General features: G+C 37.2%; 5 protein-coding genes, 3 long non-coding RNA genes and 1 pseudogene across 11 annotated transcripts; 5 read left to right on the top strand and 4 right to left on the bottom strand.

The window, feature by feature from the left end:
* Positions 1 to 2,003: 2,003 nt before the first annotated feature.
* On the bottom strand, positions 2,004 to 8,067 carry LOC126629952 (guanylyl cyclase 1-like). 2 transcript variants are annotated; one of them, XM_050300121.1, is made up of 10 exons: positions 7,783 to 8,067; positions 6,702 to 6,976; positions 6,428 to 6,552; positions 5,336 to 5,447; positions 4,811 to 4,885; positions 4,600 to 4,688; positions 4,394 to 4,455; positions 3,532 to 3,604; positions 2,375 to 2,450; positions 2,004 to 2,201 (listed from the first exon to the last, which is right to left on the bottom strand). In XM_050300121.1, exons 2-10 carry the CDS (start codon positions 6,831 to 6,833, stop codon positions 2,151 to 2,153), a joined length of 795 nt encoding a protein of 264 aa, XP_050156078.1. In that variant the 5' UTR covers positions 6,834 to 6,976; positions 7,783 to 8,067; the 3' UTR covers positions 2,004 to 2,150. The 2 variants fall into 2 exon arrangements, with proteins under 2 accessions (XP_050156078.1, XP_050156079.1); XM_050300122.1 differs by having other exon boundaries at positions 4,394 to 4,452; positions 7,783 to 8,066.
* Positions 8,068 to 12,296: 4,229 nt separating this feature from the next.
* LOC126630428 (rop guanine nucleotide exchange factor 7-like) lies at positions 12,297 to 15,947 on the top strand. Its single transcript, XM_050300562.1, has 7 exons — positions 12,297 to 12,994; positions 13,251 to 13,367; positions 13,501 to 13,655; positions 14,014 to 14,088; positions 14,180 to 14,470; positions 14,728 to 15,084; positions 15,183 to 15,947. Exons 1-7 carry the CDS (start codon positions 12,664 to 12,666, stop codon positions 15,681 to 15,683), a joined length of 1,827 nt encoding a protein of 608 aa, XP_050156519.1. The 5' UTR covers positions 12,297 to 12,663; the 3' UTR covers positions 15,684 to 15,947.
* A 2,291-nt stretch (positions 15,948 to 18,238) lies between these two features.
* LOC126630429 (uncharacterized) lies at positions 18,239 to 19,900 on the top strand. Its single transcript, XR_007625996.1, has 3 exons — positions 18,239 to 18,361; positions 18,493 to 19,393; positions 19,827 to 19,900. It is a non-coding gene; the product is annotated as an uncharacterized LOC126630429 (long non-coding RNA).
* A 5,161-nt stretch (positions 19,901 to 25,061) lies between these two features.
* Positions 25,062 to 26,933, bottom strand: LOC126629691 (uncharacterized). The gene is made up of 3 exons (XR_007625833.1): positions 26,555 to 26,933; positions 26,376 to 26,466; positions 25,062 to 25,493 (listed from the first exon to the last, which is right to left on the bottom strand). It is a non-coding gene; the product is annotated as an uncharacterized LOC126629691 (long non-coding RNA).
* Positions 26,934 to 28,411: 1,478 nt separating this feature from the next.
* LOC126630254 (uncharacterized) lies at positions 28,412 to 40,156 on the top strand (annotated as a pseudogene).
* A 994-nt stretch (positions 40,157 to 41,150) lies between these two features.
* Positions 41,151 to 42,341, top strand: LOC126629942 (uncharacterized). Its single transcript, XM_050300115.1, has 2 exons — positions 41,151 to 42,080; positions 42,166 to 42,341. Exons 1-2 carry the CDS (start codon positions 41,741 to 41,743, stop codon positions 42,180 to 42,182), a joined length of 357 nt encoding a protein of 118 aa, XP_050156072.1. The 5' UTR covers positions 41,151 to 41,740; the 3' UTR covers positions 42,183 to 42,341.
* Positions 42,342 to 46,265: 3,924 nt separating this feature from the next.
* Positions 46,266 to 48,835, top strand: LOC126629946 (uncharacterized). 3 transcript variants are annotated; one of them, XR_007625899.1, is made up of 5 exons: positions 46,266 to 46,586; positions 47,879 to 47,955; positions 48,036 to 48,123; positions 48,359 to 48,449; positions 48,585 to 48,835. It is a non-coding gene; the product is annotated as an uncharacterized LOC126629946 (long non-coding RNA). The 3 variants fall into 3 exon arrangements; XR_007625897.1 differs by having other exon boundaries at positions 48,359 to 48,453; XR_007625898.1 differs by having other exon boundaries at positions 48,359 to 48,469.
* A 956-nt stretch (positions 48,836 to 49,791) lies between these two features.
* Positions 49,792 to 52,852, bottom strand: LOC126629941 (uncharacterized). Its single transcript, XM_050300114.1, has 5 exons — positions 52,385 to 52,852; positions 50,983 to 51,204; positions 50,812 to 50,887; positions 50,430 to 50,489; positions 49,792 to 50,153 (listed from the first exon to the last, which is right to left on the bottom strand). The coding sequence occupies exons 1-4, from the start codon at positions 52,547 to 52,549 to the stop codon at positions 50,473 to 50,475; spliced, it is 480 nt and encodes a 159-aa protein (XP_050156071.1). The 5' UTR covers positions 52,550 to 52,852; the 3' UTR covers positions 49,792 to 50,153; positions 50,430 to 50,472.
* Positions 52,853 to 69,134: 16,282 nt separating this feature from the next.
* LOC126630253 (uncharacterized) lies at positions 69,135 to 70,005 on the bottom strand. Its single transcript, XM_050300353.1, has 2 exons — positions 69,799 to 70,005; positions 69,135 to 69,596 (listed from the first exon to the last, which is right to left on the bottom strand). Exons 1-2 carry the CDS (start codon positions 70,003 to 70,005, stop codon positions 69,135 to 69,137), a joined length of 669 nt encoding a protein of 222 aa, XP_050156310.1.
* Positions 70,006 to 71,410: the final 1,405 nt, after the last annotated feature.

The following is a 71,410-nucleotide window of genomic DNA, read 5'->3' as shown; positions in this document are numbered from 1 at the left end:
ATTATGGTCACTCATAATTCGATCTTAATTCAATAATAGATGATCGTTTATTTTTTAATTAAGATCGAACAGTGAATCACTATAATATTCTTGAACTATGACCTGAGAAATCAAAACTCATTAAACTTTAGCTTGAATAATGGAGGCCTAAATTAACTTCTCAGTCATGGTTCAAGGAAATTATGGTCACTCATAATTAGATGATAATTTAACAGTAGGTGACCATTTTACCTTTTTTGTTGTACTTTCTTCGTCAATATTGAATTAAAATCAAACGGTGAGTGACCACAATATTCTTAAAATATGGTCTAAGAAACAAAATTTCATAAACCCTAACTTGAATAATTGTGCGCACTCTCTCTACGTGCACACGTGCATGCGTGTCTTCCATGGTCGAACATGCATGCATGCATTTTGTTATAGGCCCACAAGCATTATGTATGTACATACTTGGTCACACGAAGTCCGTTTATGGTCAAGTTTTGATAATTTATGGGGGTAGCTCTACATGTCTACAGCTCTGACGAGGAGCGCATGAACTCAGAACAATGATGAATTTGACTGGAAAACGATGGCTTACATCACTAATCGCATGCTTGTATTGAAGAAATCACAAGTACACTGTGAAAATTTAAGTGCCTCCTCCTGTCCCTTAGAGCAATTCCACCCCTAAGAACTTTGCGCCAGCACCCAGCGCATTTATCCACTCAAATAAACAGTAACAGACTCCAATGAACAGTAATAGGCCAAGGCATCTCCACCCCTAAAAAAAATTGCCTAGTCAATTTTATTAAAATATTATTATTTTTCCTCTCAGTCACAAACACGCACGGACACCAAAATTGACTCACTCCAGTCCAACACAATCCCAAAAGCTCTCTCTCTTTCTTGATGTCTATCTAGTTAGTCATGGCTGAAAACAGGCACAAAATACAACAACAACAGCCAGAAGAAGATGACACGAAGTGGGCGAGCTCCAGACCCAAATGGGCGAGCTCTCTGCCCGGCTGTGGCAGGCGGAAAAGCAAGTCAGGCTCATGACTTCCCGCCGGAAAGAGGACTCCAAAGCCAACTCTAGGGTCGTCGAGATCCTCGCCAGCCACCGCAACGCTTGGCAAGCCGAGGAGAAGCGGCTGCTACACTAGATTGGCCACCTCCATGCCAGGATTCTGGAGTTGGAGAAAACCCAGGACAATTCCAGCGCCAGGATTCGGGATTTGGAGAGGGAGGTTGGGGAAAGGGACGACATGATTGGCTTCATGGCCACCAGAGGCGGAGGTTGAGGCTGAAAGGCTGTCGGGCACTCGCGCCACGGCCCCGTGAAATGCACGCGTCAGCAAACAGCCCGGTTCCTTGCTCAGTCAAATTTGGGCTGGCCTGGAGACCAGCTTGGGCTGTGTCCCAGGCAAAAGGGTGGGCTGGAGCAAATTGACTGAGGGTCAGTTTGATTTTTGGACTAAGGGCTGGCACATTTCCACTCCGGTGGACTTGCTCTTACAACGAGGGGATATTGTCCAGAATCTTGCAGGATAGTTGCAAAACGTGAGGAGCCGGTCGATCAACAAAATGCAGCTAATCGACTGGTGGTTCACATCCTGCCATTATCCAACAAGATTTATCTCACATTATGGAAAACGTCGTGGTCCTTTCTTTTTAGTTTAGCTTTTGATTTCGAATTAAGAGAGGGATAGACACATCTCAACGCACTGATTGAGGGCCAAAAAATAGGTGAAAACTGCATTTACAATATGACATACGGAAGTGAAAATCACTAGAGATTAAATACAGAAAAACTCAAGGAAGGGTCATGCGATTCTACTTTATTGAGAGAAATAAGAATCTGTTAGGAAATGGAGATGGTAATTCAGAATACATACATACATACATGTTACATGATGTACAATTATGTCTGTTGGTGGTTTGCACGTCCATCCTACCAATTCGGGAGCTCAAATACTAAAGGTCGTACCCAGTGCACAAGGTTCCCGCTTTACGCAGGGTCGGGAGCTCAAATACTGTGATCTTAAAATCAATAGAGAAACAATTTTTCCCTATATGGTACATGCTATTTCTATACACGAAAAAACTTGTAATACATATGCTTCTTCGTTTTCGTAGGGACCGACAATTGATGTTAGCAATCAATACAATCACTGGTGTGTTCCCGGGCGATTTTGCTTCCCACTCTTCTTCAGAGATATCTGCATCGAAATCCCACACGAAATTAGTTGTTTCTACCATTAGATGTTTGTGACAGGTGAAGTTACTTGGTGCCATGGAAGAATTAGGGACCCATAACTAACACCCTAGCAACTAAATAATGATTAAATGACAACCGATGTGCACAACGAGGTGAAGGCTCAGTTTGGATTACCAAGAGAAGATCCTCATCGGTACCAAAGGATTTGCGGGCTTCTTCTAAGCACGTTGAGGAGATCCTCTCATTTTTCCTGCAGTTACCAGAGTGTAATCTTTTATAAGCTAAAAGAATTTGGGAACACAATCGCTTTGTGTTCACCGTGCCTAAAGAATGCAAATGTAAGCACACATGCGTGTAAATCTCGTATCGAAGACTATTGACATAAACAAAACTCATTGAGGGCATGCTTACTCACCAGGAATGGGTATGGAAGGTATGGGTATCATTCCCATTCCTGCGTTTACTATCACACGAGGAATAAAAAATAAGTGGGCCCCACATCAAAATCATTTATCCCATGCCTAATCAACCAGGTATCATATTACCAAGGAGGGGGTGGTTTATCCCGTACCTGAACAATCATGTCTTTCCCCATTCTAAGTAAGGAAACATGCGACGAATGATAACGACCATAAGGTTTGACTTCTTCAGCACTATTGGCTATATGCAAGCATAATGCAGCCTTTCCGATTAACATTTGCAGTCTTAATACGGAACATCTCGAAATAATACCAGGTGCTGGAGACTCAATTAATTGAGATTCAGAAGATCAAATTTCACCCCAACCATCAATAGGTTTAGCCGTTAAATATCGGAACTTAACTATTCTTTTGGTGGAGTACCACTCACTCAAGTTGCTAGACTTTAAACCCAATAGCAGGAATGTCATAGGGTGATGAACTTAGTGTAAAGAATAAAATTAACTTAGTTTTATGTGATGGGTAGATTGGAATTCATGATGAACTAAGACCTTAGAAATCATGAAAGCTGGATTGTCTCCTATCCTCTCTAAGAGGTTTGACAAACCTAAACTTATCATACGATGGGTTTTCATAACTCATCACTCAAATCTTTCTAGTAAGTATAACTTATTAGTCAAGGCAGGAAGTGTTGAATTTGTTTGCCTGTCAAACTCATAATACTCCACAAAATTTAAGAAATTGTTGGAGTCAGGTAATCTCCAAATTGATGTCATCATGCTTTATACCAGTGAGAAAGCTAAACACGAACGAAGATGACCCAACGGCATCAATAGAAGATAAGGTAACAGATTTTCTTCTTCTTTCCCAAAAAAGAAGGGAAAAGAAAAAAACTTGTAATGAAGATAATACCTTGAACAGGCCGGATCTCTAATTTCAAACTCATCTGCAGTAGTGTCATACCCACATATGACGACATAGTGACCTACAAAAGACAATAATAATAATCAGTAATCCATTCATCTAAAGACGTAAACTTCTGAAGGTTGTGACTGGGAGCAGAAGTGAATAATCAGGACGTGCAAAAAGATACTTCATCCCAGCATTTAATTAATTAATTATTATTAAGGGGAGGGGGAAGGGTTTGAAACTATTACAATAATTTATGGGAGGGGGGATTTTTGAACCCAAGACGCATGGATAGAAACCCAACAACCTATCCACTATGATATGGGACCATATACATACTTCATCCCAGCATAGAGCATGCCTTTAAGTTGAATTATAATTCCATAAATTGTTAATTCAGAAGAGCTGGGGAAATCATGTTGGAGAAACATCCTAAAGGAATTAGCTCATTGCTAACCACCGTTCTCACTTTTTGGAAATGGAATGACATTAACATGAATTACAGGCCTATGAGCTATGTTATCACGGTTCTGAACACAAGAGGTCATCCAACCTGTCTCGCTAAGCTTAAATAATATGTGCAGAAAGATGCTTACAATCTCCAGGATAATATAGGTGCTAAAGTAAATTTTGACTAGGAGTTGAGCTATACACAAGCATGAGCTTGTCATTTTTCATGTATTTATGTCCGTTTTCCTTTCTTTTGGTCAACTAGTACATATACAACATAGATATCCTTCCCACCACCCTCCCCCCCTCCCCAAACAAACAAAAGCACAATCATGTCATACTCAATACTGAGTGGCGAAAAACTTTTTAGTTCAGATTATTGCAGCACCAGGGTAACTAAAAGTAACAGTCCTACCTGTGTAACCAGAGTTGCTTACACAATAGTCTGAGACGAAAACATCGTCCGGAGAAGACCTACTGTGACAAAATTTTGACAGAAATATTTTCCATTAGCCCTGTATTTAGACTTGATCATATATGTCATACATTTATTGCAAGCAGTAAAGAACAGTTATCAATCAAGGGGGAAGAAAGAAAGAAGGGAAAGCGAGAAGTTTGAACCTCAATTTATACTGATCAACCAAAACAATGGCAATGTATTTCCCAGACAAAATCGAAAAACAAATTTCTTCTCGACTGATTGATCTGCGCTGTAAACAAAAGAAAGAAGGTTTATTGCCTTGTTCTAAGAAAATTATAAGTAAAAAGGATGTCTGGCTCTTAATTTGGGAAGAGGTAACCAAGAACTGAAATGAGCAGCTAGCAATTATACCTGTATATTAATTCCAGCTTCTAGTGCTTTTTGAAATAGATTATCAACTCGCTCCAGATCATTAGGTAATTGCTCCTGCAGAATAAATCTAATTATTTGAAACTTTTATGCGCATCAAGATTTGAAAAGACAAGCTCACAAGTATATGAACTAAGAAAAGTGATACTACAGTCTTTAAATCCAAAACAAGTTTTCTTTTCAAAATTAAATAAAATGTTCAACTTCTCATTTCTTTTACATATACCAAACGCAATAAGTAGCATTACTTGTAATCATGCAGTTTTAGGTGACACTCATTGGTAAATATTCAAAGTTCGGCTAATGCCAGGAAATCGTGACAGACAATGATCTTGTCTATATGCAGTTTGGGTCCTCGTTGTCATATGATATATGCATCTATAATTGATAGACAATTAGGCTAAGACGTGCATTCCAGATCTTGCAAACAACCAATACAATCTAGTTCATACTAACCAACACCAAATACTGTCAACGAAAACATATCCATCTCAATAGTAAAATCACCTTATAAAATGTCTCGCCAGAATAATTAGGGTTTGCTCCAAATGTCACTGTGAAGTAGGAAAAACTAATAGAGAACTTCCGTAGTAAAAATGCTAGATCAACGGTCCAAATGCTGCAAACAAGATGCAAGCACTCAGTTATACCAGAAACTTTTCACGTAAGCTCATATTGAATATGTCACTGATGAATCAAGTATAAGTCTAACTTCAAATTTTTTGCAACAAGAAGGTATCAAATATTTTTATATACTCCATAACCATTCCAACTTCACACAAACATACCTAGCATGCTCCATAGCTATTCGAACTTCACACAAAAAAAAAATTTATTTGTATACAAGAAGAAACATAAAGTCATCTGTTGGTTGAAAAGTGAGTGAGAAAAAACGAATAGTGTTGCATGCTACTTGTTTCTGTATCAGAATACATAAGGTATAGCCACAGCATGCGCTTCTGTAAATAAAACCTTTAGGAAAAAATAAACTAATATAGTAATTCAAGTTTAAACTCTAGTGGCTTCAACATTAGATCGAGGATGGACTTTTATTCATCCGCACTTTTTTACCAATCGTCAAAATCATAACCCTATAAACATCAATCAATTTATAAAGGACAATACTCAAAGGAAAGTACATAACAGACCTTCTGTAATAAATATGCTAGATCAACGGTCCAAATGCTGCAAACGATATGTCAGCATTCAGATATATCAGAAACTTTTCATATAAGTTTGTATTGAATATGTGACAGATGTATCAAGTATTAACTCTAGTCTCTAACTGAAACTTTTGGCAACAAAAAAGGTATCAAGCATTAATATGATATCCCACCTAGAATATTCATTTCTGTAACAAACAGCATGTCCTCGTAAATAAGACCTTCTAAGAAAGAGTAGATTAATACAGCAATACAATAAAAGGCTAGTTTTTTCGAGGAATGGATTTTATTCGTCTACACATTCTATCTTCACCAATCACAAAACCCAAAATGCTATAAACATTGATAATTTCTAAAGAACAAATTCTCAAAGTAAAGTACATAACAGACTAACAAAGGAGGAAATGAAGTTCTGACTCTATAAAGAAGGGAACACCTATTTGTGTGACATAGCTCTGCCAATGTCTGAATATCGCAGTTGTCTATGCCAAGGGTCCGAAAGACCATAAGAACGCAGGCGAGGCCGCAATCCCAAGAATCTTGCTGGTTTATGTGCGGGACCTATAAGCACCAGGACACCTAAACAAATTAAAACTAACAATACCATTTGATGGGTCCACTTGGAATCCATATATTGTTATAGTACATACTGAAAACAGTTGTAATTTCAATGTAGATAATCAATAAGAAAGGTAGCGACAGAATCTCACTTCAACAAAGTGCGAGCAGGGCAACGGCTGTTCACATGGGTAGGGTTCTACCATGCCTGAATGTTCTCCATTTGATACACCTTCATCTTCTGTCTTAAGAATCTTATTGAATAAAAAATACGAAGGCCACATGTGTGAGCAACTTCGCTAAGGGTTTTCACCCCGCCACACTAAATCTCAGATATTTAGATAATCAAAGTGGCTATTTCACTTGGTTATCCCAGTAATAAAGTTCCCCAAAAATCTTTAAAGGGTATATTGTATATCTCCGCAACCTGTTGCATTTTGAACATAGAAATATATCAGGTTTCCAAACTAAACAACGAAGAGGAATGAAAGATTAATTTCTCCAACCACGAAAAAAAATGCCGTAATCAAACAACATTTGCACTTTGCCAGGGCATGATGTATGAAAGACTATTAGAGATTCAGTTAGGCTATTTAGGATTGCTTCTGTGGGAAGCAGTTCTGCTCATAACTGCTTTTTCTATAAGTACTTTTATATAGAAACACATCGAAATTCTTGTTACAAGTCCATGTGCTTCTTAAGCTTTTCTGCCAAACGTATTCAGAAAGAGCTTTTAGCCCTACCAGAAGCAGTAATTCTAAGCCAACTCAGGCAGAATCAAGCTGAGCTGCGACCCCATTTGCATTCAATTATTCAGTTCAAATGAAAAACCAGGGTTTCTGATTTGGAAAGAAGCTAATGGATGCTCACAAGAACGTAGATTTACACATGATAACGAATCCGATGCGAAAACCCATAAAATATAACCAATCAATTTCCATAAATTTGATTAAATTTCCAGTTTCCGCAATCAAAACTGCAAAGAAATTGAACCAATAGCTCAACACTTACATCTAAATCAATCAAACGGACAAAAAAAAAAAAAAAAAAGCACCACCAATAATTGAGCTCAATAATTCATCAAAAAACGACATTAAAGCTCAATACTTGCAATCCGAGGTATCAAAACGAAAGCAATGGTCGGAGGCAAAGCAATCCAGCTGCAAGTTTCAGATCAAAATCCAATCATTTCATAAAACAGATGGAAAAGCGAATGATGGAAAAAGACATGACCTTTGAGGGAAAAGACGACAGAAGCGGAAAGGCGGGCAGAGTTCCAAGGAATCCTTGTCTGGCTGGTTATGTCCTTGTCCGATTTGATCCTGCCCGGAAAAACATTCAGATTCTAAATTCCATGTCTTGTGTTTTTCAGCTCTTAAATATTTTTGTGTTTTGTTTTGGTTGGTCTCAAATTGACAAAAACTTGCGGTTTCCTTTTTCTCTTATTTTCGTTTGTCGCCGCCACACAAAAATATTTCATTTGTTTGTTCAAAATAAATATTATATATATTTCATTTGTGGGGATGAGAAATTTTGGGTTTAATCGCAAATTGACAAGTGGGTTGCAGGAGAAGGAGAGAGTGAGAGAGGGAGAGGAGGAAGGAAGAAGAAGGCCCAGTGGGTTTTTGTGCTGATGGCTTGGGCTAAAAACTGAAGGAATCGGGATCTCAGTATTCTGACATTGTTAGGTAGTACTGGAATACGACAACGTGATATGTATTGTTATTTATTTACTTTATGAAAAAGAAGACAATTGGTAGTAGACTATGGTTATACTTTTTTCAGGTCTGGCGAGATTATAAGGAATTTCACCATATCGTAGCCACAACCAAGTAGACTCACCAGCTTAGAACATCAAACCTAGAACCTCTCACATTTTGTTGTTTATTGAGCATCAGCAGTCCGTGCCTTTACCACTGAGCCACTTGCTACGGTTCGTGATATGAATAGTTCACGTGTTAAAAGTACGTAGACTAGTATGATTGATATTTTTTCACATTATTTAACAACGTGACAGTATTTCAATGCTGTACAATAGTTACTTGCCTATGAATTCTTGTGAAGAATAGTTTTTTTTTTCTTTGCTAGCAAATAGTTGAGTTATGTAGAGTTTGATTGAATTATTTCGTTGTTAGTTTTTGGTTTTATTTTTTCTAGATACCCTTTTCCTATGTCTTTCCAACTATCTTTCTTCACTCTTCTATATCTCTTATTTTTCTCATGTATTTCTCTTTTATCTCTTTGAAACCCTAAAAATAAAACAATTATCAAATGGATCCATAGTTTTCAACGACTAAAGGATGGCTCATTGATTGGGGACGAATTCCATGTCGATATTTCACACAGCACGTCGTGGGTTAGATTTTTGGCGCTAGTGAATCGCACGATGGTGGCTAGAAAATGTTAAAATGCCTTTATGAGTCTTTCCGATTTCTGGAATCTTGGACTGTCGTACATAGATAGTAACATACTATTTATTCTCAATTTTCCTGGATAAGCAGATAGTTACATACTATTTATTTTCAATTTTTTTTCAGATAAGTAAATATTATTTTGTAACGAGAGAATCCAATGTATTTGAATGAGATAGGCCAACTAACTTCCCCCAGCCTACAAATTAAACCTGCCACAAGTTGTAGAGGGTGTAGCTGAAGATAGTGGGTTTGAGGACAGATCCAATTTGTAAGAGACAACCACCTATTCAAATTTAAAGTCTTTGAATTTTATGGCCCAACGTTGAATGCAAAAGGAGGGAAAATAAAATGAATGCAGAAAAGAAAATGCAACTTTTGCGCTTGCGAAAAGCAACCTCAACGAGGCTGTAAAGGCTGTACCGCCATGAGAACTATACAAAAAAGTCAAAGGTTTTAGCTTTTTAGCTTATAGCTTATTGCTTCTGCTTTCACCGTCACCAACGGCTATTTACAATCCAAAAGACTTTGGTGTTTTTGCTACTTTATTTTATTATTTATTGGTTTATTTTGCAGTCGTGACATGGGGGATATTTGAACTTTAGTCCTCTTCGTCTTTTTTTTTTAAAAAAAAAAAAATTTATTATTATTAAGAAGAGAGGGGATAATTATAAATATTACAATAATTTAAAATATGAAGAGTTTTGAATACGAAAAACATAAATAAAAAATTAACATTCCATCTACTAGAGTATTGGACCACATACATCCTTTTCGTCTTTGATCATGCAGTGTTGTGCTCTCCACCATGCAAAGTATTCAGTATGATGAATATTGTGGGGCATTTGCCTTGAGGCCCTCTTCATCCTTTTATGTTGGAAGTTGGGAGTTGGTGGAATTACACACATATAACTTGGGGATTTCAAGCAGATGAAACCACCCTTGAATGTTTTATAAATCTCATAATATTGGATTCACTCGTAGCTAGGTTTATCCTTCTTCTGTACTACTTTGACGAACAGAACTTGTAGTCTTTATTTATTATTGGTAAGGCAAGATTTTGCCCACCCAACAGTTTAGGCAAGACAAGGTAGTGCGGGGTTACAAAGGGATGCAAATTCCTTTTTTGACCCAAAATCAACATCTATTTCCATTCAAACTGACTTCACCCAAACTCATTCACTTCACTCAAATTTCTCAATCTCAACTTCATTCTTTAATCTCTCCAACGTCACCATTGCTAAGACCAACTCACCAATCATCAATAAGAAACTTAGGCACTACACCAAGTTTTTATACCTTGCCCACCCAAAGAAAACATCATAAATTAACCACTATCGATAACATGTCAATAAAAAAAACACATTAATAATATTATTAATACATTACCGATAGTATATTAACAATAAAACATGCCGATTTTGTTCAAAACATAAAGGTGAATTTGCAGCTAAAAGGTAAAATAGCGTCTCATAAACCGTAAGATTTTCACTTTTTACTAAAATTCAAGCAAAAAGTCCAAAAGGAAGTTCTAGGGTGAATAATATACATGGATTTTAGTCATTCAACGAGGTGCTTTTTTGTTGCTCGTGGACCTCAGCAGGACCTACCCCCCCTTAAACGGCTACCTTATCGATTCTCAAATCCCACATTTGAATTACCAAACTGCCCTCGCCTAATTGCACAATATTTGTCTACTCTCTATAAAGATGGTAGTAACTACGAGCCTTATGATTTCTAGCCACCAAAAGCAAGAGTCACTATTCACTCTGGTTTCTAATATTTAAAATCAATAGAATTGATCTATGAGTTTGTTTACCATCAATCTGGTCTTTTTCTGAAAAATCTTCGTTAAATAAGGATAAAATAACAAAAATAACTCCCAAATTTTTGTCAAATCATTTTGGGCCATTGTTGATTAAATTAAAGGTATATTTATCATTTTGAACTTTATTTAACATAAATTTGTCATGAAGTGACCAAAATAATTAATACGAAAATTTTCTCTTGTGGTCCATAAATGGCAATTAAATTTGCGTTTTGGGTAGTCCAAATTGACAACATTTTTCTTTAGTGGGATTCATACCATATGTCATCATTATGTGGGTTGGTCCCCTGTCCCCATACTAATACGCAGGTGAAAGAAAATAAACCAGAGATCATAGATACTTGTTGGGGCCAGGGGCCATGTTAGGTCTGGGTTTTCAGGCTGAATCCCACTCGGGACTTGTTGATTTGATGGCATGGAAGAAAAGTTGCAAATTCAGGCTTTGAAGATCATCAAATTTCAACCTTGACCTAACTTTCCTATTCCATATAAGTTCATGTATGCTCATGATTTTCGATTTTTCCATTTCTTTGATCAAGATAAAAACAAAGTAAATTCTCAATGGATTTTTGTCCCAATAATTTACTTTATGTGAGTAGCTTGTAGATTCAATTCGATTTTGCAATTATCTTGATAGATTTGTAGTGTATTGGAGAATTGGAAGACCTTTCAACTTGAAAGGGGAGAGCGAGTTTTTTATAAGTGTTACGTGGCGAACTTGTAAGGTTGTCTGATTAGAAGTTGTCATGTCGACATGAGTAAAGCCAAACTAATTAACAAATAGGGGGTTTGTGTGTGTTTGTGAGGAAGGGTGGGATTATAATAGAACCATCCTAAGTACAATGTACCTTCTCAATGGAATTTTCTTCAATGTCAGTTGAGTTTTGCGACATAGTTACACATACAGCCACCTTAGTGAATTTATCTCACATTGAAATTTTTTTGTATGACCTAAAGTGACTTTAGATTAGGGGTTATGCAGGCTTAACCCTAAAAGCGATGTATGATCTCATAGAATTTTCTTCAAAGTGAAATGAGCACAACATAGTTGTTAAACATAAACAACTGGTCGATTGTTAAACATAAACACTTTGTTCTCGATTTGCAGAAATTTGTGCTTATGATTAGAACTGTTCATATTATAATTCACTCTCTAAGAATCATTTCAGCACAAAGAATCAATAAAATATGAGATTATTTGGTCATCAAATTGTATAAAACATATAGTCAAAATTGATAAAAGTATTACGAGCCGAACAAAGAAATATTAGCAGATTCAATTATAAACAAAGAAATTTTGTAAATAGACCACAAAACGTTGTGGAGAGGAATCCTTCCTCATTGTTGAGTATCCAAGGACTCAGTCACCACAATGATAGAAATGTGACCGAACAAAGGTCAGAGGGCAAAAATGTAATTAGAAATTAACAAATCCGTACTCCTCCATCTACGTGGTCCTATATTTTATTAATTTTTTGAACGTATTCTCTACTCAAGAGGGAGGGAGGGAGGGAGGGAGGGAGAGAGAGAGGGAGGAGGAAGAGAGACGTTAGCATGGCATGTCACAATTGGCAGTTGACTCACCCTTTTCTTCAAACTCAAAAATCAAATTTTAAGAAAAAGATAACATAATCGTCTTCAACCTCAACTGACTGCTTCACTCTGTGCCCACCAAATCATGCAAAACTTCCCTATTTTCTGAATCAATCCTCCATAAATTTCAAAACCCACCTCCCAAGTCCTCCCAAAACTTCAAGTGCACAAAGCTTTACATTCCAAATCCATGGCAGAAGAAAGCACCTGAGCTGAACGCTGGCTCATTTCCCTTGCCTTCCTTGTGCTGCAGCAGCTCAAGCTTTTTCACAAATCGAAAAGATGGAGTCTTTAACGAGAAAAAGGGAGAATATGCAGAAGAAAAGAACTGGGTTTGTCAAGTCTTCAGCTAACAATGTCGGTGGAGGAAGCGAGTCGCTCACCGATTCGAGCGGCGGAGACTCGAGAGAGACAAGCAGTACCAGCCGATCGAGCCCCGAGACTTCCGGTGAGGAAGTGAAAAGAAAAGGGCCTTCTTCTTCGCCGCCGCTGTTGGGATGGCCGATCAGGAAGGCTGAGCTGTGCAAGAACTCGGTTGCTGATTTGGGTGAAGCTGAACGAAAAGCCCCTGTTGATGATTGCAATTACAAGGATTTGGCTTCCAAAATTGCAGGTCAGATTTTGATTTTCTGCGATTTATTGGTTCATTTGGTTGCTGAAAAAAAGTCGTACAAGTTAAAAAAAATATGGTCAGAATTCAAAATTTTGAAACTTCACCGTGTTTTCGGCTCACTTTTTAGCTGAGCTGCATCAGAAACCAAAAGGGGATTCTAAAAATCCTAAATTTTAAATTTCTTTATATTTTTTATTGGGAAATTCTATTAATTTTCCTTTTTGTAATCGTATTGTAATGTTGGAAATTCAAATAGAGATGGACATGATGAGAAAGAGATTTTCAAAATTGTTACTTGGAGAAGACATGTCAGGTTGTGGCAAAGGGGTTTGCACAGCGATGGCTATTTCGAATGCCATTACCAATCTCTGTGGTATGCTCATCCTCCCAGCTTCTTTTCAATTTGTATTTCTGTCAAATTGATGTATACTATATCTGTATGGTTCTATTACTTCATGTTGCACTTTATTTTTCAATTAATTATTTTTTCCTTGTACAACATGTAGCTACCATTTTTGGGCAACTGTGGAGATTGGAACCCTTGCCTGCTGAAAAGAAATCAATGTGGAGAAGAGAGATGGAATCGCTAATTTGCGTCACCGACCATATTGTTGAATTGATACCTTCTTGGCAAACATTTCCTGATGGAAAAAAGCTTGAGGTAATCTTTGATTTAGCGTTAACTCTGCTCCCAGTTGTAGTAATATCACATCAAGATGTCTTGTTTAATCCTTCCTTTTAATTTAGGAAGACAGAGAAATGTAAATTGATTTTTTGAAGCTTAGATTTTTCACAACCCTAGCTCACCTGACCTTAAGCATAATTCTGCTGTTGGTTTTTCTTTCGAATGCCATGACCTTACTTTTTAGGGTCCCCTTCTTTGATGGTTTTCCCTATTATGAGTTTATAACTCTTTACGGCATGGTAAACAATGTGCAAAATCTAGAATGTTGAATCTGTGGCATGCATGAACAATCTGTCTTATGTTTTTTGTTTCTTATTGGTGGTACACTCTGCAGGTCATGACTTGCAGGCCCCGATCAGATCTATTTATGAATCTTCCAGCGCTGCGTAAGCTAGACAATATGCTTCTTGTGAGTCCAGACCCTGATTGTTTCATAATGTACAGTTTCCAATTTTATAAGTAATTATGAGCTTAGGAGTCTTTGTTGTTTTTCTATCCAGGAAATATTAGATAGTTTCACCAATACGGAGTTCTGGTATGTTGATCAAGGAGTTATGGCCCCTGAATCAGATGGCTCAGCCTCTTTTCGCAAAACAGTCCAGCGGCAAGAGGAGAAGTGGTGGTTACCTGTACCTCGCGTGGCAGCTGAAGGTCTCAGTGAAAGTTCAAGAAAGCAGTTGCAACACACGCGGGAATGCACAAATCAAATACTAAAAGCTGCAATGGCTATCAACAGCATTACTCTTGCAGAAATGGAAGTTCCAGAGTCGTACTTGGAAACTCTTCCCAAGGTTTGCAAACTGAACGTTGCACGTTACTTTTATGTGAAACTGAAGTGCGCTGTTATAGTATATATATTTTTTCAAATCTTTTAAAATTTATTACTGAATCATGCTTTTTCTAAACACATAGAAGTTACATAGTTATGGTTGATAAATCTAGAGGTGACTTACACATTTGCATCTAGGAGTAATGATGTGCTGCTTTTCTCTACTCTAAGATTGTAGTTTTATAATCTGATGTTGAAATTCTTATGATGTGTAATCAGAACGGAAGGGCCTGTCTTGGGGACATAATTTACCGATATATTACATCAGACAAATTCTCCCCAGAGTTTTTGCTTGACTGCCTTGACCTGTCCAGCGAACATGTTGCTCTAGAGATTGCAAACCGTGTTGAAGCGTCTATATTTGTCTGGCGTAGAAGAACTCACTCAAAGCCCCCACCTTATCCAAACCGCTCCTCCGCAAAGTCATCTTGGGAGATAGTCAAGGACCTAGTGATCGATCTGGATAAGCGAGAATTACTGGCAGAAAGAGCTGAAAGCCTCCTGCTTTCCTTGAAGCAGCGGTTTCCTTGTCTTACTCAGACTATCTTGGACACCAGCAAGATTCAGTGCAACAAGGTTAATTTTGCTTCCTTTGAAAAAATTTCCTTGGATTTTATTTATTTTTCTTATATCTTTGTCATAACATTAACGCTCCTTGTTTTCAAAATTTTCAGGATGTTGGAAAGTCCATTCTTGAAAGCTATTCAAGAGTTTTGGAAAGCCTGGCATTTAACATTGTGGCTCGTATTGAAGATTTACTATATGTGGACGACTTGGCAAAGCAGACAGATAAACTATCATCAGTTGCTGCAGTCAGTGTAATTTCTCGCAAGAAGGTCTCGGTTTCATATCCAGTGCCTGCCCCAAGCACTCCTCACAAAAGATCTTCTGCCACGCCTAACTTGTCACCTGCACCTTCAATTAGCCCTGTAAGGGGAGAGAGGACTCCTTTTCTCCACACCAATAACAACAAGGACAAGCCTCCCCGACGCAGTTTTGGAGTGAGGAGAGTCTTGACTAATTACCTTGGTGTTGAAACAAAAGCAAGAATCTGCAGCAACACAATGGAAGGGTCAGTTTCGATACCAAACTTACACGGCACAGAAACTTTGGATCGTTTTAAGGATTCCTTGCCCCACCAAAATGGGAGAAAATCAAACGAAGCAGATCGCTGAGGTTTGGCGTATTAAATTATGGTCGTCTCTGGAAGTGGTTGAGGCAAAATGAGCTTCTGAAATGATAGAAATAGATAGAAAACCTCTTGGTGGAACCAAGTATTGATGCTTCAGGAGAGCTAGGGGAGTTTAATGTATTTGTTAAAGTTCCTGGTATTTTATACGTTGGTTTGGATTTGAAATGTAGCTAAAAGGAGAAAAAAAATAGACATTAGATTGGTCGTTGAAACTTCTGCAGATACAATATAGACATGAGATTGCTTATTCTTTTTTTTTTTTTTAAATTTTTAATTATTATTATTATTTTTTTTATCAAGAGATTGCTTGTTCAATATTTCAAATTAATGACCTCTTTTTACTCTCTCTCTCTCTCTCTCTCTCTCTCACACACACACACACACACACAAACACAACACAAACCCAAGGCAAAATGAAGAACTCCAAGGTTAAGATTTTTGGACTTGGGACATCCAAATATGTAGATAGAAAGAATTGTTCGTTAGTGTAAGGGTTTAGGGGACTTAGGACATCCAAATATGTAGATAGAAAAAATTGTTCGTTAGTGTGGACAGTATTATCTTAACGAGTAAGGAATTGGAGTTTTAGAGAGAGGAAAATGTAGAGTGTGGAAAGTATTATCTTAGCGAGTAAGGAATTGGAGTTTTAGAGAGAGGAAAATGTAGAGAGAGAGAGAGAGAGAGAGAGAGAGAGAGAGAGAGAGAGAGAGAGAGAGAGAGAGAGAGAATTGTGCAACTGTATTTCATTACATTGTGTTAGGTGTACATTGAGTATTTATACATAAATACCAAATCTAACTAATGTGCTGACTTAGCACTTCCTTAACTAACATATACACTAAGATACTAATATGGTGCTTTACACATTTAATAAGATTGTGAACCTTCATTACTCCTAACACACCCCCTTAAGTCAAAGGTAGATGAGCAAACTGAAAGCTTGTTAGCCAAGGAAGCAAAATGATCAGCAGGAAGGGGCTTGGTGAAAATATCTGCAACCTGTAACAATGTGCTAACATGTTGTACACCAATCTGTCCCAAAAGAACTTTCTCTCGGATGAAATGGTAATCAATCTCAATATGCTTAGTCCTAGCATGGAAAATTGGATTAAATGCTAGTGCTATAGCACTTTTGTTATCACAGAAGATGACAGGTTTTATGAGAATAGGAAATGAAACATCAGAAAAGATCTTGCAAACCCAAGTAATTTTTGCAGCAGTGTTTGCAAACGACTTGTATTCTACCTCAGTGGATGACCGAGCCACGGTGTTTTGTTTCTTAGCACTCCAAGACACCACAACAACAACAACAACAACAACAACAACAACAAAGCCTTTTCCCACTAAGTGGGGTCGGCTATATGAATCCTAGAACGCCATTGCGCTCGGTTTTGTGTCGTGTCCTCCGTTAGATCCAAGTACTCAAGTCTTTTCTTAGGGTCTCTTCCAAAGTTTTCCTAGGTCTTCCTCTATCCCTTCGGCCCTGAACCTCTGTCCCGTAGTCACATTTTCGAACCGGAGCGTCAGTAGGCCTTCTTTGCACATGTCCAAACCACCGGAACCGATTTTCTCTCATATTTCCTTCAATTTCGGCTACTCCTACTTTACCTCGGATATCCTCATTCCCAATCTTATCCTTTCTCGTGTGCCCACACATCCCACGAAGCATCCTCATCTCCGCTACACCCATTTTGTGTACGTGTTGATGCTTCACCGCCCAACATTCTGTGCCATACAACATCGCTGGCCTTATTGCCGTCCTATAAAATTTTCCCTTGAGCTTCAGTGGCCTACGACGGTCACACAACACGCCGGATGCACTCTTACACTTCATCCATCCAGCTTGTATTCTATGGTTGAGATCTCCATCTAATTCTCCGTTCTCTTGCAAGATAGATCCTAGGTAGCGAAAACGGTCGCTTTTTGTGATCTTCGCTAGATTGCTCCGGTCATTAGTGTGGATAAGTATATAAATGGATAGAGATAGGAAAGCAAACACAAGATGTACGTGGTTCACCCAGATTGGCTACGTCCACGGAATAGAGGAGTTCTCATTAATTGTGAAGGGTTTACACAAGTACATAGGTTCAAGCTGTCCTTTAGTGAGTACAAGTGAATGATTTAGTACAAATGACATTAGGAAATATTGTGGGAGAATGATCTCGTAATCACGAAACTTCTAAGTACCGGAGTGTGGTATCGTCTTGACTTGCCTTATCTGTCTCATAGGTAGATGTGGCATCTTCTCTGGAAGTACTCTTCCTCCATCCAGGGGTGGTATCTTTAACTGGTGGAGATGCACAAGGTAATGTATCAATTTCACTTGAAGCTTACTTGTAGTTTCAAGCTTGGTCAAGCGCGATACAAACCATGCAGTAGGAGTCCCCCAAGTCGCCGAGCTAGGGGATCTGCTGAAAGAGGTGACAGACAAGGTAAGCAATCAGAGCTCCGGCTGATTGTTCACATTCTCCCTATCTTGCAGGCAGCATGAAGGATAAAGAGAAGAAAAATGAGAAGAGATGATATGGGATACTTTTGCTTTTGAAGAAGTAACTTTCCACAGGCTTATTCTTGAACTGGGCTGAAGGGTTTTCTGGTTTCCTCCAGAGTATAAGGCCGACTGAAGAATTTGAGGGTCAAAACAAGTCCATCAAATCTAGAGTACGTTCGACCCTGCTGATATGGGATACTTTTGCTTTTGACAGAGTAGTGGATGTATCGGCACGTGTGCTGTTACGCTTGTCTCTACATGCTTCTTTGTATCATTCTCACTTGCCATATCTGTTCCTCAGGCAGATGCGGTATCTTCCCTGGAAGCATAAGATGTTGAAGATGAGTACTCGAGAGCAATGCCAGGTAAGTAATCAGGTAAGGGGTTCCAGGCAGTCAGTTCCTGGCTGGAAGCTTGATTCTAAGTGCTGACTGATTGCTCTCTTTCTCCTTGTCTTGCAGGTAAGAACAAGGCCAAAGGAAAAGACAGGGAAAAAACATGATATGGGATACTCTTGCTTTTAACCCTGATGATATGAGATATTCTTGCTCTAGTATAGCTTGTTTGCAGAGGTATTATCGGGGGGAAAGAAAGCTGAATATTTCGAAAGACTTCGTTGGGAGTGCCCTCTCAGATAAGAGGAAGGGTTGAGCATTTTTGCAGGTCTGCCTGTCCGTTGGGGATGGAGGTCGACATATATAGGAGTCTCCCTAACATCAAGTAATAATGCTATTCCTTTACCCTGCTTGGTCATAGCACGGTAGTGGGAGCTGCCAGCTTCACATGTTTTAACTCTGTCAGAGCACTTTGAAAAAGTGGTCTGTGGTATCTGGAAAACTGATGTTGCGTGTGAAGATTACAGACAAGCTTTATCCATGGAGATCCAGCTCTTGAAGTTGGGAAAGTGGTGCCTCTTCAATTTTCGAACAAGCAATCCTGTCGAGGATCTGGTTCTCGAGATTCGAAGAACGATGCCTCTTCGATTTTTGAGAAAGCAATCCTGCTGGGGGTCTAACTCTCGAGATTCGGAGAGCGGTGTCTCTTCGATTTTGAGAAAGTAATCATGTTGGGAGTCTGGCTCTCGAGATTCGGAGGGCGGTGCCTCTTCGATTTTGGAGCAAACAATCTTGTTGGGAGTGTTTTCTCGAATGTGAGTAAAGGTTGGGCATGTTTGCTAGTCTACCTTGCCACTAAGCACAGAGGTTGACGCAGGACTTTCTAATTATCCAGCAGTGGTACTGTTCCTTTACCCTCTCTTCGATTTTTGAGAAAGTAATCATGTTGGGAGTCTGGCTCTCGAGATTCGGAGAGCGGTGCCTCTTCGATTTTGGACCAAGCAATCTTGTTGGGAGTGTTTTCTCGAATGTGAGTAAAGGTTGGGCATGTTTGCTAGTCTACCTTGCCACGAAGCACAGAGGTTGACACATATGGACTTTCCAATTATCCAGCAGTGGTACTGTTCCTTTACCCTCTCTTCGATTTTTGAGAAAGTAATCATGTTGGGAGTCTGGCTCTCGAGATTCGAAGGGCGGTGCCTCTTCGATTTTGGAGCAAGCAATCTTGTTGGGAGTGTTTTCTCGAATGTGAGTAAAGGTTGGGCATGTTTGCTAGTCTACCTTGCCACGAAGCACAGAGGTTGACACACCGGGATTTTCCAATTATCCAGCAGTGGTACTGTTCCTTTACCCTTGTGGGTAATAATATGGTAGCTATACCTTCAAAATTTATGTGTCTAAACTTTGTTAGTGTTGTTTTTTTGCTATTCTTTTACCCTTCTTGGTCAGAGCGATGTAGTGGGAGCTGCAAGCTTCACGTGTCTCAACTTTGTCAGAGAACTTTGGCAAAGTTATCTGTGGTACCCATGAGCTACTGTTGTGTGTGGGAAGTGGGTGATTGAACAGTACGATTCATGTGCTTTCTACTTCACCAGAAATCTTCGACAGAATACCCATAATTTCCGTAAAGCTGAGTGTGCGTGTGACAGGTGCTGACAAGGCTGGAAAAGTACGTGCCTCTTCGATTTCTGAGATCGGCCCTCGTGGTCTCTGAGCAGCCCAGCTTTTGAGAAAGCAAGCCTCTTCGATTTCTGAGATCGGCCTTCGTGGTCTTTGAGTAGCCCAGCTTTTAAGAAAGCAAATGCCTCTTCGATTTCTGAGATCGACCCTCGTGGTCTCTGAGCAGCCCAGCTTTTGAGAAAGCAAACGCCTCTTCGATTTCTGAGCAGGCGCCTCTTCGATTTCTGAAGCTTCGTCGAGTGCAGATTTTTATAGGGGCTGACATTAAGTTCCAAAGCACACTTGAATCTCCACCAGTAGAAGTTCCATTCTTGCACTTCTAAGATCTTGATTTTTCCGACCTCTTCTCTTTTCAACACCTTTGAAAATGTCTGGCCCCTCCGACCGTCGTTTTGACTTGAACTTTGTTGAAGAGGCAGCCCCGCCTTCTCCAGACAACATATGGCGCCCATCCTTCGTCTCCCCTACTGGTCCTCTTACCGTTGGGGATTCCGTGATGAAGAATGATATGACCGCTGCGGTAGTGGCCAGGAACCTTCTCACTCCCAAAGATAACAGACTCTTTCCAAACGGTCTGATGAGTTGGCTGTTAAAGATTCTCTGGCTCTCAGTGTTCAGTGTGCAGGTTCTGTGTCTAATATGGCCCAACGCCTATTTGCTCGAACCCGCCAAGTTGAATCATTGGCGGCTGAAGTGATGAGTCTCAAACAGGAGATTAGATGGCTCAAGCATGAGAATAAACAGTTGCACCGGCTCGCACATGACTATGCTACAAACATGAAGAGGAAGCTTGACTAGATGAAGGAATCTGATGGTCAGGTTTTACTTGATCATCAGAGATTTGTGGGTTTGTTCCAAAGGCATTTATTGCCTTCGTCTTCTGGGGCTGTATCGCGTAATGAAGCTCCGAATGATCAACCTTTGATGCCTCTTCCTTCTAGGGTTCTGTCCAGTACTGAGGCTCCAAATGATCCCCCTCCGGTGCCTTCTCTTTCTGGGGCTCTACCGACTGCTGAGACTTCTCCTAAGCAACCTTTGTGAAGGCTCCCTCTTGTTTGTTTATTTTGACTCATGTATATGTACATATTTGTACCTTATCGGGGATATCAATAAATAAGCTTTCATTCATTTCAACGTATTGTGTTAAATACACCAAAACCTTCTTTGCTAAGTTCTTTGAATTTTCTTTTGTTGTAGCTTGTATGTTGAAGCTTTGTGAGTGGAGCATGTAGGTTGAGGTACTGTTCCCTTAATTTCCCGAGTGAGGAAAACTTCTCGGTTGGAGACTTGGAAAATCCAAGTCACTGAGTGGGATCAGCTATATGAATCTTAGAACGCCATTGTGTTCTGTCCTGTGTCATGTCCTCCGTTAGATCCAAGTACTCTAAGTCTTTTCTTAGGGTCTCTTCCAAAGTTTTCCTAGGTCTTCCTCTACCCCTTCGGCCCTGAACCTCTGTCCCATAGTCGTATCTTCTAATCGGAGCGTCAGTAGGCCTTCTTTGCACATGTCCAAACCATCGTAACCGATTTTCTCTCATCTTTCCTTCAATTTCGGCTACTCCTACTTTACCCCGGATATCCTCATTCCTAATCTTATCCTTTCTCGTGTGCCCACACATCCAACGAAGCATCCTCATCTCCGCTACACCCATTTTGTGTACGTGTTGATGCTTCACCGCCCAACATTCTGTGCCATACAGCATCGCCGGCCTTATTGCCGTCCTATAAAATTTTCCCTTGAGCTTCAGTGGCATACGACGGTCACACAACACGCCGGATGCACTCTTCCACTTCATCCATCCAGCTTGTATGCTATGGTTGAGATCTCCATCTAATTCTCCGTTCTTTTGCAAGATAGATCCTAGGTAACGAAAACGGTCGCTCTTTGGTATTTCTTGATCTCCGATCCTCACCCCTAACTTGTTTTGGCCTCCATTTGCACTGAACTTGCACTCCATATATTCTGTCTTTGATCGGCTTAGGTGAAGACCTTTAGATTCCAACACTTCTCTCCAAAGGTTAAGCTTTGCATTTACCCCTTCCTGAGTTTCATCTATCAACACTATATCGTCTGCGAAAAGCATACACCAAGGAATATCATCTTAAATATGTCCTGTTAACTCATCCATTACCAACGCAAAAAGGTAAGGACTTAAGGATGAGCCTTGATGTAATCCTACAGTTATGGGAAAGCTTTCGGTTTGTCCTTCATGAGTTCTTACGGCAGTCTTTTCTCCTTCATACATATCCTTTATTGCTTGGATATATGCTACTCGTACTCCTTTCTTCTCTAAAATCCTCCAAAGAATGTCTCTTGGGACCCTATCATACGCTTTTTCCAAATCTATAAAGACCATGTGTAAATCCTTTTTCCCATCTCTATATCTTTCCATCAATCTTTGTAAGAGATAGATTGCCTCCATGGTTGAGCGCCCTGGCATGAACCCGAATTGGTTGTCCGAAACCCGTGTCTCTTGCCTCAATCTATGCTCAATGACTCTCTCCCAGAGCTTCATTGTATGACTCATTAGCTTAATACCCCTATAGTTCATGCAATTTTGTACGTCGCCCTTATTCTTGTAGATAGGCACCAAAGTGCTCGTTCGCCATTCATTTGGCATCTTCTTCGTTTTCAAAATCCTATTGAAAAGGTCAGTGAGCCATGTTATACCTGTCTCTCCCAAAACTTTCCACACTTCGATTGGTATATCGTCTGGGCCTATTGTTTTTCTATGCTTCATCTTCTTCAAAGCTACAACCACTTTTTCCTTCCGGATTCTACGATAAAAAGAGTAGTTTCTACACTCTTCTGAGTTACTCAACTCCCCTAAAGAAGCACTCCTTTCATGTCCTTCATTGAAAAGATTATGAAAATAACCTTTCCATCTGTCTTTAACCGCGTTCTCTGTAGCAAGAACCTTTCCATCCTCATCCTTGATGCATAAGGATTGCAAAGTTATACCAGGAGAGAGCGTGGCTAATCAACATCGCTTGTTGGTGATGGATGTACATATAAAAAATGTGAGAAAAAAGAACAAGACTTGGAAGTGCCCAAGGACTAGATGGTGGAATCTAAAAGAAGAAAAACAAGCCATTTTCAAAGAGAAAGTAATCACCCAGTATGTGTGGGATAGAGAGGGGGAAGCTAACCAAATGTGGGATTCCATGGCTAGTTGTATCCGAGAAGTAGCAAAAGAGGTATTATGAGAGTCCAAGGGCTTTGCCCCACACCAAAAGGAATCTTGGTGGTGGGAGGAGGTACAAACAAAGGTGAAGGCTAAGAAGGAATGTTGTAAAGCCTTATACAATGATATGACCGATGAAAATGGTGAAAGGTATAGAAAAGCGAAGCAAGAGGCGAAGAAAGCCGTGAGAGAAGCTAAGTTAGCGGTATTCAATAAAAAAAAATACACAATATCCACTTGTAGATCTTCTGTCAACAGGGAAGCCAATCGAATCAGCATTGGACCAAGCTGTGAGATGCTGAGCACCTTTTGTAAACCATAGGCTTGAGTCAATAATACCTTTGAGGTATCTTAAGATACGCTTTACAACATGCAAATGTATGGTTCTTGGAGACTACATATGTTGACATACTTGGTTTATTGCAAAGGCTAGATGCAAATGGAAAGAAGAATCCTTATAATTAGTGGTTTAGCCACAGGGCTTAAAGTTTCTGAAAAATCCAAGCCTTCTTGTTGATAGAAGCCCTTAGCAACTATACGTATTTTATATCTTTCTATAGACCCATCAGCCTTGTGTTGCACTTTGAAGGCTCATTTATAACCTACAAGATTGTAAGAAGGGTGATATGGTACCAAATCCCATGTACCTATGGATTGAAGGGCCTGAAACTCAGCTTGCATTGCTGCCATCCAAGGAGCATATTTAAAAGCTTGTAGGTAAGTAGTTGGTGTTGATGGTATCTTGGTGAGTAGATCAACTGAAGAAGGAAGATGATGCTTCGTGACTGTGAATACTTTGGGTTTATGAATTCCAGATTTGGCTCTAGTAATCATTGGATGAGTGTTGTAAGGTGCTTTTGATAAGACAGGTTCCTCAACAATTGAGTCAGTGACATGTAGTGATGGTGCAGATGTTGAAGTAGCATATGTAGTGACATGTAATGATGATGCATGTGAGGTATCAGTACTAGCAGATTCTTGAGATTGAGATACTGTAAGTGAAGACGTAGATTGCACATGTATAGTCACTAAGATTGAAGAAGCTGCATGAGTGGATTTTGACGTTGCAAGAGTTGTAGTAACTGAGAAACTGTGATGAAGATAAGGAAAGAAACTCTCATCAAACACAACATGCCTTGAGATGTAAAGCTTTTTAGTGATTGGATCATAACACCTATAACCAATGTGATTTAAACTATATCCTAGAAAAATGCATAGTTTACTCTTTGGTTCTAACTTGTGACTGGAGTAAGGTTTAAGCTATGGATAACAGGCACAACCAAAAAGCTTCAATGTGTGATACTTTGGTGCGGCTTGAAACAATTTTTCCTATGACTCAAGGATGAAGACTGCGGAGGCAACCTGTTAATAAGATAAATCACTGTTTGAAAAGCTTCAACCCAAAATTTAGGAGGTAAAACACTATGTGAAAGTAAGGTCCTGCTCTTTCTACAACTTGTCGATGTTTCCTCTTAACACACCCATTTTGTTCATGTGTGTGAGGACAACTCAGCTGATGTGTAATGCCTTGACCATTAAAGAAACCTTGAAGTACTTTGTTTAAAAATTCAACCCTTGAATCTGATCTCAAACATTGAAGTTTAGATGCAAACAATGTTTGAACTTTGAGAATGAAAGTTTTAAGTACTGAAGCAACATCTGATTTAAGAAACAAAGGGTATAACCAACTTTATTTTGTGAAATCATCCACTAGTATTAAGTATTATTTGTAACAAGTACAAGAAGAGGTAGGAGAAGGCCCCCATACATCGGCATGAACCAAATGAAATGGTTTGATAGAGTTACAAGGCAACACATAAAATGGAATCTTAGAAGCTTTTTCCATTTTACAAGCTACAAAAATTGGCAATTTATTTACTAGACCAATTACAACTAAATGATGAATTTGTAAAACAGAATGTAAAACTGCACTAGAAGGGTGTCCAAGCCTTTTATGCTAGAGATGAATATCGGCCTTTGTAACTATCAACGCACGAGGATACACTATTATTCCAGAAGATCCATTGGAAGTTGTCCAGTATAATGGATAAAGACCACCTTCACTGGGGCCATGGAAGAGCATATTCCCAGTTCTTAGATCCCTAATATAGAATCCAAAATGATCAAAAGTTAGAGAGCACTAGTTATCATGGATAAATTTGTACACAGATTACAAATTATGAGAACCTTGTGGCACAAGTAAGACATCTTTAAGTCAAAAAGCTGCATCAGATGTGCGTATAAAAGCATGACCAATATGAGATATACACAGACCTTAACCATCGCCAACAAATAGCTGCTTATTGCCAGTGTAAGGAATAACATAATTGAGAGAATAAGGATCTGGAGTAACATGATGGGAAGCACCACTGTTTGTAATCTAATAATTGGGTGTAGGATTAGTTACTGCCAACATAGCCATGGGAGAACAACTCGAAAATTGATGCTTGCCAGAGAATTGATTGTTGCCAGAAATCATTGAAGAAGCAAATTGAGATAGGCAGAAACAATGAGGAGCTTGATGACCATGCTGATTACAAAGCTAACATGAAATTGATTTCCTAGATAAGAAAGACGATTGACTAGACTGGAATCCAGATCGAGATGGACCAGTACCAAGAATTCCACCAGTTTGAGTAATAAAGCAATTTCCCCAAAAATTACGATTTTGATTAAATTTGTTGCAATTATGATTATGTCCTCGATAATTCCCTCGGAATCCAGAGTTATGACCAAAACTATTTGAAGATTGAGCAGCATAAGCATGAAATGGGGTAGATGAATTTGATGCAGTCAATCAAGTTTTATACTTTTGAAGGGAAATTTCCTTGCTCAAAAGTAAACCACAAATGATTCGTAATCATTAGGGAGGCCAGAAAGAATATAAGTTACCAGATTAGACTCAGAAATTGGTTCACTCGCAGCAGTCAATTTGTCAGAAGTTTCTTTAATTGAATTGAGGTAATTAGTCATCGAAGAATCACCTTTTTGGATTGTCTAAATCTTAGCACGAAGACTGTGAATGTGTGTGCGAGAAGCTCATCAAATCGTTTTTCCAGAGAGAGCCACAGAGATCTGGAATAATCCATTCAAACAATTAGAAGGAGAAGATCTTCAGAGAGAGTCAAGTTTATCCAAATAATCAAGATTTGATCTCGCTCACACCAAATTTCATGTGCAGAATTGAGAACACGAAGTCCAGCAGAGTCAGGAACAAATTGAGAGGGACATAAGTTGGTGCCATCAATAAGCCTTAAAAGCTTAAATCGCTTCAGAATTGGAAGAAATAAGTTGCGCCATGTGATGTAGTTGTGACGATTCAGCTTCGTCGGAACCATACCGGCGATATTCTGAACGGTGACAGATGCAATCGGAGCCAGTAGAGGATAAGAAAATTCAGCGTGAGGAGCAGAGGCTGAAGAATTCGTAGGAGAATAAGAATTGGAAGAGTTCATCGTTGTAGCCATAACGGAATAGGGCTGGGTTCGGTTCTCAACGGTTTTAATTTTTTTTCGGTTTTTTCTCGATTCGGTTTCGGTTTTTTTTTTCCTCCAAAAAATGAAAAAATTTGAAATATGAAACTTTAACATCTCCAACACAATAATAAAATCAAAGTTCACATTCAAAGTCGCTTTAGAGTCATCCACATGAAAACCTACAAGTATGAAATCAATTTTGCACATCTATGTTTGACAGAAAAGGAAAGATATGCCATTTGAGAACTGGTACTACTATCATAACCTTAGACTATATTGTCAAAGATAAGGTGTGTCTATAGAATAAACCAAAAATCACATAAAGAAGATGCACATTCAAGTCTAGCAACGCTGCTAAAACTCACAATAGAGGAGTGGATTAGAGCCCAGTTTATACTTTTCAAGGGCAAAATCATTCAAACAAAGAGCCTACCCAAGTCGACATCCCCATTGTCACCAAATTCAACAACAAAACCATGATGAGAATCCAAAGTTGCTCCAGCAACTTCGGGAAAGAACACTGCAACAAAGAATAAGGCAACAAATTGACATATGCCAACGTTACTGACAAAGTTTAAGTCTTCCAACTAGAATCATCAATCAAGTCTACGAATTACAGATAACAGATCAAAGACTACGGATACAAAACACACACACACACACATATATATATATATATATATATATATTGTCATGAAACCATTAGCTACCATAATGACTCCATATGGTCCTCACAATATTATAAGAACATATTTATAATTAAGTTTTCTGATGCCATTCACATGAATTATAAAACAATCTGTGGCCATGTGCCTTTCCATAATTTCCTGAATTCGCATAAAGTGCTCATCCCCTTTCTTTATAATGTTGTCATTTGGTTGCTTTTGGACTACAAATCACGTAAATTAACTAATTAAGTAGCTACTTTGGATCGTATAAAATCCACTCAAACCCTAGTATTTTTTCTTTGTACATTGTCATTAGTTTGATTTTTGTGTTTTCTTTTCCTGGTCTTTCCCTAACTTCCCCAACAACCCTAATTCCCCACATTGACAGACACTCCCCAGCAACCCTAATTACAACCCTAATTTCCCTAACAACCCTAATTTCCCCACATCGATAGACACTCCCCAGCATACCCAAAACAAGTTGCAATGCAGAACCAAAATTTCTCACAAACTAATCAAACCTCAACTAATAGTCTAATAGTGTTTAGAAATGAAATTACCCAACCAAATCTAGCATACCCAAAACAAATTGCAAAATCCATGAAATTGAAAAGCTACAGATCAGAACCAATGAAATTGAAAAAAAAAAAAAATATGCAAAACGCATCACGGGGTTGACTGGCTGAGAGACTAACCTTGCATAGGAGGGAATTTGTGGGTTGAGACTCAATACTCGAAATAGCGAGAGGAAGCGCGGGTCACGGGTCACGGGGGTGAGAGACTGATAGTGAGGTGACGTCGGCGATATGTGAGACAGGTCGCTGGTTGCTGGGAATAAAGAAGACGAAGCGGAAGAACGGTGGAGCTGGGAAGGAGATGGTCCAGAGTGAGAGTACAGATGAGAGATGGATAAGGGAAAAGGAAGAAGGGAATGGATTGATTGATCTGTTTAAGGTTTCAGACTGAAGAGAAGTCAGTCAGTGACTGAACGATGCCGTTCAAGGAAATTTTTTTTATATTAATTTATAATTAAATATGAAACGACTTCGTTTTGCCTATACTTCGGGTCGGTCTAGTTTCTGAACCCTAGAAACTGAACAGAATTGAGCTAGTTTCGGTTCGGTTCGGTTCGGTTTTACACTTTCGGTTTAGTTTTTTTTTACCTTGGTTTGGTTTTCGGTTCGGTTTTTTTCGGTTTTCGGTTTTTCGAACCCACCCCTATAACAAAATCTCACAGAGAATTGAAGAGAAAAGTACGAAAAGACCTGTTTGGCAAGAGAGAAAGTGCAAGAAAATCAACAACAGGGAAATGGGAGATCAACGTCGGTGGACTCCGGCGATGATACAATGTGGAAAGTATTATCTTAGCGAGTAAAGAATTGGAGTTTTAGAGAGAGAGGAAAGTGTAGAGAGAATTGTGCAGCTGTATTTCATTACATTGTGATTAAGTGTACATTGAGTATTTATATATAAATACCAAATCTAACTAATGTGCTAACTCAGCACTTCCTTAACAAACATATACACTGAGATACTAATCTGGTGCTTTACACATTTGATAAGATTGTGAACCTTCATTACTCCTAATAGTTGAGTACGAATATTGACTTTTAAATCAATAACTAAGTAGCTAATGAAGGTCCCATCTATGGTATCCTCTATATTTAGAAACAATGAAAATTTAAAATTACTTTGAAAATGTGAAGAAAGCTTGAATTAAAAATAAACCTTCGCAATGAAATAGTGAAACAAATTTGGTTTAAATATTGTGTAAACAATCAAGAGAACAACAAGATCTATAGTGCGTATATCCACTTGTCACGCAGGTGACCCGAGTTCCATCCCCGGCAACGGTGCGTATTCTGCTGCGTGATGTTCCATTCTCTAAATAAATTGAGTCCCCAAATTCCAACCTTCCCCTTCATCATTTTCCTGCTATTTTTCACCCACATGGTTCTAATCAATCCATCTTCTATCTATACCATTTGGCTCTATCTTCCTTCACTCCCACAAATTTTCAGATCTGTAATTGCTTCCCTTATTCGTGTTAAGCTCCAGCTCGGGTGTGTACATCACCACCATCCACTTGTCTGCCGTTCTAGGCGCTGTTGCTTGTGGGATTTTCCACTGGCTTCCTTGCCTTGGTGGTTGCGATTTGGATATTTGTGGTTCTTGTTGCAGGTAGGTGGAGTCTTCTTCTTTTTGTTTATGGGGCTTTGCCTTGTTGGATCTTCGGCGTCTGCATGGGAAGCTGGTTCGTTGTTGATGGTTGGTGCTCCGGCGGCGATAGAGGAAACCAGCTGCTTGGTTTTTCTGGTTTTGTGTTTTTTCTGTTTTGGTCCCCAAAGTTTGCGTTGTGATCCTTTTTTGTGTTGCTATGGAGTTTTATATCTTTGTTTTGTGCTTTTATTGTAAGTGAGCCTCCATCTATGTATGTGTGTGCGCTTGGTAATAATATTTGAAAAAAAAGAAGGGGAAGAATCGATTGGACCAACCTGACAGTAGAAAGATAGGAACCACTGGATCAACCTTAAGGTTCAAGTTTGAAAACAAAATTTATTTCAGCATTTATTAATTAGACCTAACAATAAATCAAAAGCCACATGATATCATTTTAAAAGGAAAGAGGACAGGTGTCAAACTTTAATTCGTTGAGAAACTTAAAAAAAATTATTGTGTCCGAAACACCAGTGGTTATCACGTGTCATTATATAAGTGGATGAAAGACTTATTTTCAAGTTTTAATTTTTTAACACAAATATCTTACCACTTATATAATCACACATGTGTGCCACTTTGTGTTCCAAGCACATTAAGAAATCTATCGTAAAAAAGGAGCCTGTTGACCCTAAAAACTACTAAGCCTACGTGGCATGCAAGCCGAGTAATCTATGAGCTAACTACGTCCTTCGGTTGAATGCGGGGCGTGCCAACTCATCGACCGAGCTCGACCGAGGAGTAAAATATGTTGATGTTGCGTTGGGTGCGCGGCTGACTTCTGAGTCTTGCGATTGCGGCCGAGAAAGGAACACGTCTCGGCCTCTTGGGTTCTCGAGCCTGAAGACAAGGCTACTATTCTTACGAAGTTCACGAATCGCCGTCGTCGGATTCGGTCACAGTGATGGTATTCGTCAGAGTAAACTCACGCCGAATCGACACCAAAGTGTAAGGGCACAAATACTCAAAGCAGATATGAGTCTTAATAGTGAACGTAGTTCGGCCGTCTGAATGCCAAACCCTAAATCCTATTTGAGAATATCCAATCATAAAATAACTCGGCGTGCAATGCGTCGAGCTCAGTAAGCTGTAACACCTCACTTCGCCGAGAAGGCTAATAAGATGACCTCAATCAATAAGGATTCGGAAACCCTTCTCGACCGAGACTTGGATAGGTAACCAGCCGTCTTCGCCGCAGTGCTGTTGATGCCAACGGAAGATGTTGTGAGATCAGTTGATTCTACGGCGACAGAGCTATCTATGCCGACTGAAGATATCACCGGTTGCTTTCACAGTGCTGTTGATGCCAACGGAAGATGTGTCAGCGAAAAGAGAAAATAAAAATCTCAAGTTGTTGAGAGAGTTTGCGCAGGGTAGTTGTGTGTTGAATTGGAGGGCCCCTTCTGTTTTCTACGCATCTCGTATTTATAGGACTATCATCTTGATAGTCGTCGTGTTGTAAAACTGCCGTCAATTCCAACGCTTCCTCTTGCATAACAATTTCATGCAAAACAAAAGATTGTTATGCCTTATCACTTACCAGCACGATACCACCACATGCTAATTAATAGCATGTACCAATTATTAGCACATACCTTTATGCTGATAAGCATCTTAATTTGAAATATACCACATCTTGCATGCACGGCTAACCAACTCCAAGCACACGTGGAGTTGATTCTCTGTTGATTATGCATCTTGGCATCCCATTTAAACGTATACATTAATCTTCTATGCCAATCAATATCCGTTTGCCAACCAACTCCGCAATATATTAAAACTGTTGATAAAACGCTCTAATCCTCCAATCCACCATGCGTCCAAACTCCAAGAGTCCCAAATCAAATTGAACTGCATTACTTGCTTTGGAAATATAATTTGCATCTCATCTATCTGTAAACAACCAGCTGGATATAGCTAATATTAGGTTTAGATAATATAACATATATTAAGAGATAACATTATGATTAAAACCACAATATTATTCTTTAATAATAGTTGAAAATCATCTTAACCACTTTATCATCCAACGGTCTATAACTCTACTCATCTAACGGCCTCGATTACTCAAACCGATTGTGTAATTTTGGGCTCAAACAGAGCCATGTGAAAATTGATTCCCTAAAGAGCTACCCCATCTACCACGACAACATGAACAACGTTTGAAACTAAGTTGAATTATTGAGCAAAACAATACAAAAATATATTGATTTCCCTACCCCTCCAGGCTGCTATAGTTTGGTGAAAACATAAAAGCTAGTTTAATATAAAATGTTGAAGTGATTTAATTGTAACCGTCCAAATGAGAGGGAAGGAAGGGGAGAGAAAACAAGCAAGAAGAGAATCCTACTCCAAAAAACTCAGTCTTCCCTTCCAATCTTTGATTCCATTCATATCCCTCAAAACACCTCATATCATTCCATTTTGCATGCACGCATCAACAACCTCGTATATTCTACACCTGAAACTTCAAATCTTTGGCAATAATTGATGTAGAGTGTATCCCACATTCAAGCAAAAAGTATCAACGGTTCGATGCTATTCTGTTTAAATTTATTACAAAAGTCGTATGGCTCGGCTCACGCCATTTCAGTTCAGTTTATACTAGTTTTGCGATCTTGACAATATATATATATATATATATATATATATATATATATATATATATATATATATTCAAATCTTCTACTTTCAATACCAAATACATACTTCAACCACAAATTCAAGCAAATTTGAGTTTTCACTACTAGATCTACAAGATTTGTAACCGGAAGATAGAAAGTAATAGCGTACATTCTAAACTAAAATTAAAGTGTACATGATGCATAATATAATGGAAAGTAATGAAAAAAATAAAGTAAAGGGAAGAGAAGCAAGAAAAATATTGGGCTTATGCACATTGCCTTCTTGGAAAAATGGCTTATTATATAAGAATAATAACAAAGCAATAATTTATATTAAAATTGATTCGGTCTGGTTCCTCCGGTTCTTAGAATTTTTAAATTGGAATTGATTTGAGAGGATCTGGTTTGATTTGTGTTCTGATTTTGACTTTTTTTTTATTAACGCGATCTTTTACAGGTTTTTGTATCATGGTTCGATTCGGTTTTTCTATTCAATGGTTTTTATGCCCACCCTTACTTCTTGGACAAATTTACTGTGCAATTTCTTCCAAAACCCGAGTTTATGGATTTCCTGATGGGATTTGTCCAATGGATGAAATGTTGATAGGGGAGGTCCAAGAGGAAGAATATTTGATAAAAAGAGAAGAAAAATGGTGGAATTGACGAGAGAGGAAGAAGATAATGAGTTCTCAGATGGGGTTTAGGGTTTACTTTTCCTTTTCTATGTTTTATGCCATTTTAAATTTGATTGGATTATTTATTTATTTATTTGAAAAGGTTAACTAGAACGGTAAACTTGTCTTCAAGGGTTTACTTTACGCTGAAGTCAGCATATTATTAGGTTAATCTAGGCAAATCTTAGCAGGAAACCCATAAACTCGGGGTTTGGTAGAAATTGCATGGTAAATTTGTCCAAGAAGAGCTCCAGACTTAACCCGCACGCTCTCAACGACAACATTGACATCAACGGAATTAAAATGGATGAACATGTCAATCATGACAAAGGTCACATCCGACGATATGCTCTCAAAGTCATGGCCGCCGCTTCGGGTTTTAACTTGCAATCCATTATGTTTTGCACAGAGAATGGTTGCTTAAATGTGGGATACACTCTTGACTGAGATTATGGCCAAGGGTTTTGGAAATTTGGAGTTTCAGGTGTAGAATATACGTGGTTATTGATACGTGCATGCAAAATGGAATCGTATAATGTGTTTTGAGGTATAAATGTAATCCAAGATTGGAAGGATAGACACCCCAGGCGGCACCACCATCCACCTGACTACCCCAAATGGCATTGTCAACGTCAACTCCCTCTTCTCCTTAGCCGTCTTCATCGCCCTCACCTGGAACCCCTCCGACCCCAGTAACAGGCTCATCGAGGACGACACCACCGCCTGCCTCCCTGGCCCCCTTGTGGCCGAGGACCTCGTTATTAACACTATGAATCTGATGAAGAAATGAAGAAATAAAGGTTTACAGAAAGAATAGCAAAGAGAAAGAGGAAGAGAAAGAGAAATGTAGAGACTTTTCAGATTACTTCATGAAGTCTTAATGCTTACAAGCTATGCTATATATAGCATTTTACACTTGTCAGCTCATCTTTATCCACCTAACTAACTTTTAACCATTCAACTAACTACCAACAATTCTCAACTGTATTTAGCTGACATGGCACACACCCTTATTTTACTAATGACATGTGTCTACACTTATCATCCCCCCTCAATCTCAGCTGGGTGTACCGAGCTTGAGATTGCAACAATGTCTGAAGAATGCTGGACCATGCAATCCATTGGTTAAAATATCTGCAATCTGATGCTCTGTTGAAAGATACTGCACTTGTAAGTCTTTTCTTTGAACCTTCTTTCTGACAAAGTGAAAATCTGTGTCAAGGTGCTTGATCCTTGTGTGAAACACTGGATTTGAACAGAGAGCAAGAGCTGATAATTTGTCACAATGAAGTAAAGGTGGTTCCAATACAAACTGATGTAAATCATTCAACAAAAGCTTGACCCAAGCTATATCTGCAGCACAATGGGCAAGGGCTTTGTATTCAGCCTCTGTTGAGCTTTTAGACACTGAGGATTGTTTCTTCGATTGCCATGATATCATATTTTGACCCATGAATACTACAAAACCAGTAATAGATCTTTTAGTATTAGGATCTGCAGCCCAATCAGAGTCTGAGAAAGCTGTGATAGAATTATCTGAAGATGAGGAATATGTGAGTCCACATTGAATAGTGCCCTGTACATATCTCAAAATTCTCTTGACAAGACCAAAATGTTCATGTGTTGGATTAGTCATATATTGACATGCCAAATTAACAGCATATGATAGATCAGGCCTGGTAAAGGTTAGATATTGTAAAACACTAACCAAACTCCTATAGATACTTGGATCATCCAAAAGAGTACCTTCGGAAGCAAGAAATTGTGTTTGAGGTTTACATGGAGTTGCAGTAGGATTGCAACTGTCCATACCAGCCTTATGAATCAAATCTGTGGCATACTTTGATTGATTGATAAAAATATCCCCATTGGTCTTGTATTCAACCTGTAATCCCAGAAAGTAAGACAACTTGCCCATGTCTTTTAAATCAAACACATCACTAAGTTCTTGAATGACATATTGCACCTTTGAAGCATTGGCCCTTGTTAATATTATGTCGTCGACATAGAGTAACAAAGCAATTACATCAATGCCATCATGCTTAATAAAGAGACTTGTATCTGCCTGAGACATTTGAAATCCCATTGCAGGAAGATAACCTGTGAATTTGACATTCCAGGCACGTGGTGCCTGTTTCAAACCATATAGAGACTTCACAAGTTTACAGACATGCCCTGGCTTAGATGAATCCACAAATCCTCGAGGTTGCTTCATATACACTTCTTCTTCTAAATCACCATGCAAAAATGCATTCTTGACATCCAATTGCCGTAACTCCCATTTATAAGAAGCTGCAAGAGATATAATCATCCTAACTGTGGTATGTCTGACAACCGGACTGAAAGTTTCAAAATAATCTAAACCATGTTCTTGAGTGAACCCTTATGCCACTAAGCGTGCTTTATACCGAGAAATCGAACCATCTGGATTCTTCTTTACTTTGTAAACCCATTTGCTACCAATGATTGATCTATGTTTTGGTGGAGGCATCAAAATCCATGTGCCTTAACTTTTTAAAACATCAAATTCCTCCTGCATTGCCTTCTGCCAATGTGCACTTGTTGCAGCACTTTTGAAAGATGTAGGTTCAGCTATATCACTGCATTGAGATACAAAAGAGAAACCTCCAATTGCATATTGATCTTGATCATCAATATGAAGAGTGGTTAATTGAGGTAGAGTAGCAATATAGCTTGAATAATCCTTTCTTTGTATGGTTCCAGTTTGTAACCTAGTACTCATTTTGTGTACTGGATGATTAGAAGGCAAATCAGAAGATAAATGAGTATTAAAAGGAAGATGCACCTCTAATTGTGCAGGATCCAGGACAGGTAACATTGAGGCTGTAACTGAAAGGGAATGTGTTGTTTCAGATGGTTGTGACACTGTGAGACTACCTGAAGTAGCTGATTCTTGCACAAAGTTGCGTTCTGAACTTGAGTTAGCAATATCTAGTGAGTCATGTTCCAGAGATCCTGATTCTAATACACTCTGTGTTTGTTGTAAAGGAATAGTCACTACTATTGAATTGCTTGATGAAGCATTTGTCTGAGACTCAGCTTGAATTGTACAATTTGACACACCAGATTTAGATTTGCAGAGAAACACACTCTCATCATGAACCACATGTCTTGTTATCAATAGCTTCTGAGTTTGTTCATGATAACATATAACACCCTTATATCCTAGTGCATAGCCAACAAAAACACACAGTGATGCTCTTGGTTGCAACTTGTTATTATTATAAGGCTTGATGTAAGGATATACAGCAGTGCCAAATATTTTCAAGTTTTGAAGTTGAGGTTTAACGTTAAATAACAACTGATAAGGAGACTTCATTCCCAAAGTCCTATATGGCATCCTATTCATTAAAAATACAGAGTGAGCACAAGCATGAAACCACAAGGTTTGAGGTAACTGAGCAGTTGTCATCAGAGTTATAGCTGTTTCTATGATATGTCTATGCTTTCTTTCAACAATTCCATTTTGCTGAGGTGTGTATGGACATGAGACCATATGAAAAATTCCCTTAGTTTGTAGAAAACCCTCAAACTGTTTACTACTAAACTCTCCACCCCTATCTGTTTGCAAGCATTTAATTCTAACAACAAACTGAGTATAAATGAAATGATAGAAATTCTGAAAGATACCAAACACTTCTGATTTATTTATTAAGGGAAAAATCCATAAATGTCTTGTAAACTCATCCACAAAACTCACATAATATCTAAACCCTTCTACATACTTAGTTGGTGAAGGACCCCAGAGATCCGAATGGACTTTTTGAAATGGAAAACTACATTGTTCTTTCTTATCTAAGAAAGGTTGTCTAGACATTTTCCCAGATATATAATAGGAACATACATGTGGATCATCAGAAGCACTGACTATATCGGATTGCTGCAACATAACAGAGAGAACTTCATTACTAGGATGGCCTAATCTTTGATGCCACACTGCTGACTTAACCTTCTGACTAAGCAAATCAGTTGACTTTTGAGCTGGAGAAACTAAATTCTTTGAAAACATCTTGATCGGAATCTAAAACAACTCGCCATCACTGCTCATTTCGTGGTATATTACAACCTTGGTTACCTTGTCCTGCACATAGAAATTAGTATCATCACTGAACCAGCAATAGTTGTCTTTACACATTTGTTTGACAGATAAAAGACTAACAACAATAGTTGGAACATGACATTTCTTAGAAGTAATGAATGAGGTAATGTTTTCAACCATGTAGAACTAATATGTTTGATTTGCAAACCTTCACCATTGCCAATTGTTATTTTATCATTGCCCTCATATGGAGAAACCTGCTGCAAGGAATGGAGATCTGCTGTCATGTGATGTGATGCTCTAATGTCAATGATCCATGAATCATTGGGAAGGAAGTTGGCAGGAGCTTGAGCTTGCATGGTAGTTAACGTAGGAGCAGGTGCAGAACCTTGATAGGCAAAATTGTTCCTGTGATGACAATCTAATGCATTGTGTCCTCGCTTGCCACAAATCTGACACTTAAGAATTGATCCATTTGAACTCGGATTGGTAGACCTCTTCCAACAATTTGGAGCTGTATGCCCCATCTTGGAACATATCTGACATTCAGGGATAATATTCAGCCTAGTTTTAGTTTTTCCAAACCATAACTGCCAACTTCCACCATTCCGTCTTCCGCCTGATGTACTCCCACGATTACCACCATAGTTTGATGATCTAAAATTACCATTACCATTTGGTTTTGTACCATAGACATTTCTTGTACCAGTATTGGAATTAGGATATTGTCTATGTGCATTAGTATTCCCAACAAAGCCATATGCATTAGAAAAATCAGGATAGAATAGAGGTTGAGGATGTATTATAGGAAATTGATTACTTGGAAATAGTGATGCATTAGAAAAATCAGGATACACTGGAGGTTGAGGCTGCATCCTAGGATACTGAGTACTAGGAAATGGTGATGGATACTGAATATGAGAAACTGGCATTGATGATGATGGATGCATTACAGAATTAGATGATGATGCTCCCTGATTTGGTACTCCAAAAGATGGAGTTGCATTTGGAATCCGTGTAAGAATCCATCAAGTACTATACACAACCTCATTAGAGTTACTTGATGACCCTTGAGCCATTGTAGATTGTGAAGAAGAAGCAACATTCCTTTGCACATACATTCCAGAAAATTTTTGAGATAAACCACTCACCACAGACTCAGCCTCCCTTTCTGCACATAGTAACTGTTATCTAAATTCCCTTAAGGACATAGTGGTGTCTCTTGTGTAAATCACTGTTTTAATCACAAAATATTCCCTCGGTAAACCAGACAAAGTAGCGACAATGAAATCATTATTAGTTACAGATTCTCCCGCAGCAATTAACTGATCTTTAATATTTCTAAGTTTAGATAGATATTGATCAATAGAGTCACTACCCTTTTGCGTGGTCTGAAATTCAGTCTTTAACGTATTCACCCTTGCTTTAGAAACAGAAGCATACCTATCTTGAAGATTAGTCCAGGCCTCATGAGCAGTCCTAGATCCCAAAACATGCTCAATAGACTTATCAGTCAATGTAGCAATTAACAAACTCAAGAGAGCAAGATCAACAGCTTCCCATTCTGTATATGGCTAAGAAATTTCATTTGTAACACCACGATCAGTGCTAACCACAAATTTTGGTGAAGATATAAGTGACCCATTAAAGTGATCAAACAACTTATATTCTTTGAGAACAGATTTGAACTGAAACACCCATTTCGAAAAGTTCTTGTCATTCAACTTAATTGTCAACATTCCCAAAAGCCCTTCAATTTTTACGGATGAAGATGCCATCACTATTGGCTAGATTAACAGTCTTATCAAGAAACAACTATCTCCTCAACACTTCAAGAAGAACAAAGTAACAAGAAACGCTTCAAATTTCAACTAACAATGGTCACGAAAATTCAACTATTCGTCACAAACATTCACAGAAATGGCTTCGTGCCCTCAAATTTCAACAACTCTTCAAAGAAATTCACAGAAATGGCTTCGTGCCCACAATTTCCAATTAACTAATCTTTTACAAACATTCACAGAAATGGCTTCGTGCCCAACAATACAACCAATCTTGAAATGACTTTGTACCACAAACAAATAGTAATGGCTTCGTGCCGCAAACAAACTAGATCTATTACTCCACAGAATTAAAGCGTGAAAGAGAATCGAAACAATAACCTGATTCGCATCGACAATGAAGATGCACCAACTCAAAATTCCAGAAAAAACCCCAATACGCCGACGAACCCCAAGAAGATCAAACCTTCAGCACCGATAAACTTGAGATAACCCAGCCCACATCAGAACCGATGACTCTTGATACCATATTAACACTATGAATCTAATGAAGAAATGAAGAAATATGTATAAAGGTTTACAGAAATAATAGCAAAGAGAAAGAGGGAGAGAGAGAGAAATGTAGAGACTTTTCAGATTACTTCATGAAGTCTTAATGCTTACAAGCTATGCTATATATAGCATTTTACACTTGTCAGCTCATCTTTATCCACCTAACTAACTTTTAACCATTCAACTAACTACCAACAATTCTCAACTGTATTTAGCTGACATGACACACACCCTTATTTTACTAATGACGTGTGTCTACACTTATCACTCGTCTCCTTCCACGTCTGCTCCTTCAGCTCCTTCCTCTTCTCCAGCCTCATCGCCACGGCCTCAGGCAGGCATCCGGATCACCCACAACCCGTCCTATCACCCGCCCGCCGAGATTCTAGCCCGGGTCAGCAATAGCTCTGTCCCCCGGATCGGGATGCTCGTCTCGAGTCTCGGTTCGGTTGCCAGGTGCGTGTTCGTGATGCTGGCTCTCATCAACGTGGTGCAGATCAACTCGGGACTTTGGCTTGCGGCAGCTCCCACACTCTCGCCGCCGTTGTCCCGCTCGTCATCTTCGTCCCTGTGCGCTGCACATCTACGTTTGCACAGTTTTGTAAGCATTTACGCGCTAAATTTTTGTATGTTAGTTCTAATTTGATGTATTTGAATGTTTGATTTGGATTAATCCTGAGATTTAAGTTCTTAAATTCGATTAAAACATATAATTCCTTGATCTTCGTTCACATTAGTAGTGGCACAAGTGGGAAATCAAATTGATTAGTGCTCCACAATTTGGGTGAAATGGGAATTTGGGGATGAGTGGTAGTACACGTGGATTAGCAAGTGCTAATATTCAAGTGAATTTGTTCATGTTACCAATTATTCCTTTTGCTCTGTTTTGGATTAGTCATGCTGTGTCCATCATGACTTCATGAGTGTGGAACGGCCAATCAGGCACTCACATCCGAGATGTTATCATGGCAGTATCTTAAGCTAATCACGTGTGTTAACTGTGTTAGCTTGTAACATCCTCGCGCGTCTTCTATTTCGTTCTAAGCAGGGTGGGGAGGTTGTCATCAGAGGAATATTAGGGTCTATTTGGTATCCTATTTGAATTTTTTTTTATCATTTCTAAAAACATTTCTTAAGAACATTTCTTGAAAATAATTTTTTTTAAGACTTAAAAACTTGATTGGTTTGTGATTTAAAAATTTTAAATCTTACGACTTAAAAATAGACAAAGAGATCTAAAAAGAGGGGGTCGTAGGAGAGGGAGAAAGAGGAGAGAAGAGGAAAGAAAGTAAGAGATGATTGAATGAAAGAGAAAGAAGAGAGAGGATCAGACGAGATAGAGAGGAAAAAGAGTGAGAGAAAGAAGCGAAAGAATGAAGAGAGCAGATTGGAGAAGAGATGAAAAAGGAAAAAAAAAAAAGAGAGAAAGAAGAAAAGAGAGAGATAGATTTGGAGTGAGAGTGGAAGAGGGAGAGAAAAGAAAGGAGTGAGTTTAAGTTTAAAAACTCTAAAAACTCACTTTTTATGTTTTTAGAGAATATACTATATTTTTTAGTTAGTATTGAGTTCAGTTTTTGAAAATAGTCATACCAAACAAGTTTTTAAGGCCTAAAACTTGAAAATTGTTTTTGAGTTTAAAAAGTTGGATTCAAGTAAAGTACCAAACAAACCCTTAGTTGCTTGATGATTTCTGTTGAGTGGGTGATTATGGTTGGGTAGTTCAATACTTAACCGTGCTTTAGCGGTTTTTCTTCAGTGCAAATACACTGCAGTCTTTCACACCATCCCACTACTTGCTTTGCTCTTTAGAAGTGGTAGCTTGGATCTCTGGACTGGTTTAACACTGATTGAACGTAGTGTGCAAAGAAGTACCAAAGAAAAACCGATGATTTACAGGGTATCGGTCTAATTCTTATAGGTCTAATTAGTCTAGAGAAACAGATTGAGGTAGGAATAGGATGTAGTGGTGGAGATTTGTGAGATTGATTGCTGCTGTGTTATCTGTTGCAAAAGAAATTCCCTTGTGCGCCTCTTCTCTGAAATGACAAAAGTAATGGAATGGTGGCAAGCACTTTAGTTAGAGGTGATAATTTTCATTGGCCTAAAGTCGCCAGGTAATCGAGATCCATTTCTGAAGGAGTAGGTGCGGCAATAAACAAAGCATGCCTCCTTCCAGTGCTACCTCCACTATGCCTTGTGGGTTTTGTCTTTCGGTAACTAATCAAGTGTCTTTTGAGCTGCCTATTGCTGTATAAAAACAGGAAGTCGAGAAGTGTTTTCTGCACTGAATTGAAAAAATGGAAGCTCCAATGAAGTACATTTGCCTCATAGTGTTTCTTGCAATTCTCGGCATAAGTCAGTTTAATGGGGCATATGGGGCTGGTGAGTGTGGAAAATCTAGTCCTGATAGCGAAGCTTTGAAGCTGGCTCCCTGTGCATCAGCAGCACAGGATGAAAAGGCTCCAGTTTCCGCTAGTTGCTGTAGCCAGGTAAAAAGGATAGGCCAGAACCCTAGCTGCCTCTGTGCCGTGATGCTTTCAAATACTGCTAAGATGTCGGGAGTGAAACCAGAAATTGCTGTTACCATTCCAAAACGTTGTAACATTGCTGATCGTCCCGTGGGTTTCAAGTGTGGAGGTTTGTTTTTAACAACTCAATTGTTTCTAAATGCCTCCTCAACATACATTTACAGTTTTATTAACACTACCTGTTCTTATTTCAGCTTATACACTGCCCTGAAGTCGCTGATGGTGCCTGGTACAAGGACTGTGAACGAGTACTGGAGATTGTATCTCATTATCTCTGTAACTAGGTTTCATCTAGCGTTTCACTGTGACATGTTGATCCAGATACCCTAAATAATAAATAAATTGTTGATGTTTTAACCGTCTTTAAGAATTTACTTCGTGTTATCCTTATTGATGTTAACCATGGCTGCTTACATCCATAACCAAAAAGGAAAGTAAAGATGAAAGGGGTATCTCAATTGCTTCTTAGCTTCAACTCCTGCTTATATTCATATTCAATTGCTAAGCATGTTAGAACTTGTATGTGAGAAGTGAATCAAACACCTAATGAAGACATGAAATAACATTACTTTAAAGAGATATAATATAAAGAAGATTATACATGTTGATCAATGTATAATATAAGGTGAGAAAACTATAAGTATTGTACAAATTAATATAGAGAACGGTTGTAAGGAAGTGGAAAACTGAAAGTAACTGCAACCATGATAGGAGGGGCAGTTACATCCTTATAACTAGGGTTTTGATCCCCTTTCTCGGATATATATGGATCTCTTAATGCTAATGTTGGATCTATCGAAAACAAGGAGTTCCAATCCGTTTCCAAGAGAAAGGATGATCTCAGCCACGTCTCTATCACCATGGCTACATCCTTAAGTAAGTTTAATGCATTAATTGTCTATCGACAGAATGCATTATGCAGAAACTAGGGTTAATAACACTGCACACATACATTGCAGTACGTGGTTCAATTACATTGTTGGATGTTCAATCTTTTTAAACATACAGATATATATACACTCATAAGGACTACATGTGGTATCAGAGCCAGGTTATATCATCCCACTACGAGAAAATTAGACATGAAAACCACTCGCTGCTACTTTGTTGGTTATGCAGAAAAATCCAAAAGGTTTAGGTTTTATTGTCCTACTGCACATACAAGAATAGCTGAAAGTCATAATGCCAAGTTTATTGAAGACTTTGATTTGTCACATGAACCCCCCAAACAGTTATATGCCTTTGAAGAGCATGACAACCATTCCTCTTTGTCTCAAGATTCTGGAATGGATAATAGTGTTACCATTCCCTTGTATCTATCTGGTGGTACACCATTGTCTTCAAATGTGACTGCACTTGATATCCCTACACCTAGTGCAGTAGCTACAACATTTCCCAATCCAGATACATTGGTCTTACATGATCCTATTCACTCATCTGCAGCAATAACTGAAGCACCAGAATCATCTTCATAGTTTCAGGCACCCTTACTGAGGAAATCGATGAGAACCAGAAAGTCGGCTATTCCACATGATTATTTGTGTTATCTACAAGAAGTTGAATATGATCTTGGTAATGAAGATGATCCCGTGAATTACAAACATGCAATGGCGAGTTCTAAAAGTGAATTATGGAAGGCTGCAATGACAGAAGAACTTGCTTCCATGGAAAGTAATCATGTTTGGACCTTGGTTGATGGTTCAGACACCAAAAGAGCAATAGGGTGCAAATGGGTTTTTAAAACCAAGCGGGATGCTCATGGGAGGATTGAAAGGCTTAAAGCACGCCTTGTAGCTAAAGGGTTTACACAAAAAGAAGGCTTGGATTACACAGAAACGTTTCTCCAGTCTCTACCAAAGACTCTTTCCGAATTATCATGGCTCTTACAGCTCATTTTGACTTGGAACTTCACCAAATGGATGTTAAAACAGCTTTTCTTAATGGGAATCTTGATGAAGACATTTATATGGTACAACTTCCCGGATTTGTTGAAAGGGGGCAAGAACATCTGGTGTGCAAGCTAAATAAGTCTATCTATGGTTTAAAACAGGCTTCGTGGTATTGGTATAAATGTTTTGATCAAGTTGTATAGTCCTTTGGTTTTGTGGAGAACAAAATTGATAATTGTATCTACATGCGGCAACACAAATCTCAATTCATTTTTATGGTTTTATATGTGGATGATATATTGTTGGCAAGCTCTCATGTCCAATTAATGACTGAAACTAAGAGAATGTTGTGCAATAGTTTTGATATGAAAGATTTGGGAGAGGCTCATTATGTTTTGGGCATTGAGATTGTGAGAAACAGGCAGAATGGAACTTTGGGGCCCTCTCAGAAGAACTACATTGATAGAGTGTTGAAGAGATTTAATATGGAAGCTTGCAATGCAGGTGATGTCCCTATTGGTAAAGGGGATAAGTTCTCTCTCTCACAATGTCCTCTAACTGAACATGATCACCAAGTTATGAGAGATAAACCGTATGCATCTCTAGTTGGCAGTGTCATGTATGCACAAGTTTGCACCAGACCTGATTTAGCTTTTGCATTAAGTGTACTAGGCAGGTTTCAATCAAATCCTGGTATTGCACACTGGAATGCAGGCAAAAAGGTATTGAGGTATTTGAAAAAGACACGAGATTATGTACTAAGTTATCATCGAGTTCAAAACTTGAATGTTGTATGTTATAGTGATGCTGATTTGGGAGGATGCATTGATGATAGAATGTCCACAAGTGGATATATTTTCATAATGGCTGGAGGTGCAGTGTCATGGAGAAGTAGGAAGCAAACCACAATGGCTGTTTCTACAATGGAGTCAGAATATATAGGATGTTTTGAAGCAATGAGACATGGCATATGGCTGAGAAATTTGATCTGTGACATGAAGATAGTTAAAAGCATTGAAGAACCAATCAAGATTTATTGTGACAATACTTCAGCTGTGTTCTTTGCCAAAAACAACAGAAGGTCCGAAGCTTCAAGGCTTATGGATATCAAATACTTGAAGCTCCAAGATGAAATAAGAAATGGAACTATTGATTTGGAACATATTGGCACGTTTAATATGGTTGCAGATCCATTAACCAAGGCATTACATGTGACAACATTTCAAAGGCATCTGCCGAATATGGGACTGCATACATCTATCGATAATGTTTGAATGTGGGAGTAAGGTAATTCTCCCAACCTTTAAGTCTATATGTTTGATTAGAATGTGTGCTTATGATGAATACAAATCATATTACATGACGATGTAATGCATTTGTGAAAGTTCGATACTAATCAAACATATAATGATGTTTATAATCTTGCAGCAATAAAGAAAGAATGGCAGCTGCAGTGCCATTTCTTATACGACAAGCAATGTGGGAGTAATGCTTGTAATGAAGAGTTCTCTTGTCAGAAGTTTATTCTCACGCGCGATCTCATTAGAATGCGATTAGTTTGTGATTTTAGTACAAATGGTACAACAAATTGTATTATACTGACTAAAGTTCAACTATTGATTCTTTGAGTATGTTTAAAAGATTTATTTCAACTTTATCTCAATGATGACTTGCTAGTAATTTCATTTAGATGTTTTGATCATTCTCATGTGGGAGAATGTTAGAACTTGTATGTGAGAAGTGAATCAAACACCTAATGAAGACATGAAATAACATTACTTTAAAGAGATATAATATAAAGAAGATTATACATGTTGATCAATGTATAATATAAGGTGAGAAAACTATAAGTATTGTACAAATTAATATAGAGAATGGTTATAAAGAAGTGGAAAACTGAAAGTAACTGCAACCATGATAGGAGGGGCAGTTACATCCTTATAACTAGGGTTTTGATCCCCTTTCTCGGATATATATATGGATCTCTTAATGCTAATGTTGGATCTATCGAAAACAAGGAGTTCCAATCCGTTTCCAAGAGAAAGGAAGATCTCAGCCACGTCTCTATCACCATGGCTACATCCTTAAGTAAGTTTAATGCATTCATTGTCTATCGACATAATGCATTATGCAGAAACTAGGGTTAATAACACTGCATACATACATTGCAGTATGTGGTTCAATTGCATTGTTGGATGTTCAATCTTTTTAAACATACAGATATATATATATACACACACACACACACACACACACACTCATAAGGACTACAAAGCAGACACATATTTCATATTTGTCACTAGTATTATTCGTTTCTGCTTATAAGTGAAGTGTTTTATGTTCGACTCTCATGAATGAGACGATTCAAATTCTCATCCTTAAATATCGTCATGTTAAAACACTACTACAAAATATAACTTTCATGACACTTAGTAAATTTTTAATGACATTCTTTTACTAAAATGTCATTAAAATGATATTATGACACAACTTAAAAAAAAAAGGAAAAATGGGAAGAAAAAAAAAACAAGTTATTGAAGAAGCTACGACAGAAAAAGAAAAAAAAAAGATAAGTGAGTGAAACATAAACGTGGTGTTTATCGTTGTCACTCAGTATGAATTCCCCACTTTCTCACTAACCTCCCACAACTACACTGACTGCCAAATTCAGTTCTCCCTCTCCAGCATCCAAACGCATTCTCTCTCTCTCCCCTCTTGCCGCCAAGGTCCGTCCCCTCACTTATCTTTATCTTTCAGGTTTTCTTGTTCAATTGTTCGCACTTTCTTTTTATGAAACCCTAAATTAGTGTAGTGGATTTGATCTGTTCAAACATGGAGTAGAAAATGCACTCAAATTTACAAATTTAAATTGTGGAGTAGGAAGGCACCTGTCAATTGTCAGAAATCAGTAGAAAATATGCGCTTATGTTTATCCCTCCCCCTCCTCCAAAGAAAGGTCCACCGATCTTTCAATCTCGGATTAATTTTGTTTACTATCATAAGGTCTGTGCTTGCTTGCCATTCTCTTTTGCTACGTCTCTCTCTCTCTCTCTCTATATATATATATATATATATATATATATATATATATATATATATATATATATATATATATGTATATGTATGTATACTTCAAATGGTAATGCATCATTCCATCAAGCAATAAGTCATTCAGGTTCGTGTTGTACTTCTCATTCGTTTCTCTTAATTTAGGGCCTCAGATGAATATGAGCAGATATTATAGATGACAAAAGTAAACTAACCAAATAAAAATTAGAGTGAACGAACATAAAAGTTATATTCTACATTAATCAGAATATCATGCTTGATTATATATATGTTTTTTGGATGGTGACTGAAATATGACCACAAATGAGTATGTGGAATCAGTAACTAGCTTCAATTAGTCTGCTTTTTTTGGGATTATTTTTCTTTTCGATTGTGGATTTTTTATCGTTATTGTTCAATTTATTGGAAGTCTGAAAAACTCATGTCTTGCTTTTGCAAGATATAATGAGTTTGATTAGTAGTGATTAACTTTGATTTTGATGCTATCAGTATGTTGGTTCTTTTATGATTGCATGTATTTCCCCTTATGGTCTTTCATTCATGTTTTATGGTTCTCCATCATTGTATCAACTTTAGAGTGTAGACTCTAAACACGATAGCACCTCAATCCAGTAAGATTGGGTATTAAATATAATTGTGAGAAGACATTTATTGGATGAGTTCTTTGAAGTTATAAATCTATAGCCTTCAATTCTGAAATAAGTGGAAAATGAATTTAAGGATAGCAGTAGATTATTCAGTACATTTCATACATAATAATTATATGCATTCAGAATCCAAGATAACTGAAGAAGTGGAACGATACTATGGTCGCATCTTTCTAACTTACGTCATTTTTATGTAGCTTCTTCCTTGATTGGTTTAGTAGTTTTGTTTGTTTATTTGGGAGTTCGTGTTTGGTTGCTGAAGATTTGATGGATTTTTGCGTTCGTTTTTGGTTTGGTGGCAGTCATTGTTGAATGGATATGGGGAACACATAGATGGTGACTATGATTCCCTCACAGCACTGATATTGTGGAAGCTGGTGTAAGTTAGTATGGAATGTTGTTTTGTTGTGTCGAATTTGTTCGTATGGGTATGAAGTTTCCAGTTTGATTATATTTTAGATTAGCTGAATGACAACTGAGACCGGGCAAATTGGCTCGTCGAAAAGCGGGGGAACGGTTTTTGTGAATGGGAACAATAGCCAAATTGGTATCTCACCTTTCTCTCTATGTTTCTAATAAATTCTTCAGTTGCTTTGTGTTTTCTTCCTATTGTGTATAAAAACTTAATTATGCATGTCCAAGCCCTTTATTTTGGGTTCAAGTTGCTATATTGGTATCTCACTACTATTTGTTTATGCGTTATGCAGTTCATAATACGAAAGAAACAATTTTGAAGTGGTTCTCTTTTTTCTTTTCATTGAAATTCTTGTTTTCCTTTTCAGGTAATATGACATCACTAATAATGCCAGCAGCTACCTTGGAAGCAGTGGGTTATGGTTACATGAGGTGGAAGGTGTGCAGATTATGTTCTTTGTAAGTAATTTATAGTTCAGGTAAATTAATTTATAGCTAACGGTGATTTTTTTTCGAATTATTATCGCCTTCTTATTAGTTAATGACTAAAATTAGTTTTTGTCACATGATTCATTTGGTTGTGATTTGTTGCAGTTCAAAGAAAAAGCTACTTACACTCAATAGGAAATTGATGCATTAAGAATAGAGTGGGCTGAGTATGTTGATGACTTCATCCTAATAGATAAAACACTAGACTAGCTAGCTTGTGAAATTTTAAATTTAAGTGGTTTTATTTTAGTAGGAAATCTCTACACATTTTATTAAATGTGTTGATTGTGAGATTGTTTTTTTGTAATACTTGGATTTACAAATTTATGAAGCAATACTGGTTTATTTAAGGTAAATATCTTGCTTTCTGGATGAATTATTTCAAATTAAAAATACATTATATATGTCATCAAACATATTTAAGGACATGTATTAAACGGCTTATGACACACTTTTTGTGTCGTTGCTAATATTCAATGACACTGCAAATGGTGGCTTATGACACACTTTTTGTGTCGTTGCTAATATTCAATGACACTGCAAATGGTTTCAGTGCTATAGTCCATCATGCTTTACATATGTCATAATTAGTATACCATGACGCTCATTCCTATATTTATGACACATATTCCGCGTCTTAAATTGAAATAGATGACACATTTTTTTAATTCAATAACGCTTGTTAGGCGTCTCTAGATACATGACATTGTGAGTATGTCATGTTTAGTATACCATGTCACTCATTCATTTATTTATGACACTTATTCCGCGTCTTACATGGTAATAGATGACACAAATTCTTAATTCAATGACGCTTTTTAGGCGTCCTTAAAAGTAATACATGACACTTTTTCAACGTCATAAAAATATCTTTAATGACACCCACAAAGATGACGCTAAATGCTTGTGTCATTAAACTTTTAACATGACGCCTAAACTACGTCATGTATGTAAAAATTTGTAATAGTGAAAACAACACGTTCTGTTGGGCTAGGCCCGAAAGTCGAATTCCTCATTAGTGGCCATAGGCCCATCCCATATAGCAAGTCTGATGATTGAACCTTACAAATATATAGAGTTTAAGTTCTGCTCAAGTACTGATTAGTTAGGAAGTTAACATCGCGCAAACCAGTGTTTTGAACTCATTTCACATTGTATCTAGTGAATCCGAACCTTCAATTTTTTAATCATCATTGGAAGAACCAAACTAATATACCATTGCTAGTTATATATGCATTCAATGTCCTTAATTTGTAGGGATTCCTACTTTTAGAAAATTTAGGGAAGGAGCCAAGCAAATTGACATCTAGAATATCACAGAAAAAGTAGCTAAGGCTTCATTATATATTGATTTGATCAGTAAAACTAATTAGATAAGGATTGAAATTCAGAAAAGCACAAGGTGCTAGTTAATTAGTACATGGAAAGTTCTTACAAAACAAAGTACATCAAAGCTGAGATTAATATGCTCATATCCATATATAATTTAACCAACTTGACTAAGTGGGATAAAAATAACCCACCAAGTTAAGTTTCTGAATCAGTTATGGATGTTCTGCTAGCTCTATCTGCCATGCTATATATGTAGTATATATAACACCACCATCTTTATTTGATTTTCCATACATATATAGCTTCAAGGTAGAGATCATACATATATATTTGTGTTTGACCCTGCAACATAACAAGCATATTTCTGCGTCAGATGAATATCTAAGAAAAATTCTTCAAATAGTTATTGCTTTTATCACTTTGAAGCATCATATATTTGTGGTTATAAAAGGATGTGAAAAATAGAAATTTTTTCATGTGATGTGACACCTTCACATGGTGTTGATATTTGAGATTTTATTTAACTTATTATATAATAATATAGACACACCTGTTCTAATATGAGCAGACCAATAATACTATTCGACGCATATTAAAAGAAAGGACAATTCGTGTTACCTGCTATTAGGTGGTGAGTTCACATAATGCGTAGAGCAAATAATTAGTAATAAAGTGAACCTACAGAAATGAGACGTCAAACGTACATATTAATCATGCAGAATAAAAACTAATAATATTCATTATTAAGGGAAAATGATTTTCGCCGAATCCTTTTTATGAAGATCCTAGGAATCTCGTGATCGTAACAGTTAATCGCATATCGTACTGTTAGAAAGCATTTCAAAATTTAAAATTAAATATAAATAATACTTAAAGAAAACTGATCACACATTGTACGATAAACGATCATTATCACGAAATTTTTAGGATTTCTAAATAAATGATCCGGCGAAGATCATTTTCCTTTATTAAGTAAAAAGCCCACAGATACAGATCATACCCTGCCACCAGTTTCCTCTTGAAACACTGTTTGCATTATTCCCATTTGCATCGTCCTCGCCACCATCTTTCTTAGACTAAAAATTAAATTAAAACAATATCATTAGTGTTTACTTCATAAAAAGCGAATAAGAATAAACAACCAAAACAAAACCCTAATTTTTGCACTTACAGTATGGTGCTGGTGGGATTCAGTTGTCCCAGTTCTTGGACTATAATTCTCTCGGCTGCCATAGTAGATTGATGAACTGAAGTTGCATGGCTCCACAGCTTCGTTTTGATACATATTGGAAGCTTTGCTGGTTTTGCTTTCACCCTTATTATCCGAAAAACTTGGACTCCCATACTTCCCAGCTTGATCTCCTAAGTCCTGCCTTCTCTCCCTCCCGGCTCCCTAAAATCAAAATTTAAACCCCACAGGTTAACAAAAAATAAAAAAATAAAAAAGCTGGAATTTGATAATGAATGTATGTCTCACACCGAAAACATGACAATACCAAGGATTTGTTGGATAATCATTGTAGTTTTAAAAAACTAGATTTTAATCTCTAAATAAGATGAAATTTAGAAAAATGTCTTATACAAGATTAAAAATTGATTTTAATCCCTAGATTCTATTAAATGTTAACATATGTATTCAATGTTTCTCTTTTTTATTTATAATTTTATGGTTTCATAAATTAAATTTTATGAAAATATTATAAATTTTAATTTTCATTTATTGTGAGTATCTTATATAAGAAAATATATTTTCGTAGAGATTTTTCGGTACACTTATGTTTTTGCATATTTTTTTATGTGCCACTAATTCATTACAATATATTTAGGTACGAACATTTCGGTACACTGGGTTAGTATAATATGTTTAGATATGGATATTTAGGTACATTAGTTTAGTATAATATATTTAGGTATCGACATTTCGGTACACTAGTTTAGTATCATATGGTTAGGTACGGAATTTTCGGTACACTTATATTTTTGCATATTTTCTTATGTGCCACTAATTTACTACAATATATTTAGGTACAGACATATTCGGTACACTAAATTAGGAAAATATATTATGATACAGACGTTTAGATACACTAATTAGAGGAAGTTAAATAAAATTAATGAATTAAAATGTGTATAATAATAAATTTAAAATTTAATGTAATGATGTTAAATAAGATATCTATTAAATATTAAGACAAAAATATAATATAAATATAAATTTGAATTAAGTACACATTAAAGGTCATACCCAGTGCACAAGGCTCCCGCTTTACGCAGGGTCTGGGAGAGGTGAATGTCGGCTAGCCTTACCCACATTAAGGGACTAAAATCAATATCCAGTCTCACATCAGGTTTTTATTAAATTTTAACATTCTTAAAGGATTAAAGTTCAAAAACCCTGGTAGTTTTTACAAAAGCAAATGAAAACCAAAATCTAAGTCAAATTTTGAAAACTCAAGAAATAGCTTTCAGTTTTGAAACAATTGCTAAAACAAGTTTTGAGCTTTTAGAAAAGTGAAAAAGTGAAAATGAAACGATTATCAAATGATAATCTTAAATAAATAATAAGCATGTACCGTTGATGGGACTGGTGGGAAAAGAGAGCCAAATAATCCCGAGGAGGATGATGAAGAAGAAGATGAAGAGGAGTCCTTGGGACCAAAGAGATGGTCCAGATTCCTTGCTGATGGAGAAGAAGAGCCATGGCTTGCACCACTTCCCACTTTCTTGTTGTTCTCCATAGTAGTGATGAATTAGAAAACTGAAGCTAAAGTTGGTATGTTGCAAAAGCTGCTTTCAGCTTTGTAAACCAACGAACAGATTAAAACTCTCGCCTTTTGATAGTTGTTGATAGTTATCTCTTAACGGTCAAAGACTCGGAAGCAGAAATTGGATGAGGTTCCTAGAATACCGATCAGAATTCAGAAACCAACAACTTCAGAGATAAAATTGGAGGGAGGGCAGATAGGAAGCAGGAAAGGGCACGTGAAGATTTGCAGATGTGGAGAGACTGAAGGTGTCACTCGCTATTTATAAACCCAGAAGGAGAGAAAAAATAAATAGAAAACTAGATTTTAATCCTTAAATTAGATGAACATCTTATACAAGATTAAAAATTGATTTTAGTTCCTAGACTCTATTTAATGCCAACATATTAAATGTTTTACTTTTTTATTTATAATTTTATGGTGTTCATAAATTAAATTTTATGAAAATATTATAAATTTTAATTCTCATTATAGTAAGTATCTTATATAAGAAATTTTTTTCGTAAAGATTTTTTGATACACATGTTTTTGCATATTTTCTTATGTGCCACTAATTTATTACAATATATTTAGGTATGACCATTTCGATACTCTAGGTTAGTATAATATGTTTAGGTACGGACATTTCAGTACACTAGTTTATTATAATATATTTAGGTACTGACATTTTGGTACACTAGTTTAGTATCATATATTTAGGTACGGAATTTTTTGGTACACATATGTTTTTGCATATTTTCTTATGTGCCATTGATTCACTACAATATATTTAGATACAGACATTTTGGTACACTAATTTAGTAAAATATATTATGATATGGACGTTTAGGTACACTCATTAGAGAAAGTAAAATAAATATAATGAATTAAAATGTGTATAATAATAATAAATAATTTTAATTTTAATTTTAAAATATAAATATAATATAAATTTGAATTAAGTACACATTGGAGGACTAAAATCAATATCCAATCTAACACTAGGTTTTTATTGAATTTTAATCTTCTTCAAGGATTAAAGTTCAAAAACCCCAAAAATAAACTAGAGTTAGCTCTAAGGTTGGACTATATTCAGTTTTTTATATTCATAACAGATTAATAATATAATACCTGTATCTAGCCATTTTAATTTACATTATAAGTGCATGAAATATTAAGTATGTAATATATATTTTATAATATGTAAATTAATAACGCTATATATTGGTGTAACACTTTTCAGTGGTTTGCATGCATTATTATGCTATTCTTACCATCTACTTATACAATCTCTCTAAAAGAGATGATATCCGTATGCGTTGACGAATCCTATCTTTATTAGTAAAATGACACAAATAAATAGTAAGTATAACATTATTTATCAATGTTTCAATTCTAAACCCATCACTTGTCTCTGGTCCCCAAGTGCCCTTAATTGTATACACATCTCCCCTATTTTTTGACACATGGGTGCATCATTTCGACGGTAGAACTTCAACCCCAAGTGCACATCTTGCCAAATCTAAGCCCGTGTACATCTTTCTTTTGGTTCAACTGGGGCTTTCATAGGAGGATATGCCCGTTTACCTAAAATAGTTGACTCCTTAAAAAGTTTAGAACAAGACTAGATTATACCATATTGTGTGTGCCTGTCTTCTCTGATAACTTTTAAGGGAATCGGTACCAAATGCAATAAGATATGAGAACTTTTGAACCATTGTTTTTCTCGGTTGTAAGATTAGTTATAATTGAAATGTGTTAATAAAAAACACTACTAAACTTTTTATGTGTAAAAGTTCAATGTTGTGCTCAAGTTAGAAAAAAATGAAGTATTGGTGAGCCTAGTAGGATAATAAACACGGGTCAAGAATAAGATGCATATCATTTCTTATAAACAAAATGTCCATTATACCGTCAAGATTCCTTAAGAAAACAAGTAAATACAAATAACTTATACATTTAAGGAAACTTGATCATTTTCTTTAAGGCTACAGATCTCATTAATTCCAAGTTATTCTTAGGTGTGCTAAAGATGATTAAATTTTATTTTTAAATATACTTAGGATCAAAAGAATAACTCGTGATCAACATGGCAACTAGCAAAAGATATTCCACATGGTCAATCGGTGTAACGTTGTTATGAAAAATATCAACCTAAGGATTCCTCAGGCTTCTCATTTGTTCTTACAAACATATGCTAATTACTTCGTTTAGTTAAGTAATTGGATAAAGATGGCATCAAGTTACGTACTGAATAATCCCTTCCTTTCAGCTCTGCCGACCAGATACTTTTTTTTTTTTTTTTGTCAAAACTGCCGACCAGATACTTTAATTGGATGATTATAATTAACCAATGAAGGGCTTACACGTATGATGTTTAGGACGTGTAAGTAATGTTAGGATACAATATTTGAATCACATGATCTCGAAGATACGGTAGTTGAAGACAGAGAAAATTTGAGCAATCGTCCTTAAATTTTGGTTCAATTGGAATTTTAGTTCGAATTAAAAATTTGTGAGTATTGATCTATGAATTTATTATAATGTAGAACAATTGTTCTTTTGGCTAATTCCGTTAGGATTTTCATCCATTTTTTATCCTTTTAAACTCTTTATTTTGGTTGAAAGTTCTAACGGAGTTGGGTAAAAAAGGATATTGCTCCATTTTATGACAAGTTATGAGACTAGTACTCACGAATTTTTAGTTCAAGAACCAAAACTCCAATTGAGCTAATATTCATAAATCACTGCTCCAATTACCCTTTAAAGGAATTTTAATCTTTGAAGTTTGATATCATCATGCCTCTAGGTTCCTTTTGGATAGCTTGGGATAAGCACTACATCTTCCGTTACATGCACCGGTATTCTTTCCTGGAAAAGTTGATCACATGTTTCTAAATCCAGAGAAAAGCTTTTCCATATCCTGCCATATCTATTCACAGCATCCTTTTTCCTTCATTTTCTAGGGAAAGTTGATCTGAAGAAGAAAATACAGATTTTCCCTCTCGTAAGTGATCCTTTGCACAGTTGGCATATTGCTAATTTATAACATGTCGGTAGTAGTGGTTTGTCAATTGGATGGATCGTAGCTTTGATCCAGTGGGTTTTGGTTGGACTTGTGAAGTTTCAGTCCTATCCTTAGATGTCCAACCAATATTTCAGGGACAAAGAATAATGAGTTTCTCATTTGAGGTCGATTCTTGTCAAAAGCAAATTTGAACCATATTACTGCTAACCAATTATAAGGCTAAGCCCACCACTTTCCTCTTTAGTATAGATAATATTGTTTGTTAAAAAAAAAAAACTTAAGAGTTCAATCAGTTGGCATTTTGTGTGTTTGGCATTCCAAAATGGTTTAAGGTGAGTTTGATTATAAAATAGTGACTCACAACTATTAATTATGGGTACAATGTTATAATGTTATAAGAATCAAACTCACCTTAAACAAATTTGGAACGCCAAACACAAAAAAACAAAAAGAAACTTAGAGTTCAATCAGACTCACCTTAATTTGTAGTATTTTTTTAAAATTTGTGTACCATTTTATGGGTACAATGTTACAATGTTATCTATGTACCATTTTTTAAAATTTGTAGTATTTTCTTTTTAGTTTTATTTTGTACCCATGTATTAATTTCTTTTAGCGCCTATATTTTTTAAAAATTCATTTGTACTCATAATTTCTTAATCTTTGATCTGTGCCCTAATTTATTTATAATGTACCCATTCTTCTTTATTAATGTACCACTTTGTTATATGTGAAATGTACCAATTTTTTTGTAAAGTGTACCAATTTTTTTTAACAATATGGATACATTCTTTTGCCATTTATTATTTCTTATTTTTACATAGTTTTTATCCTTTTATTCAATCAAAATGTTTGAATTTTTTTATTGTAACCGTTTCTAATAGTATTATAATGAGGGATTTTAAATTTATAGGATTATAAATCTCATAAAATATCAAACAATTAATGTCAAAACTATAAAAATATAAATATTAATTGTAATATAATGAGGTGTACAAAGTCAAGGAACTTTGATCAAACTTTGAATACCATTAAGGTTTTAGTCAGAGAATGTTAAGGATTAGGGACCGCATCGAAAATCTTTTTTTTTTTAATACAAGTGTCTACACTAATTCTACTAAACTGCGGGAAGGAGGAATCCAACTCGAGTGTAGATTGGTGGCATGCGTAAATCACCTTATTCACACACTTGCATTAAGGTATTGCATCGTTCAAATTTCATAAGTGAAACCCTTAATGTTTTTAATCATCATTTGATATTATCTCTGCTAAAAAAAAAACAATCAACTTAAAAATTGTTTAGCTATTCATATGTATCAAATCGATAATTTGGGCAACAACTAATATCCTCATAACAAACTCTCCATTCAGATATAATACATATACATGTACTGACTGATCTCCAAGTGCATTGATCTTGCACATATAATCTTAAATGATGATTAAAAAATAGGAAATTTTAATGAAAAGCTCTCGGTATTGTTCATTTTAACAAAAAACCACATTTTTTACACTAAAAAGTCAATCATGATACTATTCATTTTATCCTTTATTTTGTCTTTATCATTAAAACTCAAAGTTTTGAAGTCATTTTCATTATTTTTCCTTAAAAAATAAGCGGTTCTAGTTATAAAATTTCTACTATAAGACGGCCGGTAACTCTACAAGCAAATAACCGCTTGCAACCTTTTCTTAGTGCATAACATGTGCAATAGTCTTCATCGATGGTTATCCCGGCCCGATGGTTATTGTCCTTGATCATATCTGCTCAAAGAAGAAAATGATCCGACCCAGTTTACGTACTTCGACCATGATGACAATTGAAAAACTAGAGAGCCAGTAGCCAGTTGAAGAAATATTGCGAAATAAGGTAGTTTTTACTTCATTCAATTTTTGGTTATAGGGAAAGACGGTACAAAAGCATATTAAACGTGGTATCAATTCCATGTCTAACTTTTCCAACAGAAACTGCTTTTGAAAAGAAGAAAAACCTCCTGACCTACGTCACATGCCATGCATCCATATTGACCCACTACTAGAATTATGGTTACACGAACACCGATGTTTGCATACCATTGCAATTGGTGACCATAGATATAGAGCAAACATTCTTAGTATTTTTTTGGTGTCTTTACAGTTGGATGCCGTTGATATCGGTGGCCTTCAAAATTGAGACATCAACTATTGGTGTCTGTTAAATAACTTTATTTCTTAAAAATACTTTTCTTTTGCATTTTAATTTTATTATTGATTTTTTAGGCACCGAAGTGGTGCTAGTTTTTTTTTTTTTTGAAAGTTGCGATATAAATTGCAAGGGGAGAAGAAATCTCTTGAGAAGAAAACCTATAGATGCAAGTGAAAGGCAAAAGGGAGACAGGCCAAAACCCATAGAAGGACAGAGCCTTCGACCCTAATAGCATCTCTCGCCCAATATTACATCAGTGATGAAGTCAGCCGTTTCCTCGAACCAGGAGCAATTGCAGGATGGGGACAGGGCGTAGCGGGTAAGACGGTGAGTGGCCTCGTTTGGTTGGCAACGAGCGTGGGCAGCGGAAACTGCACTCGCAAGATGCTAGTTATCTGCTTCTCAAACCTCGTCCTCTCAATTTCTCAACAGATAAAGTTCCTCAGTTCAATATTATTTTTTTCAATTGGGTTTCATACTATCAAATTGGGGGTTCAAGACATAGAAGTGATTTTGGGGATTTCCAGAAGGTAACTTTTAGTTTCTTATATTTAATATTAAAAAATTTTCATGTCAAACTGTTCAATTTGTTTATCATGCTTCTTAATCTGTTTGATTCTCCAATTACTCATGTTTTAGGGTTCAACTAAAGAATTTATTTATCGGCTTCCTAGTTTCTTGCCCCTTTTGTTCCTCATTTTTAAGCTTCGTTATATTAATGACTGCCCGACCCATAGTATTGAGTATATGAAATATTTTCTTCCTTCTTCTAGTGAATTATATGAACTTCTTATTATCCCCTGCACCCTAAAATCCATTGCAAGTCTCATACATACAATGTCACTCATAAAATCGATTGATTTTTTGTTTTCCTGTTACAAATGATTCTTTCATACAATATATACTCTCCCTTGTAGTTGCGTTTGTAAATTTTTGTCTCTTATTCGCATACTATATTTACTTAATTTGTTTCAGTTACGTATTTTACTTGACATCTTAATCATTAAGCACCTTATTGTTCCAATTCTGGAAACTATTGATTATATTCAAGTAAGATGGACAAAAGTTGGGCCACTTTGAATTCGGTTACAAAGGATTACAGAATAGGGTTAGCAAAATTTATCTCAAACTCATTGGAAGTATCTTCTCATGATGGCAACATCAAATGTCCATGTGCTAAATGCTTGAATAGGTTCTGGTTGAGTAACAATGAAGTCAAAGTGCATCTAATTGTTGAAGGTATGGACCGTTCATACTTGGAAGTCCTATGGGTATGGCATGGAGAGACATTTGGTGACCCTCTTCCAAGTAGCCAAGCTGCACAACAAATTGCTAGTGTTAATACTCTTCATTGTGAACTAGGCCCCTTGCTTGAAGGTATTTTCTCAGGTACCAGTGCCTATTAATAATCACACCGGTCAAGAAGCTCTAATACCTGCATATGCACGTAAGTTTCAAGCCATGGTGTAAGACACCAACACAGAATTATATTCGAGTTGTGGTATGAAGAAAATGGATTTCCTCATACAAGTATTTCAAAACAAGTGCTTATATGGGTGCAGCGAAAGTGCAGTGCAAGCTAATCTTCAACTTTTCAAACATATACTCCCAAATATTCATTCATTATCAAAGAAGCTTATGAATACAAAGGCATTGTTGAAAAATTTCATGTTGCCTCACCAAAGGATCCATGCATGTGAAAATGATTGCATGTTGTATCGAAAACATGACAGTGGTTTAGATGTTTGTCATGCATGTGGTGTGTCCAGATATACAACCGAGGTAGATGACACAACGCCAAGCAGTAAAAAGAGAATACCTCAGAAGGTGCTAACATATTTTCCTATTACACCTCGCTTGCAAAGGCTATACATGTCTCGACACACCAGTGAAGACATGTGTTGACATGGTTTTTCTCTCCTCGAGGATCGCTTCTTAATCATTTGCAACAATCAATTGATCTAAGGGCAACCGATGACTTGGTGGAGCTTGTTAATGGACCTAGTAAGTGGTGTAAGAGATATAAGATTTTTGTATGCAATAGGTTCAGGTTTAAAGTAAGAGGCACACAATCCAATTGGAAATACCAAAACTATGGTGTTTTCCTACAGTCTAATGTTCCAAGTTATGCTAGCCCACGTGACTGGAACCCTGTTACTGGTTTGGTAGACTAATATAGGGTTTTGACTGATGTATTTGAAATCAAGTACCATATGGAATGCAAAGTGGTATTATTCAAGTGCAACTGGTTTGATGGCACTTCCAGAAATACTGGTCAGGGAGTAAAAATAGACAAATATGGCTTTATATTGGTTAACTTTAATAATATTTCGTATGCGAGTGGCCCCTTTATATTCGCATCACAAGCACTACAAGTGTTCTATGTACAAGATCCAACATATATTGAATGGCACGTTGCAATAAAAAAAGACCACGTGGTTTATTTGATATGTATGATCCGTGCGATAGATAGGATGTGGAACATGCAACTGGTGATAATGATGAGGTTCGAGTTAGAAGTGGTGTAGACGCCCAAGACTTCGAAGAACGCTTGTAATAGTATCTCACTTTTGATTAAGGTAATAGTTATAGGAAGTATTGATTCGATGAAAGTGTTGTAGGATATGGAAATATTTGTATATTTTGACATTCAATCTTGAACCAAGCATTGCCCTGACTATTAGTTTTTTGATTTGGTATTATATGCAATGTATTAAATTGGTGTCTTTATGCGGCAACTTCAGGTAGGAAGGATGATTGGAGGTGCAGTGGAGCATGGTGAATGTCACTGGCATCAGTAAGTGAAAAGTTACTATGGTTCTTTTTGTGAATTTTACTTTATGTGTATACTAGAAATGCCATAGGGAAGGCATAGAACCAATTGGGTGGATTTTGTTAGTTATCAGATTGACGTGCATTGGATGTGCATAGCTACATAGGTGGGATAAAATGCACCGTCATCACCCTTAGGGTATTTGGCTATGTTGGACAATATCGTTGAATGTAATATGCTTTCTTATGTAGCACAAACCTTGTTATTGATAAATCTATTGTATATAAAGTGTGGTTGGTTGGAAATGTGAATCCTTTTGCAAATTTAAATTTCATGTGAATTTTATATTAAGAACATGTGTTTTTGTTGTACTTTTATGCGCAAACGGAAGCGAATTCTAACAAAGTACCAATATCAACGTCGTAGGTGAAAGCTAAAACAAACAATCTCAAACTAACAAAAGAGATTTATGTGGTTTGGTGTAAAGCTTACGTCCACGAGTGAAGCACGGCGAGGAATTTCACTAAACAAACGGAGATTACAAAAAAGTATTTAAACTCTCACAACCCAAATCCCACATATTACAAACCTTAAACCAAACGAGTAGAGAACTCAAACAAATGGAGAAGATTCTTCCAAATTGCTCTCTTAACTCACAAACTCATAAATTGACTCTCACCAAATTGCCACACGAAAGAGCCACACAAAATACACTAACCCTAAGGTCCTATTTATAGTGCATAGGACTTAGGTTACAATAAGAATCATAATAGGAAGTAAATACAAATCCTAATCAAATAGGTAATTAACAAAATCTCTCCACCAAGGAAACCAACTAAGAAGTCAAAATCCAAGCCCAATAAGGACATCAAAACCAAATAGGTAACATAAACATAATTTTTTGCATCATCTTAATTTTGAGCCGTAAAACCCAACAATCTCCACCTCGGAGAGAAATTAGCAAACTTCCAAATCAAATACAAACTTCCAATTTGGGATACCAAAATACAAACGTAAACATGCACCAAATTCTTTTGAAATTGACCTATACTTAGACTAAAAAAATCCAAAAGTCTTCAAACTTGAAATGTCCTCAAACTCCTTCTCTAACAAATTCCATTACGGAAACTAACAAATATGAAACAAAATTCAATCAAAAGCTTGAACATACGAACAAAAAGTGCGAATTGCTCTCCACTCAAAGAACTTAAGTACCAAGCTCCACCTCCTTGCATAACCTTTAGAGGAGTTTAGAACAACAATCTTCTGCAATGTTTGCATCAACACTAGCAAAAGACTTATCAAACGGCTTCTTTTTGCCCTTGAGTTTATGGCAATCTACTTTCCAATGACCTTCCTTATAACAATAGCTACAAGTGTTGTTTCCAAGTTTACACATTTCCTTATTCCTTCCTTGAACTACCAAAGCTCCATCTTGTGTGTCAGACACTTTATTCTTTACTCTTTAGAATTCAAAGCGACTTTAACATCTTCCAAACTAAGACTTTCTCTACCAAATAGCATGGTATCGACAAAGTGTTGATACAAAGGAGATAAAGAACACAACAAAGTTATCGCATATTCCTCATCACTAATTTGGTCTTCCACACTTTTCAAATCCATAATAAGTTTATTGAATTCATCAACATGCTTATGAATTGACGTACCTTCATCCATACGAAGAGTATGCAAACTTTTCTTCAAATACAACCATTTAGCAAGGGATTTGGTCATATACAAGCTCTCCAATTTGAGCCACAACTCTAGTGTAGATTTGACGTTACCAACTTCACACAAGACTTCATTAGATAAAGTTAGCAGGATTGCTCAAAGTGCCCACTCCATAACGTCTTCTTTTTCTTCATCGGCAAAGCCTTCACACCTTTTAGTGTTTTCAAAAGCCCTTGTTGAACTAACAAAGCACGCATCTTCAATTGCCAAATACCAAAGTCATTGTAGTCGAACTTTTCAATATGAACTTTCACCGACGACACAGAAGGCTTCATAGTGACTGCCAAGCAAAACCCAAGCCAAAACCTAGCTCTGATACCACTTGTTGTACTTTTATGCGCAAACGGAAGCGAATTCTAACAAAGTACCAATATCAACGTCGTAGGTGAAAGCTAAAACAAACAATCTCAAACTAACAAAAGAAATTTATGTGGTTCGGTGTAAAGCCTACGTCCATGAGCGAAGCACGACGAGGAATTTCACTAAACAAATGAAGATTACAAAAGAGTATTTAAACTCTCACAACCCAAATCCCACAAATTACAAACCCTAAACCAAATGAGTAGAGAACTCAAACAAACATAGAAGATTCTCCCAAATTGCTCTCTTAACTCACAAACTTACAAATTGACTCTCACCAAATTGTCACACGAAAGAGCCACACAAAATACACTAACCATAAGGTCCTATTTATAGTGCATAAGACTTAGGTTACAATAAGAATCCTAATAGGAAGTTAAAACATATCATAATCAAATAGGTAATTAACAAAATCTCTCCACCAAGGAAACCAACTAAGAAGTCAAAATACAAACCCAAATAAGACACCAAAACCAAATAGGTAACACAAACCTAATTTTTTGCATCATCCTAATTTTGAGCTGTAAAACCCAACAATTTTAATATAGTACAAAGCTATTACTAAAATGCATGTAATACAATTCAAAATATAACCATTTGGATAGCTGTATGTTGTAATTAACACCCACCTTGGCACGTATATCTTCAAAGCCACTGATCCTAATATAGACACATAGGATTGGTGTGCGTATGAGCATGAATGGCACCAAAGTTAGTTGCAACATTTAGCCACTGAAAAGAGGGAGAATGAGATATTTTGAATTTTAGAAATAACTATAAAATATAAAAATGATGTACTATTCATATACACACCAATGCAATATTGGTGGTGTTTGTAACAATAGAGACTTCTACATAGGACATGTACTCTTATTTAGTGGCTGTTTGGTGGCAATTGAGGTTTGCCACCAATGTGAGTGTCCACTCTTTATAATAGACACCAATAAAAAGAGTGTCTTTTAGCCAAAATTCTATTAGTGACCTTTGGATATATCCACAAATCAAGAAACAAGCATATTAGTCGGTATGCTCAAAGAAGTGGGAGTGGGAAGTGAGAAAATGCAGCTGGCTAATATTCCTAGCTCTCCCACCACTGGTTACTTGATCGATTGTTGTTTTGGCATAATTTGCATGGTAGGGCTTGCATTGTCCATACGTATATCGATCGATGCATGATGTGCCAACATCTAGAACAAGTGGGTGAGTAAAGATTTTTATGCCACCATTTCATGTGTGTACGTAGATGTTTGCAAATGTCCCCACCGAAGTTTTTCGGTCTTTTATTTTTAATCAGGAAGGTTCCAACTAAAGTCTCGTTGATAACTTGATCTACTGATAGCTACAACCTGTATAAACGGGCAACGAGGGATGGGGCCTTCAATCAAGTAATCAACATAGGAGAAAATCCATGTTTCCCATGTAGACCAAAAATGAACAATCAAATATACAATTAGATTGAACAGAGAACTATAAAATATCCTTAAATGGGTACGATTCAAATTTCGATGTACTGCATCATATTAAAGGTTCATAAATATATAATAATTTAATTTTCATTTAAAATACATCATCATGATCAGTACGTTGCACTTTTGTTTCATTGGAGCCCTATCTAGCTTCATGCAATTGCTTATTCATACATCATACATTATTACACATACCTTGTTCTCAAATCACAAAATACACAACAATGGGGCTCCTCACTTGGAAATTACCATCATCCCAAACCAGAGAACCAGAGACTATGGTTTTTTCAATCAACCCTTTCACCATGACTTGAAACGATAGCTCCTGCCAGAGAGATGTGAACTTTAGAACGCTTGGATTAACTTTGATTTCAAGTCCTGGTGGTGCATTCACTTTAGCTTTATATGTGGACTTTGGTGATCCAACATTTGTGACGGTCCTATTGAAAATGCCATTGACGGATTTAGGGTTCGAGGTGGAAAGTGCAACAGAAGGATAGTTTAGATGACCACCGAGTGTTCCATGACTAGATTGTGATAATGAGCAACTATCCCCGGTAAGAGCTTTCAATAATTTGGTACTATAGCCATGTGCACACAAAAAATTTACGTAACCGATTTCAGTAGCATCATATACCAAACCAGGATACGGAGCCCTACTAGGATTTATTAGGCCAGCACCATATGCGAATTCGGCTTCAGGTTTAAGATTGCACTCATAGGCAAAATCGTTACAAATTAATCAAACATATAAATCTTAGGTAATACAATGTACATCATGGACAAAGTCTAATTATATGTAGAGCCTCTTTCACAAGACTTGGTAACATGATATCTGACAATAATTGGTCACACGACTCATCAAATATGTGAGAGAATGGCTGTATTGTAATGGGTACATTTATGAAAATGCATCTATACCAGTAGTCGTAAAAGTTGACAAGATAGCAGCAGGTGACCAATTGGGGTGAAATGATTTGACGTATGCAGCCATGCCCGCAGCATGTGGGCATGCCATTGATGTTCCCGAGATTACATTGTATGAAGCTACTCTGTCATCATCTTCAACACCTGAAACTGGGGGAATTGGAGGCCATGCTGCTAGAATGGAAACTCCAGGAGAAGCGATATTTGGCTGCAACATATAGGAGAAAACAGGAGAAGCGATATTTGGCTGCAACATATAGGAGAACCTATTCGGTTTGTTCATTTTTTAAGTCGGCATTCACACACCTACGGGGCCTTGAAGTTACCTTGAGAATGTTAGGAGTGTCTGGATTTGGACCCCTTAATGAGAATGAAGGTACATATGGGGCCAGTGCATCCCTACCCTCAGTACTTTTCCAAATTGTTGTTGTTGGGTTCTTACGAATCATTACAGGGATTCAGGATTTATTAGTAATAACATAATAAAGGGTCTTTTGATTTATGTTAGTTTCGCACATTAGCAATATTTTAAATCAATCATCCATTGTCATTCTCAAATATTGATACCTGGTTGAGTTTACGTAATGATGAAGTTTGTTTGTTTAGGTGTTTTGATGGATTGTTTTGGATGGGTTTCATAGAATTAGAATAGCAGAGAATAGAGAGAACTTGGAGTTGGTACTGACGACTTCAAGGCTGTTTAAAATGCAGCAGCCATAATTTCATTAAGAAGATGAGTGATTGAAGGGTATGGTGCATTGCCATAACCCATACTCTTTTATAGAGTGATTGACAAGAGACTCAAACAAATATTTTTACCTTACTTCTCCAGATTTAATCCTACCCCTTCATTTGGGTTTAAGTGATTTAATATGGAGTGTACATTTGTCACTTACACACTCACACATATTCAAATTGAAACTAGCCATTGCAGACTAAAACCCTTCATTTCTTCATTCTTCTTCGATGCAGACTGAATCTAAGCTCGAGAGTTCCTTGCTGCCTTCGATCCATCGACTTCATAAGCAGTTTAGCTTCCAACACTTCCTTCTAAACTGCTTATGGGAGTCAATCCAAGCAATCTCCTCAGGTAATTGAATCTTTCATTCGGTAATGCTTTTGTGAAAATGTCCGCGATTTGATCTTCTGTGCTGCAATATATTAGCTTGATTGTGTTGTCTTGCAATGTCTATCTGATGAAATGATATCTTCTCTTAATGTGCTTTGTTCTTTGATGAAATACTGGGTTTTTGGTCATGGGAATTGTAGAGGTGTCGTCACACAGAAGTGGTGTGGCTTCAACTTGCAATTTGCCAAAGTCTTTGAGTATAAACCTTAGCCAAATAGCTTGAGCCGTTGCTTTTGATGCACTCATGTACTTTGCCTTGGTTGTGGATAGTGCAACACTTTGTTGCTTCACAGAGGCCCATGAAAAATCCCCTGATCCAAAGGTGAAAGCATAGCCCGATGTGCTTCTGCTATCTTCACTACCACCCCAGTCACTGTCACAAAATCCAATTAGGATAGTTGACTTCCCCATTTCATACTTGATGCCATAATAAAGCGTTCCTTGCACATATCTTAGAACTCTTTTTGCTGTCCCTATATGTATCTTGCTAGGATTCTGCATAAACCTAGAAAGTAGGCTTGCTGAGAACATTAGATCCGGCCTTATTGCAGTTAGGTATAATAGACTGCCAACAATGCTTTTGTAGAGACTAGCATATGCAGGTTCACCTCCATCATCCTTCTTAAGCTTCTCATTTGCAATTAGAGGTGTAGAGACTGGTTTGCAACCTTTCAAACCATACTTTTCAAGTAAGGTTTCAACATACTTCCTTTGATGAATGCAAATGCTGTTTGCCTCTTGAATTACCCCAATGCCAATAAAATGATGCAAGAGGCCCAGGTCAGTCATTTCATACCTCTTCATCATTTCTTCTTTGAACTCTTCAATCATTGCAACATCATTTCTAGTGTAGACAACATCATCCATATAGATTGAGACAATAAGTGTCTTGTTGTTGCTTTTTGTCTTAGTATAGAATGTAGCTTCACTAGGACTTTTCTAAAATCATTTCTCAGTGAAATAAGAATCAATCTCATTGTACCAAGCCCTTTGAGCTTGTTTTAGGCCATAGAGTGCCTTCCTTAGCTTGTACACCTTCTCTAGAAATGCTTCACTTGTGAACCCTTGAGGTTGTTCCACAAACATCTCCTCCTCCTCTAACACTCCATTTAGAAATGCAGATTTGACATCCAATTGATGTAGCTTCCAACCTTTCTTGGTTGTTAGGGTTATCTAGGTCCTTATGGTGTTTAACCTTATTGCTGGAGCAAAGGTTTCATTGAAGTCTACACCAGGCTTCTGCGAGTAGCCTTTAGCTACCAACCTTGCCTTGTTCTTTTGCACAGAACCATCTAGGTTTAGCTTCACTTTGTACACCCATTTCACTTTAATCACCGACTTGTCACTTGGTCGATTTACAATTTCCCAAGTGTCATTATTCTCAATCATTTCAAGCTCTTCCTTCATTGCTTTCTTCCAAGCCTTGTCTTTCACAACTTCTTCATATGTTTCTGGTTCCACTACACAATAGTTACATGTAACATAGATCTCATCCAAGCTTCTCAACCTTATTGGAGTTGAACTTGGAATTGTTATTTGTGATTAACTCGGTTGTGGACTCATGCTTGCTTGCTGTGAAGGCCCTTGTGTGTCACCATTCTATGTGGTTTCTTCTTGAATTGAAGTTTCCATAGGCTCCATTGTTTTCCTTTTGTTGAGGTTAAGTTGTACAGAGACATTGTCCTTCTCTTTTACCCTTGTTTCCCATTTCCATGTTGAGGCTTCATCAAAGATAACATCCCTTGATAAGATTATCTTCTGAGTTGACAGGTTGTAAACTTTGTACCCTTTCTCACTGGTACCATAACCCACAAAAACACCTTTGTTGCTTGATTTCTCCAACTTTTGCCTTAGTTGTTGAGGAATGTGAGTATAGCACACTAAGACAAACATTCTCAGATGCTTTACAGAAGGCTTTTTTTCACTGAACACTTCAAATGGGGTCTTCTTGTTCAATGCTTTAGTAGTGCACCTATTCAATAGGTACACTGTAGTATTTACTGCTTCACCCTAAAATGTATAGGGCATGTTCTTCTCATGCATCATAGACTTAGCCATTTTGACTATAGTCTTATTTTTCCTTTCTGCAATGCCATTCCGTTGTGGTGAATATGCCATAATGAGTTACTTCTTTAATCCCACACCCTCACAGAATGCATTGAACTCATGTGAGGTGTACTCACCTCCTCTATCATTTCTCAGTCTTTTGATTTGATATCCACTTTGCAATTCCACCATTGCCTTGAACTTCTTGAATATTGTGAATACCTCAGACTTGAACCTCATGAAATACACCCAACACATCCGTGAGTAGTCATCAATGAAGGTTAGGAAATATTTGTTTCCACTGATTATTGTTATTTGCATTGGTCCACACACATTCGTGTGAACCAATTCGAGTGGCTTTGTTGCCCTCCAAGCCTTTCCAACTTCAAATGGATCTCTGTGATGCTTTCCAAACACACACCTTTCATAGGTTTCACTGCATTGATCCAACTTTGGTATACCTTGTACCATTTCATGTTTTTGCAAATTTTCTAGACTTGTCATGTTTAAGTGACCAAATCTCTTGTGCCATAGCTTCATGGAACCTGTCACACTTGCTTTCTTTGCCACATTTTCGAGGTACTTCAACATAAGTAGAAAGCTTATGTTTTTCACTTCCACTCTAGTCACTAGGTTTGATAGGGACCTGTCATCATAGATCTCGACCACAGTTCCCCCAAAGAGTAGGAAATAACCATACTCCATCATTTGACCCACACTAAGTAAATTCTCATCCAATCCAGGCACTAGCATCACTTCCCTTATACATCTTCTTCATTTCTTGGTGTTAATGACTAGAGTTCCTCTTCTAGTGGCTTTGACAATGTTTCCATCTCCTATTTTCACTTTTCTAGTGAAGTTTGTGTTAAGGTCAATGAGTAATGACTCATGTGTAATCATATGGTTCCTGCAGCCACTGTCAATGTACCCTACTTCATTGTTTTTTCTCCACTTTTGCATTGAAAACACAAAACACATTTGCTTTTTCTTCAATTTGGTTTGCACAGTTCACTTGCTGCACATTCTTTGATCTGTAATCCCTCATGATGTGCCCGAACTTGTTACATTTATGACATCTAGGCTTGTCCTTGAACCAACACTCCCCAAGATGAAATTTGTCACAGCGCTTGCATTGTTTCTTAGTTCTTGGACTTTCATTTGAGTTGCTGCCTTGGTTAGGTCTAGGGTTTTGATACCCATTTCTTTCCCATTTCTTGTTCTTGCCCTTCCACTGTGGTTTTTGTCTGCTTGCACTAGCTTGACTACTAGATCCAACAGAGAGTGATTGAAATGCTTTCTCAGTGGCAGAATCTGCATGCCTCTCGAGCCTTTGATCAAAAGCTCTTAAGGATGCCATCAGATCTTGCACACTAAAGAGTTTCAATGTCTTTGGTTTCTTCAATGACACTCATTATTAAATCATAGGGTTTAGTTAAACTGATCAACAGTTTCTGGACAACTCTCTCATTAAGCAGTTCTTCACCATGTGTTTTCATCTTATTTACAACATCACATAGCCTAGTAAAGTAGTCTTTTAATAGCTCATTTTCCCTCATTTTTGTATACTCGAAATCTCATCTAAGGGACTGAAGTTTTACCTTTCTGACTTTGGTGTCTCCTCTGTACTCTTGTTGTAAAACTTCCCAAGCTCCCTTTGCAAACTCTTCATTTGTTATCCTTGGGAAAATGGTGTCTGAAACAGCACCCTGGATGATCCTAAGTGCTCTAGCATCCTCCATCCGATTCCACTTTAGTGTTTTGAGTTGTGTTTCTGTGAGGTCATCCTCTAGAGCATCGACCTCCATCTCAGGTAGTTCATACCCATGTTGAACTATGTCCCATAAATCATAGGACTTGAAAATGGTGTCATTCTTATTCTCCAAAAATCATAGTTCTCCCCATCAAAGATTGGAGCTTTTAGCTCACTGCTACTGCTTGATCCCTTCATTTGTAGGGTTGTTTTTGTTGTTGTTGTTGAGGACACTACGTAGGTGCTCCTAAAGATCTCAACTTGCACAGATTACACCCAGAAAGTTGTAAGATCGGAAACTAAGCTCTAAGGCCATGATGAAATTTGTTTGTTTAGGTGTTTTGATGGATTGTTTTGGATAGGTTTCTTAGAATTAGAATAGCAGAGAATAGAGAGAACTTGGAGTTGGTACTGACGACTTCAAGGCTATGCAAAATGCAGTAGCCATAATTTCATTAAGTAGATGAGTGATTGAAGGGTATGGTGCATTGCAATAACCCATACTCTTTTAGAGAGTGATTGGCAGTTTAAGTATTTCTACCTTACGTCTCCAGATTTAATCCTACCCCTTCATTTGGGTTTAAGTGATTTAATATGGAGTGTACACTTGTCACTCACACACTCACACATACATTCAAATTGAAACTAGCCATTGGAGACTAAAACCCTTCATTCTTCATTCTTCTTCGATGCAGACTGAATCCAAGCTCGAGAGTTCCTTGCTGCATTCGATCCCTCAACTTCAGAAGCTATTTAGCTTCTAACATGTAATGGGTAATTTGGTTACCAACATGGAACCAAACGGAAGTTGCTGGTGTAATAGCTTCTGTTTGGTTCCATCTGCTGCATTTCAGCTTGTCAAAACATAACCAAATGTGCCTGCATATATAGCCCCATCCCCAGTAGTCCCATCGCAAAGAATAATTTTACCCTCCACCAATTTTTTGTCTAACGTGCCTATTTGGCATAACCTGTTCCATATATATATATATATATATCCATGATATTAGCACCTGGTTAGACTTATGCTAGACTACCGTGGTTCTTCAATATAAATGGTATATATATTCTCAAAATGCGTACACATACCTGGAAGTTTCCCCATCGTAACCTACTGCCCTATCTGGAATGTCTGCAGCATATACTATGGGGTAGAATTTACCCTTGAGTTCATTCCCTACCAATTAAGGAAAACCAATTTATGGTGCCAACAAGAGCTTCATCAATAAAGGGCAACCACAATTTTCAAAAGCTTCACACACTCTTGATGAAGACAGTGTGAAGCAAAACCAATTTATGGTGCCAACAAGAGCTTCATCAATGAAGAGCAACCACAATTCTCAAAAGCTTTACACACTCTTGATCAAGACAGTGTGAAGCAAAACCAATTTATGGTGCCAACAAGAGCTTCATCAATGAAGAGCAACCACAATTCTCAAAAGCTTTACACACTCTTGATC

Source organism: Malus sylvestris, chromosome 7, assembly GCF_916048215.2.
Source record: "Malus sylvestris chromosome 7, drMalSylv7.2, whole genome shotgun sequence".
Taxonomy (NCBI): Eukaryota; Viridiplantae; Streptophyta; class Magnoliopsida; order Rosales; family Rosaceae; genus Malus; species Malus sylvestris.
The sequence above is the reverse complement of the archived record's forward strand: the minus strand, read 5'-3'. Positions and strand labels throughout refer to the sequence as shown.

Coding starts and splice junctions, on each gene's coding strand:
- LOC126629952 (XM_050300121.1), bottom strand. CDS start 6,833: ATGTGGCCTTCGTATTTTTTATTCAATAAGATTCTTAAGACAGAAGAT. Junction 4,886..5,335: donor CTGGCGAGACATTTTATAAG/GTGATTTTACTA, acceptor TTTATTCTGCAG/GAGCAATTACCTAATGATCT. Junction 4,456..4,599: donor GTTGATCAGTATAAATTGAG/GTTCAAACTTCT, acceptor ATTTTGTCACAG/TAGGTCTTCTCCGGACGATG.
- LOC126630253 (XM_050300353.1), bottom strand. CDS start 70,005: ATGGAGGTCGATGCTCTAGAGGATGACCTCACAGAAACACAACTCAAA. Junction 69,597..69,798: donor GAGACACCAAAGTCAGAAAG/GTAAAACTTCAG, acceptor GTGTCATTGAAG/AAACCAAAGACATTGAAACT.
- LOC126629942 (XM_050300115.1), top strand. CDS start 41,741: ATGGAAGCTCCAATGAAGTACATTTGCCTCATAGTGTTTCTTGCAATT.
- LOC126630428 (XM_050300562.1), top strand. CDS start 12,664: ATGGAGTCTTTAACGAGAAAAAGGGAGAATATGCAGAAGAAAAGAACT. Junction 12,995..13,250: donor TTTGGCTTCCAAAATTGCAG/GTCAGATTTTGA, acceptor AAATTCAAATAG/AGATGGACATGATGAGAAAG. Junction 13,656..14,013: donor CTGATGGAAAAAAGCTTGAG/GTAATCTTTGAT, acceptor TACACTCTGCAG/GTCATGACTTGCAGGCCCCG.
- LOC126629941 (XM_050300114.1), bottom strand. CDS start 52,549: ATGGAGAACAACAAGAAAGTGGGAAGTGGTGCAAGCCATGGCTCTTCT. Junction 51,205..52,384: donor TCCCACCAGTCCCATCAACG/GTACATGCTTAT, acceptor TTTTGATTTTAG/GGAGCCGGGAGGGAGAGAAG. Junction 50,888..50,982: donor AATCCCACCAGCACCATACT/GTAAGTGCAAAA, acceptor TTTAATTTTTAG/TCTAAGAAAGATGGTGGCGA.